The sequence below is a fragment of the Ambystoma mexicanum genome, chromosome 1p (genome assembly GCF_040938575.1).
Source record: "Ambystoma mexicanum isolate Mex_15411 chromosome 1p, UKY_AmexF1_1, whole genome shotgun sequence".
Taxonomy (NCBI): domain Eukaryota; kingdom Metazoa; phylum Chordata; class Amphibia; order Caudata; family Ambystomatidae; genus Ambystoma; species Ambystoma mexicanum.
This window is the reverse complement of record NC_090921.1, coordinates 956671472-956743560: the sequence shown is the minus strand read 5'-3', so window position 1 is coordinate 956743560 and position 72089 is coordinate 956671472.

The window sequence follows — 72089 nt, the reverse complement described above, 5'->3', positions numbered from 1 at the left end:
TATTTACTATACAGGTGGTGCCACCGTGCATCTCTTAGATGACACACCCAGCGACTACGCCGTTGCTCTGCACTCTGAGTCCCACACCAAGATGGTGTCCTTTCCACGTGGCACCGACATGTACGTGTGCCGGTACTATGGTTACCATATACAAAGTGCAGGATCAGGCCACGCGTCGTCAGATGGTCGACTCCGATCCCTCACTGGGATATTGTAAGTAAGTGTTCTGCTGAGACACTAAATAGTGGAATCATTCTGGCATTCACCATGCCTTTATACTGAAAGAGACGTTGCTTGCCTTTGATCCCAGGCATACCCTTGTACATACCGCAGGGGCAAGCGTTACAAATCGAAGTACGCTTCTCAGTGACTGGCATTAATTCGAGCTCCAAGCCCGATACGAGCACTGGTCTTGGAACTGCACACTTACATATGAGCAGACTGACTCATATAGGCAACGCTCAGCCTGAGCATGCTAATATAAGATGGATACTTTACCGCTCCTAAGTAGAATCACTACGCCGCATCTGCCATGCCCGCTTTAAGTGAGAGTGAGAAATTGAATAGATGTAGTCTTTTGGCGATAGAACTGAGTTGCTCCACACATTACGCTATAACATCTCTGAATTTCCACACACTGTTACTAAGATATCCCTTTAGATACCAGTTTACATACAAATCTTTCCTCTATTTTTACCAGAAAACAGTGTTTCAGCGACTGTACTGCCTACATTACCCTGCTGCTGTTGAGTCCACCACCACAGCTGGGTGAGTAGACTGTCCACCTATAGTTACCCATATACTATCATGGTACAGTAATGTATCCACTATCATGGTGTAGAGATTTACATAGTGATGCATATATCTTTCTAAACAGGTAGGACTTTTTCATCGCCCTCAGCCGACATGGTCTCAAGGTTAGTACCTCTAGGTATTTAATGTATATACACCTAAGCTTTACTTAATAGAAGTTCTTTGGACTTAGTAGATCTACTTGTTGCCCCTTAGGTGATTACAAGAAGAGTAAAGCTACTTTATGGATTACTATGGAACTATAAACTCCCCAGCCCTGATGGATTTCTAATAATCCGAAATGCGTTGGCAATTTGGTATCTAAGAGGAGCCTATTGGACATTTTTTGAGCTAATTGCTATACTCCACAATACAAATTTCTGTGATTGATATATATATATTAATGTATATATTTCAATGGTTGTTAAAATAGATAATATTGTTTTTGTTTAAGTTTTCGGATGTATTTTTTTGTGAGTAAAATAAAATTTTCCAAAAAGAAGAAATTTCTGTGATTGATGTAACACAAATCTTACTCGATAAACGTACTTGATTTGTTTTGAGCTGATTAGTGCTGTGCACGTTGAATACACATGTACCGAAGTTTTGATATGTATTATCTTTGTTCCACTTTGATTATAAAAAAAATCTTGAAGAGGGATGGCACTCATTGATGGGTTCTTCTGTTGTCTGAATATTATCATTGATTGTCATTTGGTGAAATTGGTTTTGATCTTTCCATTGCTTTGAAAATATGTCTTGTTGAAATACTTACTGAATTGGTCTACTAGGAGAAACCCGGTGTGGGTATTCACCACCTTAGACCACGAAACCTTCTGGGACCAAGTCCTCTGAGGAATGCATAATAGGGTTACTGATTGGCAACAACCGGTTTTGTTTTGCATAGCCCCTTTTAACAATATCAGAGCACAAGTGTGGGACGCACTGCGGCGGGCCTACCCAGACACACCGGACTTGCAGTCCATAATGCAGTACACTGTGGTGGACGATATGGCCCCGGGCAGTATTTTACAAGTGCAGGAGATGTGGAGAGCGGGTGCGGGTGACCAATGGGACCAGTCAGTTCCTCTTTTCCATTTTATCATTAAGAAGGGTTTACCAAAGGAATTTCAGAAAGCACTTGAAAAGATGGTGGGCGTGGAAGCAAAGGAGTAGGCCAGAATTCAGACTATTATCCTACATCATTGTAAAAGTATTAAACAAAGAGAAAAGGAAACGGCTCAGAAATTGCAGGCTGAGGAAGCAAAACTAGTGCAGAAGAAATTAGCAAAAATAGCACTTGAGGGGACGGTAGTGGCAAGTACAGATACAGGCTCGGCAGAGCAGGCTGCAGCGCGTGCAGATGTGAGGATAGTGGTGTTCTAACCAGGCGGATGACAGGGGTTGTGGGGTGGTGGACCTCAACATCAGTACTCTGAATGGCACCAAGGAGGTCAGAAGTGGGGCAGAGGAGGGTTCCAATGGGGTAGGGGGACAGAGGGTTTAGGGGGATAGGGCCCGGGTGGGTTATGGGATCATCTCGGTGTTGGAGCTGGGGGAAGAGGGGACATTTTGCAAGGGGCAGAGAACAACCCATGCAACACCACTGCCCCTACACAACCACATCCATCTACCTTCCCATCCCGAATGTTCACCACTATACCCTATGAAATACACCAGGCGTACACTCAATTGCCACCACAAACCCCACATGCAGGTGCAAGTACCACCTACTGCACCCCTCACAAGTGGCTCAGCAGAATACTGTGTATGGGAGGACAAATGCCCACATCCAAAGCAGTGGCAAATGGAACAGTGGTGCCCTTCCTAGGGGTCAGCATCCATGACTACCCACCCTGATGAGGAACCCTAGGTGGGTGCTGAGGTAGGTAACAAGCAATTCATCTTTATGCTCAACACAGGTGCCACCAAAGCATGCGTCAGTGAGGGGAAACTTCCTGCTAACAGGTGAAAGACACGCAAGGATTATTTAGGGCTGTCCTGACGGTTCCCTACACAGAAGAGGTAGTTATCAAAATAGGAGGGAAAGTGGTGCTTGTCCACTTACTATACTCGGAAACATCCACCATAAATATGTTAGGACGTGATTTGTTGAGTAAGCTGAATATGACCATTTCCTTTACAGACAGTGGGGTGGTATGCACCAACCCAGGCATCTGTGCCTTAAGGACAATGGTCATCATTCGGGCCTGATGAGGGTAAGTGGTGGTCTGTGGCATCCCAACAGAGCCAGACATGTTTGCCTATGGAATAACAGGATTGTACGATGCAGTGCCCGAGATTGGTAAGGCTTGTTGGTGGGTACCCTCAGATTTCATCTTTCGTCCTGTAGTAACACCGGAGCTTATGGCAGGTACAACATTGTTCATAGATTTACAGGACCTGGTCATGTCGGCTAAAAGGATTGTTGTGGTTGGGACAGATACCCTTGGGTGCAAATGGTGGACGGTGCTGTGTATTAGCCCAACTGTGCTCCTTAAGGAAGTGACATTGACAGAATTGTTTGAGGACAGGGATGACGGTAGAGAAATTGTGTTAGCAATCTGTATCCCTTGTGACATTATGGTACAATGCAGGAAGGTACAATTATCCCTGGTGGCCTTATTGCCCGCCCCCTTTCACTGAGAGTGACTTAGAGCAAGTACCAGAAAGGTTGTGGAAAACTAATGCCCACGGTGTAGGGTTCTTACAGGGAGTGGCCCTGGAGCGAATAACACCCAAGCAGGTGTAGTGTTGCCCAGAGCGAAGCAATATCTGCTATCCAAAGAGGCGGAGGAAGACGTACAGAATACCATTGTGGCACTGCTGGATCAGGGAATAATAGTGCGCTCCACCTCCCCATGCAACACGGCTATCTATCCGATAAAAAAGGTGAAAGGGGGAGTTGGAGGATGAGCCAGAACCAAATGATATCGTGGAGGCAGAATTTCCTGTAGTTCCAAATCCTGCAATGATACTATGCAGCATTCCCAAGGAGGCAACACACTTCACGGTGGTAGATCATAAGAACGCCTTTTTACCCATACCCTTTCACCCTGATTCACAGTACCTCACAGCATTCACACATGGGGGGAGTCTGTTTCCAGCACACAAGATTACCCCAGGGGTACTGTGAGTCCCACAGCATTCTTAACAGGATATTGCATGCTGATTTGGGGAACATTCAAGTGCCCAGTACTATCATTCAGTATGTTGATGATTTACTTGCGTGTAGTAACAGTAAGCAGTAGTGCTGGAAGGACTCCATCACTCACCTGCAGCTGCTCCCATACAAGGGGTACAAGGTAGTCCAGCCAAATCTGCAAAATTGCCTCCAAGAAGTGCTCTAATTAGGCCTGTTGATATCTGTCCACAGGAAGAAAATATTACCTGATCAGGCCGCCTCAGTGCTCAGCGCACCCCAGCCCAAAACTATTAAAGGGATGCAAAGGTTTCTAGGGTTGTGCAACTACTGTGGAGCGTAGATATTAGACTACACAGCGTACACCAGGCCCCTGTTACAAGGCCTTAAAGAGGCTCAAAAGAATGACCATAAAAGTGCATGGACGGAGGACATGTTCACCAACTTTAACGCTCTGAAAGAAGTGATCTCTACTGCCCCAGTGCTGGCTACCCCCGATTACACGCAACAGTTGTATCTCTTTTCCCGTTCAAATGGCCAGTTGGTGATAGCAGTACCGATGCAGAAAATCACGATGTGTCACAAGCCATTGGCTTACTACAACACCCTGCTTGATTCTGTGATGCAGGGCCAGTTCCCATGCGAACAAGCGCTTGATGCAGCTACAGCTGCATTTGCGATTAAGAATAGCTCCACAATTGTCACAAGGTGCTCTATAACACTGTATGTGGAGCATGCAGTATCCGCCATTTTGGAGCATTCCAAATCAACTTTGACCACACAGCGGGAGTCCACACATGAGATCATTCTGTCCCACCCAAACATATATATCGTGAGGTGTAAAACGGTAAATCCCACCACATTTTTACAGAACAATATACAGAGGAAGAGATTGCAGCACATGATTGTGTAACATTTGAGGGGGAGGAGGATGACATCCCGAAGGCAAGAGATAGCCGACTCACAGGGGGGTGGTGCTTTTTGTTGATGGGTCAGCAACTATCGACCAAGGCACAGGTTTGAGGCATACTGGGGTGGCAGTAGTTTGCCTGGTGGACGGGTCTACGAGGTATTGGTGCAGAAAAGATTGCCCATGCATTATTCAGTCCAATCAGCAGAAATGATTGTGCTCAGAGGCGCTACTACCACCTCAATGGTGCCGCATCACCATCTATTCTGATTTGGCCTATGTCACCACAAAGGTGCATGCAGCTCTAGCACAGTGGAAGAGAAGGGGTTTTAGGAGGGCTGACGGGTCTCCAGTGCAGTTTATGGCACTATGAGCTAAACTGATTGCACTGTCCCAGCCCTCCCTGACGGCGGTGGTAAAATGCACCGCCCATACTAACAACACGGACAAGGTCTTACTCTGTAATGCTGCCACAGATGTGGCTGCAAAACAAGCAGCATATCTCATCGCCCCAAAGGTTTCCGAGTACATAGTGGTAGCACAGAGCAACAAGCAGTTACCAGACTCCTACAATTCATTACCAATTGCACAATTAATTGAGCTGCAGGACCGGGCACCACAAGAAGAGAGGGATCCATGGGGAAAGAGGGGCTGCAAGCAGTCACCCACAGATTTACTATGGCAGCAAGAAACATCTGGCAAAGCAGTCATGTCATAAGAGTTGCTACTGGTTGCGTTCAACCAGTTGCATCATCCTTCTCATGTGTCCATAATGCTGTAGATATACAGGAAAACTGGTGTGTCCCCAACATGCAAGAGGCATTAACTACCATTGTTATTCATTGCAGCACATGCCAAACATACAGCACTGGAGATACATTAAGAACTATTTGAGGTACCTTTTGTAAGGAACTCATGGTGGCAACAGTAAAGACAGATACAAGTAAACACAGTTCAAGGCTGTTTATTAAACTGTATAATGGATGAGAAAAATGTCTAATCTAAACCTAAATTTAAGATGGGAGCATGCTAGAACCTTCAAATAATAAGAAAACAGTTCTAGTGGCGTCTTGGCAAATAAAAATGCCTATACTAAAAAACCTATTGCCAATCCTTACAACCAAGTCACCAAAATAGTGTGGGATAATGTTTCTGAAGAAAAGAAAGAAGTGTTCACCAAATGATAAGTCAGGATGATATGGCGGGATCTCCCTTCTCCACATTTTTAGCACGGTATAGGTAGGATCTTTGAGCATAGCACACTGCTGGTCCTCGCCAGCACGAGGTTACAGTTCCTTTCAATGCTGCAAGGACATTCCGAGGCTAAGTCTCTTTCCTACAAAGTCTCTTGCCTTAGTAGGCCGGCTGTACCAAAATAATGAACAAACAAAATTTCCTTTGGCAATCTTTTGTACATGGGAGACTGCTTTTTGCCCCTTGGATCCCCCTCAGCCAGGCTCTGATCCTTCTTGCAACGTTAGCATCCCTTAATCGAGTTCACTATGGCCTTTCACTCAAAAACATATCACTTAACAGTCTCAATATTCTTTTCACCAACTATCCATTGTGGACATCCCTCAGCCGGGTTCACACTTGTCGTCACAATGTTCACCGGTATATCACTATTTACCCTGAATTCGCAGACTTCCCTCTGTCAGGTTCACATTTGCCAGTTTCACACAGTGTCTTAGGTTCTTCTCTTTATTTAGGTACAGGTTTTAGCCCACAGTAAGGCTTTCCTTAAAGCCACCAGACAGGGTTCCCTTAAAGCCTCCAGCTAGGCTTCCCTTAAAGCCTCCAGCCAAGCTTCACACAGTTCTATTTAATATCTGTTTTTCTGGTGTGTCCCTGGTTACCCTCATTTGTAGGCATCCCTCTGTCGGGTTTGCCAATTTCACGGTTCTCAATTTGTAGTGTTCTCTTATACATCAAAGACTTTCGAGTGACGAGGGGCTTTGCTCAACCCTCTTAGGACCACTTTGACACTTTACACTAGCCTCTGCTAAGGCCTCTTGGTCTTCATAGTTTCACCAAAGCAACACAACCCCAAAAATGCTTCAGTCAGAGTCCTTCGAATGAGCACCCCATGACGCCTGGCCACACTGCTGCTGAACCTTTTACTAGGGTTTTTAAGAGTTCAATTACACAAGTTCTTCGCTCAGCAAGGTTGCCGCCTGCAACCTTGGACCCAGCACACTTCGATTTTACTGTCTTCTCCGACTCACCGGCTGTGCTGAACGGTTGGAGTTTCTTGCCTCTGAAGTCAAAGATGGCACCACGGCGGCAAGCGCTTCTCCCCGCTTTGGCTATCAGCGCGGGAGGGGCATGTGTGCTGTTGACGCCTGTCGCACCACACGCCAGCTGGAAATCCCGGTCTTATGAATTCCCTTTCAGAGGCTTTGTGGGTCTGAGTTGAAAAATGAAAGGGCAGTTCTCTCCTCCTCGTCCCTCCAGGTCTCTCCGTCTTTCTCCTCCGTTTGAACTACCGGTCCAGAATAGCTGCTTCCTCGTGCATTCAGCCTTGCTCGAAGTGTGCTTTCGTGTTCTGCCATTTATCCCTGTGGGGAAGGGAAAGGGCCGTCAGGTGTGCTTAGTTATTGTCAATTCCCTGATTCTTCCTGACCCTTGTGTTGGCACATGTCAGGTAAACGGCTCGGGTGTTAGTCCGTTGATTGTCACGGTGTAGGCAAGTGTTCGTGTTGGGATGGGGAAATGTTGTTGGAAGCAAGGGGGTACCGCGTCTCACCTGCCAGCGTCCCACCTCCTCTCCCCGAGGATCCCTCATCCAGATGATCCTCCGCACTGGTCCACCACCACTAACTGGATGCAATAGCGATGGCCGTATCCTGGCCACCTGGATGACAGATCACCGGGGACTAGCCGGTGAGACCCCTTCAGGTTTCTCACACTTTCCCCACCCTACTGGGCCATTCCACAAACTGCATATTGATTATGCAGGCACAGGGGAAAGTGGTAACAGATCCAGCTACTTAATAGTGGCTATATGTCCTTTCTCGTGGTGGGTGGAGGCTGGTCTTTGTGCACACATTGATGCAAAATGTGCGATCAAGTTCTTGGTCAGAGAGGTTTTTCCTCGGAGGCGCGTTTGCGATTTTAATAAGGTCTGAGCTCTTCAAAGAGACAGCATTATTGTGCATAAATCATCGGATGTGCACAATTTACCACCCCCAGGTCAACAGGATTGTACAGAGGATAAATGGTCTGTTAAAAGGAAAGTTGTCTATGCTTTGCACCACATTAAAGAAGAATTGGGTGCACTGCTTACCACTTGCACCGTTTAGCATGCGCACACAGCCCGGTAAGGATCACCGTTTATCGCCCCACAAGGTAGTAACAGACCGGCGCATGCACACGCCCCTATCTCCAATCAGGAGAGCATCAGATGCTCACAGGGCTGCGTCTATTCTAGGGGACAAATTTGGAAGTTATTTGCATGCCTTAACAAAAGCCGTAAAATGCATCTCAACAGATTGCACCGCCGAGAACTAAAGAAACGGCCTGTGCTGCATCTGATTCTCAACCTATTCCACCCCCTCTTCAGCTTCTCCCTGGTGATTTTGTTTTCATAAAGAATTTCGTCTGCCATTGGAGCAAGCCTAGATACAATGATCCCTTGGAGGTCATCTATGCTACTCCCCTTGCGGTAAAGGTTTGTGAGCTGCAGAATTGGGTGCATCTGTCTGATGTTCGCAAAGCACCCCAGGCCATGCCCCCAACAATGTTGAATTGACTAATAACAGTGCAGGCTCAAGGCTCCGCTCAAACACCCAACCTGGCATATCATCAAAAGTAACACGTAACTACATATTGATCAATTTATTTTCATTTTATTAGCTTTTTGATTTGTACCTTTTTTGATGAGCGTTTTGATTTTTGTTCCTTTTTGATGACCTTTTTGATTTGTGTTCCTTTTTGTATAAGCTTTTTGATTTTTGTTCCTTTTTGATGAGCTTTTTGATTCGTTCCTTTTTTGATTTTTGTTCCATTTTTAGGAGCTTTTTGATTTTTGTTCCTTTATGGATGAGCTTTTTGATTTGTGTACCTTTTTTATGAGCTTTTTTAATTTTGCTCTTTTTGTGTGCTTTTGATTTTGTTTCTTTTTGGTGAGTTTTTTCTATCACAACAAACCTACCTCTGTGCTATACAAACACGCTGCTACACATTGTTTGCACAAATATTTCTCCCTTTCATGTTCTTCCTCCTTCTCCCTCTTTCTTTCACTCTCTCTCTCTCATTTTAACGATGGATGCACACAGATCTAACCACTCCATTCACAAAATAAATCATTCCCATTTTCGATTCTAAAACTGTCAGCGCCAGAGATGGCAGCATAAAGGCTGTTCCCCTGTGCACTATCAAAGACTACATCCTTCATTATAATGACTGATCCTAGCCCAACTGAAACATCCCAGCCTGCAAAAAGACAGAAAGGAGAAGAGGATACTGGGAGAAGAAATGACAAACTATTGGATCTCCTGGCTAAGGTGACTTTAGACATTGCAGAAATCAAAACAAAACGGATTAATGCGGAGGACAGATATATGGATCTTACTACAAAGGTGGTTGCTTTAGAAGAACATCTTACCACTGTGGATGACAAAACTGTAATGCTATACGACCAGATAAGGAATTTGGAGATTCAAAATGAAAAACGGACTCTTAAGCTATCGGAGCAGGAAAAGTTCTCTAGTAGGAACAATACAAGATTGTCTGGATTTCCTGAAAATGTGGAGTGAGGAAACCCTATGGCATTTATAGAGAAAGCTTTAATAACTATGTTAAACTTGGACCCCAACACCCCTATGAAGATGGAAAGAGCTCACAGGTCCTTGGGGCAAAAGCCAGACCTGGGCCAGCGACCAAGACACTTTCTAGCAAAGTTTTTGAGATTTCCCGCTAAAGAGATGATACTCAAAAAATCACGTGAGCTACAGGATTTGTCATGGGGAGGAAATAAGATCATGATTCATGGAGATTTAAGTACAGACATACTGGAGAAAAGGAGAACTTTTAGAATAGCAAAAGAAAAAGCAAAGAGTAAGAAGCTGCAATATTATATGGTGTATCCTGCTGTACCCCGGGTAGTGATAGAGGGTCAGATTAATTCATTTTCTGATAACTGGAGCGCTGAGGCTTTTTTATCTGATCTGGATATTACACCTGTGAACACTGTCTCCTTATCTCAAAAGTGTACCACCGAAAAAAAAATTACTTCACTCATGGATTAACTTCCTTATACTTTGCGTTTTTCTTTTTTTCATCACTTAAAGTGTGTATCTTTCATCGTGTTTATTAATTACATAGTAAGTTTCATAATACGTTGAAGTTTGCCGTTATGTCCAACGGTTTTTACATTACGGGATTGTTTGGATGATGCACGAAGGAACGAGGGTAGAGTAAAGCACCCTTCAAGCATAACGTTGGTTTACATCAGCACGTATTGTGGCACGGCAGTGAAGCATCAGGAAGCTCCACACCACAGACACGGTGTGCGGAGAGTCTGAGAATGGAGATCAGAGCCAGGGAGAGAGTGATCTTTCTTTATAACGTTTCTGCAGCAGTGACACGTTCCATCAAGAATGCCGGAGGCTTCGTGTCCTCCACGCAGTGTGTGGCGAGTCCGGAATGGAAATGAAGGAACATTAATGCCGGGGAGAGTCAACCTTCCGTGGGCTTTCCCCGAGAGGTTGCTAGATTGGCTGGCTGCCGTGGAGATGGTGCGATATAGATTTATGCAGCTAAATGAAGGTGCTGTGGTAGGGGGCTTACTATTTTAGCCCTGCATGGATTTGGGTTTCCACTCAGTCAAAGTAAAGGCAATAGCTTACCGTCTATGAGGAATGCACTGAGATATGTAAGCAATTTCAATAGGCAATGGTAACAGCTAAAGCGAACTTCACAAGAGGCGATAGTTGCAGGATTGCAGCAATTCTGAGACATGAGAGTGTATCTCATTAAAGTCGGATGGCAAATACCGTATAAAGCCTCACTTTAAGGTGAGAGAAGAAGCCTCGTACACTACCTCATTTCCAATTAATTTACCTCCTAATCGCCACCGCCACCACCACCTTCTCACCCGCCACTCCCCCTCTGGCTGACTCTCATCCTGACACAGCCCTCTCCACGCTCCACTATGCTATATCCGATACTCTTGATATCCTTTCCCCTGTCATGAGAATCCGCCTGAAGCCCAAAGCCAAGTGCAACTCCTGGTTCGACTCAGACCTCGCCACCCTAAAACGCAAGTGTAGGGTGGCCGAGAGGAAATGTTGTGCTTCATGTACATTCTCCGACAGCTGGCCTGCCACCTGCTGCAAAGGCAATACCGGCTTTGTCCTAACCAAGAAGAGAGCGCATATCCAAGCCTGCGTCTGCGGCATCAAACAACTTGGCTGAACTCTTTAAAATCTGCAAGGAACTGGCGAATACTGCTGCAGTCTCTACGTCTCCTGTCCCCTACCAGGCCATATGTATGGCATTGGCTTCTCACTTCATCTCTAAAACTCAGGACATCCTGTCCTCTCTCTCCTCCTATCCCCTCCCTCCCCCCACCCCCTGCTTTTCCTCTGGCCTTTCTGCAGCAATCTCTCCACCCTCCTTCTCTGCCTTTACCCTGTTCTCCACAGACAAGGTTCTAGACACGTCCGATCTATGAAAGTCTTGTCGAAACAGTTTCACCCCTGTTCCTCCAAAACTATCAAGGACCACATAGATTCCCTGGCTGATTTCTGAAATCACTCCTTCGCCACTGGAGTTTTCCCATCCACCCTGAAGCACTCCCTTGTGCACCCCCTTCTTAAGAAATCCTCTGCCAACCCCTCCTGCCCGGCTAACTATTGCCCAATCTCCATCACTCCCTTCCTAGGCAAGCTCCTGGAGAAACTGGCCAACTCCCAGTTTATTCTCCACACTGAATCTGTTGGTTGTCTTCATGACCATCAGTCTGGCTTCAGAGCTGCCAGAAGCATGGAAACTGCTCTCCTGAACATCCGTGAAGACGTGCTCTCCAACCTTGACTCAAACACCCCTTGCGTCCTCACCCTGCTTGATCTCTCTGCTGCCTTTAACACTGTCAACCATGCCATCCTGCTCAATCGTCTCCGTGATAACCTGGGTATCACTGGGCAGGCTCTGGCATGGCTGACTTATTTCCTCTCCGCTATCTTTTTCTCTACCTGTGGAGTCCCCCAGGGGTCTAACCTCTCTCCCTCGCTGTTCAACCAATACCTGCACTCCTGGCCCACCGCATAGCCGCTGTCTGCCCCAACTTTCAGTGCTATGCAGATGACACCCAACTCATTTTCAGGCTACCCTCAGCCTCCTCCTCTACTTCCCTCATCTATGACTGTCTGCTATCCAGGAGTGGTGTGCCGCCAATGACCTCTGCCTTAATGCCAGTAAGACTGAGATTCTCCTCCTCAGCACACCCACTCCCTCCTTTCCTGTAGCTCTCTGGCCGGACTCTCTTGGCCCTCTTCCTGTTCCCACCTGCAAGGCTAAAAACCTTGGGGTCATCTTCGACTCTACACTCTCCTTCTCCCCTCACATCTCTGACATCTCTTAAGAAGTCACACTACCAGCTGCACCTCCTCAGAGGTATTCTTCCTTTCCTCTCCTTCCCCCAGAAGCTCACTGTCTCCAGAGCTCTGGTTCTCTCTAGGCTGGACTATTGCAACAGCCTCTTTCTAAATCTGCCTGCTTCTACTCTTGTTACGCTCACCTGGTATCCACGGGGACGCCACCTAGCCCTGGTTGGATGATTGGCACTCTCAAAACCTCTCCCAGTCCCTTGATAAGGCCTCTGGTTAAAGATGGGTCTGCAATATAGGAGAGCTGGATTCAATACCAGATTGTCTATATGTTTTCCCAGCTCCCTTGGCCTCAACACCTTCCTCCCCCTTGGGCCTTCTCCTCACCTTAATATTGTAAGAGGTGGATTCTCCGTCCTGCTCCTCGTGGCAGGGGCACGTAGAAGTGGGGGCCGAGCAGCGACCAAGTTACCTCACTGGTGCAAGTCCCCCTGTGGGAATCCAGGCCTGCTGCGACTCTGTAGGTTTGCTGATTTACAGTCTTTATATGCAGTTCTTATGTTCCTCTTAGTTCGAATAATAATGTCTTGCTTCTTTCCTTTTAGGTATGGAAAGGTATTCTGGTGTTGTCATGCAGGTTGAAGATGAGCATGGGCCGGTAGGCGAAAGCGCAGTGTGCACAATGCTGTCCAGTGAGTAATGCACGATGCGCGGCGCTGTTTCGCCTTTTATATTGCTAACCTGTGTCTTTTCTCTCCTTGCAGGTTGCAATGTCCCTCGTTGAGCACCGTAATGTTCCAGCAATGATACTGACCAGGAGATGACTCCCAGGTAAGAATTGTGTGGCTTTCTTCATTCGGGAGGAAGCGCGAGTAAACGCTTACTAATGCTGTCTTTCTTTCTCCTCTTTCCAGGTTATGGTATTCCAGGATGCATGCAGTGCCGGATGATGTAGTTCGTACCTTCAGGTGAGTGGAACTGAGGTCAGCGATGGATTGAAGACAGGATACTGTTCCAGGTAAGTTTCGTAGTGTTCTCTCTCTCTCTGCAGGTCCTTGGTTTCATGTAAGCTGGCATCAAAGAACTGGACTCTGTGAGCTTTACGCTGCCCACAGCAGAATAACGCAAAGCATGTTCTGCTGTTTGGGTGTGGTTTAAATGGTCTCAGGTAAAGTAGTCCAGGTAAAATAGTCTCAGGCCTGCCACACCTTAAAGACTAGACCACGTAGCTCAGTTCCTTGTAACTGAGCTATGTGTGTGCCTCCATGTTGGCTGAACCCCCCTGCCCTCCAAGTTAAATAGTCCCAAGTAAATAGTCCCATTCTAATGTTGGTCTTCATGATGGTTATGAGCCTGGCAAGGTGCCAGGACTGACTCCAAGAGAGTCTTGGATGAGGTTTTAAGGCCTTTGACCTGGCCCTAAATGGAAGGCTGACTTGCCAGTGTGGGCCAGGGGCAACGGTCATGACAACTCTCCACCCTCTGCAACTTATCCAGAACAGGACTTGTCCTTGGCCTCAAGCCCAGGGATCGTATTTCTACAGGACTGAAATCTCTGCACTGGCTCCCAGTGGCTGCGAGGATTAAGTTCAAAACCCTCTGCATCGTCCACAAGGCCTTCTGGGGCCTGGGGCCTCAATACCTTCAACTCTCTCTTCCTAAATACCTTCCTTCTTGAGCTCTTCGCTCATCTGCCTCAAACTCCTTCATGGTCAGTCGCTTCTCCAAGCAACAAGTTGGTGGTAGATCTCTTTCTTCGGCTGTGGCCTCCCTCTGGAACAGCCTCCCTGCCTCCCTGAAATTTGAGGAGAATCATCTTCAGTTCCGGAAGCACCTCAAAACCTTTCTCTTTGCGTCTGATTTTTCTCCCCCTCTCCCTTGCTGACTTCCTGGCTGACACTGAAACTGCACTGGTTACCTGGATACTCTCTGACCTCAGGCCAGGTCCCCTCCCCCGCCAGTCGCACTCCTGCACTGCTTTCCTGGCAACCCCCGCACTTGGGGACTGTTTTCTGTATCCCTACACTCCCACTACCAGCACTTGACAACCGACGTCTGCACTTACCCTTGCCACCTGCTGGCCGTACTTTTACTTATTGTTTATTTATTTTCTTATCCCATGTACTGCACTGTCCTCTCCCCCTTCCCCCTGCACTTCTCCTCCTTCCCCTTCCCCTGCACTTGCACGACCTGAATTACACCTGGTCTAGTAGGATCATTGTCTGTCTTCCCTCTGTTCCCCCTCCCCTGCCTCGTCGCGCCTTGAAACACTTGTGTATAGGCGCGTTATAAATGCCATATCATATCAATCCACACATTGACAATCAGAATGAAGAGAGAAACAGGGTGAAATAATTGCATCAAGGGTGATCATATATGGAATAGAGGGGGGAGGTGTCATTTAGGATAGGTTAGTATTCATGGGCTAGAAATTAATATTTAAACAGGGGTTTCAGAGATAATACATTACAGTTGCGGGGTTGGTGAATAAAGACACACACTGTGATTTAATATGGTAATAATGTGGGTTGGATTGCTTCAGGTATAGAACTACAGGAGTATGAAATAATTGAGTGAGTTTATAGCTGTCTTGATTTATAAAGGGGTGGGGTTATAAGGTGCAGTATGGCTATATATGCAATAACTAATAACACTGTACTGCAGATAAGTGTGTTATAAGACTGTTTCATGTTCATGGCTATACAAGAGTGAATAACATATCAGCAATGCAGTATGATGTTTCAAGGTGGTAATTTGTGAATTTAGATAAGTTTAGTTTATTGACTCTGTGGTTATTCCCTTATTTAGGACAGCTATCCGTAAGTGTTCATGGTAAGCTTAGTGAGCGAAGGCTCTAATATACATTCCAATTGGATTATTGGATTTAACACCATGCTAATAGAGTTTCATATATGAATGTAATAATGTAATAAGATGTCTTGTTAAGAGAAATTTATAAGGTGGGAATAGGGGTATAATGGTAGGAACTATTAAGATGGGCTTAATCGATAGCAATTGATCTAGATAATATGAGGGGCTGCATCAGAATGCATGGTAATTGATCGGGCATGGGATTTTGGGTGTATAGTTCAGATTCTTTTTAAGCTTTGTAAATAACTGTTCTCTTAAGTGAACCAATATATATGTATTTTTTTATTTTATTTAATTTCCAATCAAAATGAGTTTCTGTGTTTGTGTTTTGTGGTCTATGTGTTGTGTACATGTCAGGGGAGGGGAGGGGTCATCTACACTTGTTTACCATTAGATGTAGTAATAAAAGGGGAAGTAAAAAGGTTCGGAATTGTGCTGGATGATGTCTGGCTGCCTGATCCTAGACTGCATTTTATTTCCAGTTTATGATGGGATAATTAAAGGCTGTTACTTGGAATGTGAAGGGCTTAACTTGTCCAAAGAAAAGAAAGTGGATATTAGCCAGGCTATGGAGGGAAAAGGCTGATTTAATATTTTGGCAAGAAACACACTTGATTGAACATTCAGAGAATATGTTCAATAATTCTAGATACATGAAAGTTCTTCTAAATTGCTATTCCTCAAATTCACGAGGGGTGGGAATTCTATTTTGTAGGAGGCTGGGTATGGCAATAGAAAATATGTCTATGGATGACAAAGGTCGAATTATCTTGCAGATGTTAGATTTGAAGGGAGGCTATTAACTGTGGGATCGGTATATGGACCGTGTCCCAATGGTCTGATATTGTTTAACGCCTTGGCCAAACTTTTACGAGGTATGAAAGGTGATTGTATTATTATCAGGGGTGAATTTAATTGTGTACTGGACCACAGATTAGACAGATCGTCGGACTGTAGATTCACAGGTTAAAAGTTGAGTAAGGGTTTCCAGGACTGAAATATTTGACCTCAGACATTTGGAGGGTTTTACACCCCAGGGAGAGGGATTTTTCATTCTATTTCCCAGTCCATGATTCTTACTCAAGATTTTTTTTGTTCTTCAGATCGGTTAATAGAGGACGTAGTGGATGCTAACATTGGGGAGCGTTGCCTTTTTCGGATCACTCTTTACTCACGCTAACATTAAATTTTGAAAAATGTCGGCCCAATTGTACTAAATGGTGGCTTAAAATCTTAATCTTAGAGGATGAGAGAGTGTGTGAGGCTAGCGTCTACTGATATTTTAGTGTTTTGGGATGCTTTTAAGGCAACTATATGAGGTGAATTAATTAATTGGACATCCCGGGCAAGGAATTCAGGAGAGGAGAATGTAAAAGACCTTGAGACAGAGCTGGGGGTTATGGAAAGGAAATATGCATTATCTAAAAACAGGAAAGATAAAATAAGTATGGATATAGCCAGAGAGAAATTAAAGCACTAAGTGGGAAGACAAGCTGAAAAAGGTTTATATTTTATGAAACAAAAATATTGGGAGGAAGGGGAACGAGGTGGTCGACTATTGGCAAATAAGCTAAAGAACTTGACAGAAAGATCATATATCCAAAAGATTGACAAAGGAAGGGGAGGATTAGTAGTCAAGAAAAAATAAATTTGTGAATGTTTCAGAGCATTTTACGCATCGCCTTACTCAGAAGAATTAACTACCCAAGCAACAGAATTAGCTACATTATTTGACAAAATAGATATTCCATGCTCATCAGAGGAAGGGAGAGAGCCATTAGATGCACCAACCACTGTATCTGAGTTGATAGATGATTCACAGGTGGGATTCATGGGAGAGGGACATGCGTTTGACAATATTAGGACCTTAATAGATATTATGGGACTATCAGATCCGAAAAACGAGGAGATGTTGCTTATTTTTTTTTAGAGGCTGAGAAGGCCTTTGATCGTGTAAATTGGTTATTTTTAAATTACACTCTCTTGAAATGGAGTTTGGACCTCAATTGTTAAACGCTGTTTGACCTTTGCAGTATGGAATCTCGGCCAAACTTTGGGTTAACGATGAGCTTTCTTCAACCTTTCAGTTATTCAGGAGGTACGAAACAAGGTTGCCCGCTTTCACCCTTTCTTTTTAATCTAGCCCTGGAACCGTTACTTGCATATATTAGACAGAAACAGGGCCTTCATGGCTGGTGTGTGAGAGACAGGGAAGTTAAGGTTTTAGCTTATGCGGACGATATAACTATTATACTGACCAACCCAGAAGGAGGAGCTACACTTTTGAAACACACGATAGAGGAGGTAGGATTACTATCTGGACATAAATTAATTGGGGGGAAACTGCAGTCTTTCCACTTAAAGAAAATCCTTCCAATAGGGCCTAAAGTGATTGGAATGGTCAATGGGCAAATTGAAATGTGAAATACTTGGGGATTTACCTTTTACGTGACATGAAGAAAATGGTGTATTTTAACATTGGTAAACTGATTGAGACACGGCAAAGAGACATTCGTAAATGGGATCGTTTGATTTTGAATATCTGGGCCAAGGTAAATGCTATCAAAATTATGTTTCTGCCCAAAGATTTGTACAACATAGAGTCACTTCCTCTTAAATTTACTAAAAATGGGTTTAAGCGCATTGACAGGCAGTGTATTTTTTTACTTTTTATGGGCTGTAGGGAAAAGGCCAAGGATTCCTTGTTTCATTATAATCCGTAAAGTTAGAGAGGGGGGTTTTGGATATCGAGTTTTAGAAAATGATTACAGAGGGTTTCTGCTTAAGAAGGCTTCTTGTTATTTTATGGAAGGAAGGAGATCAGAACCGTTTTCGGTTTCAATAGAAAGAGATTTAAGCCCTATTGTTAAGATAGTTTTTAAAACAATTTTATTACTTTTATTTCAACAAACATACAACCAAACTTGCAGTACATGTCACAAAATGTCCAGTTCTATACAGATCATTCAATGTCTACTGCTTCCCGTTTTCCCTCCCCCCTGTTCGAGCCTACTACACTTTGCGATCCGTTTCTTGATTATATAAAGGGGTTCCCTTTTCTATATCCTCAGCTGAATCTTGGTCACTCAGCCAGTCCTGAGTAGGCCCATATAATGTAGCCACCAAGTGTTTCCAGGCCGTTAGGGTTTCAGCTTCTTCCTCCCCTCCTTTATTTCCAGCTTCCTGCCACACTGCTGTTTCAGCTTCAGTCCATTTCTGCAGGTCTCTCCACCAAGCTTCTATCCTTAGTCTGTGGCATGCCTTCCATCCCATGGCAATTCTATGCTTAGCAAGTATGTATGCCAGGTCCTTTAATTTACTTACATGTTTTAGTTTACGTGGTCTAGGGAACCCTCCTATCAGGCATGCCCATGCTCTTTCAACATTTCTCTTAATCCCCTTTTCATCTAATCTGTGGCCTACTTCTTCCCAGAATTTCTCAATCTCTGGACATGCCCAAAACATATGCGTCATTCCAGCATTTTTTCGCCACATTTGGGGCATGTTTGTCGTACTGCGTTTTCAAATTTAGCTATCCTCTGGGGTGTCATATATGCCGTGTGGGTCTCATGATTCCTGCCCCTCATGTCCCCAGCCCTCCAAGATGTCAGGCCACGATCACCTACATGGCCCTCAAGGGCCTCTCCATCCCTCCAAAGACCCACTTGGAGTCAGACTTGGCGCTTGTGGCACCAGACTCACTCACTCCCATAGGATAACATTGGGGATTGGACTTGTAGTGCATTGATAGGGACAAGATGGATGCCCCCGCATATTTCGGTTCCCAGAACTGCATGTGCAGTCTAGTCTTTTGGGTGTGGTTCAGCTCAGAGACACTTGGGATATCCAGAGACTATTTAAGCTACGCCCAGGCTAAGACACATGCTTTGTGTTTTCTGCACCTGCAGCGTGACACTCACTGTGTTCGGATCGGTCTCCAGTAGGCCTGCATCTTTCTTCTGCGCTCAGCTCCTGCAAGAACAGGAACACCGTTAGAAACAGCCTTACCTTGCGGCGCTTCTGCCCATTATTCATCGCTTCTTCTGTTCTGCGGGCATCTTCGGCGGTGTCATTCCCATCCCGGCATGCCGCTTCCTAAGGAAAAGGGAAAAGAAAAGAAACAACGCATTAGTAAGCATTCAGCAAATCTTTGCTTATTTTTAAAGACTGTACAAGCTTCAAACGCTTACCTGAATCCCAGCCGCTCTGAGGGAACTCTGTCTCCGGAACTTCTCATCCATCTGCAAGAGAGAAAAGACACTCCAGGTTAGCGTGGAAACATCTAGAGGCGCCGCATACCGCGCTTACTCACCGCATTACTTCTTCATAACCGGCATCCACACTGAAAACGTCGTGGCACCTAAAAGACACAGAAAAAGAACTCAGTTCAATACAAAGACAAGAGGGTCGCATCGTGCTCTCACTCTCCTTCAGCACTACTTATCTCAGCAGCACGTCACCATCCCCGGACGCCAGCCATCATCTAAGGAAGGAAAGGAACGAAGTTAGAGAACTGTTCAAAAGACTCATTATACTTACCTGTCGGACTCTTGCCAGTGAAGTAACTAGGCAGTAACGAGCCCGCATCAATCAACGAGCCCCTGCGCTGAAAGCAGGATGGAGAGCACACTTTCCAAGAAAACAAGGTGAGCTGTGGATCAATGGGAAGGGTTGGACCCCGGGGAAGAAGGGGTTCAAGCACACAGAGACAATAGGGAGTTAAACTCTACCAATCCTGTGTTTCAGGCCCAGTCTCCAGTCGATGTAGACTCCAGGGAAGGGTTTGAGGTCGTAAGAGGTCAGAAAAGGCTGAGTGACGTCCCTGTGGATACCAGGTGAGCGTTACAGTGGGTTATATTTAGCTGGATTTGCTGCAGCCTTGCATTTCTTGACACTTTCTTGTGATACCTTTGGGCCCGCTCCCAAATCCCATCACTCATAGGAGCCCTCACCTCCTCCTCCCAATCCTGTCTTAGTTGTACCACTTCCTTCCCCACTTTGGACATCAACAGCTCATATATTCTAGATATCTCATTCCTTCCTTCTGCTATATTGTGTATATGGCAGCATCAGGCTGCTCCTCAAGCGTTATTTCCGACCATGTCTCTCTGATCCGCCTCACCATTCTGTTGTATATGATATATTGTCCTGTGTGCAACCCCGTTTCCTCCAGCAACCCCACAAATTCCTTTATCTCCCCCTCTTGCCATATGTCTCCTACTGTTACAATCCCCACCGGTTCCTAGTGCCTTCGGATCGTCTTCATTAGTTGCCCATCTCCTCCCGTCAATGCCACTAACGGCACTTGTGGAGAACACAGGGCTGGGTTCTCCATGACCTGACAGGCTCTACTCCATAACTTCCATCCCAGTACCATCATCTTTGGGCGTTCTCGCAACTCTGATTTGGGCAACCATATAAATTCTTTCAGGAAGTACGGGTCACACACCAAACTCAACAACCTGGATTCTGAGGTCGGGTCTTCTAGTAACCATTTTGTCACATATTGTAAATGGCTAGCTAGATAGTAAATCTCGTAGTTTGGCAATTTTATACCCCCTTTGTCATACGTATTTTGTAACTTCCAAAGGGCAATTCTATTCCTCGTCCCATGCCAAAGACATTCCCTGCAGATGCTCTGTAGCCTGGCAAAGAATCGCTTTGGTATCAGATACGGTATGTTCCCAAAATAATGCAATAATCTCAGCAGTACTGCCATTTTCAACATTGCCCCCCTTCCCATCATTGCCAAGGGGAGCTTTACCCAGAACCTCATACTATTTTCAATACTCTTTACTGCTTTCTCAGTATTATGCTGGTGTTCTGCCTCTACCGTGTGGTAAATGTCTATCCCCAGGTATTTGAATGTATGCATCTCCGATGGTATTTGTAGAATTGGTAATTGATCTAGTGGGGTCCCTACATACCTCACTAAAGGGAATATGCATGATGTTTTGGGGTTCACCGCTATGCCGGATAGCAATGCAAATCGCTCCATCACTTCCAGGACATATTGGAGGTTTTCTTCAGGGTATTGTAGGTACAACAACATGTCATCTGCAAATAGTGAGACTAAATGCGCCTCCCCATTCATATTAATCCCTATTATATCATACTGCTGCCTCAGGTATATTGCCTGGGGCTCTAGTGCTAAGATATACAGCATTGGGGACCACAGGCATCCTTGTCTGGTACCCCTACTAAATTGCCATCTCTCCGATATTATCGCTCCCGTTTTGACTCTGGCCAGCGGTGCACTATACAGTAGTTTGACCCATCTGAGATACACAGGCCCTATCCCATAGCTAGTCAGGTCTGCGATCAACCAAGGCCATTTGACCAAGTTAAAGGCTTTTATTGCGTCCAGTGATATGATTGCAATCTCGCCCGAATCTCCTTTCGTATGATCTATAACCCGGTGAAGTCTTAGGTTGTCGGAAATGTTCCTATGTGGAACATATCCAGTCTGATCAGGGTGTATTAGTTTATTAATAATCCGTCTCATTCTGTTTGCTAGCACTGCTGTGAGCATTTTGCTATCTTGATTAAGCATTGATAGCGTTCTGAAGGATCCGCAATCCTTTCCAGGCTTATTAGGTTTGGGGAGTGGAATGATGATCGCCTCTCCCAGGGACTCTGGCAACCTGCCTGATTCGAATGCCATATTTAGCATTGCTAGAAGTGGGGGAGGCACCTCTGTTCTGTACGTTTTATAACATTCACTGGGGAGTCCATCGGCTCCTGTAGTCTTGCTAGTGGTTAGCTGCACTACCACCTCCTCAAGTTCTTCTAGAGTGATCGGGGCATCTAAGTCCTCTCGCTCGTCTGCGCCGATTCGCGGCATGCCTATGTCTTCCAGTGTTTCCCTCATTTCCCTCCAGTCACTTCCTGCTTCATCCCTGTACAATTGTTGATAGTATTCAAGGAATACCCGATTTACTCCCTCTTGGGTATCCACCATTGCCCATCCTCCCTCGTTATTGCTCTGATCGCAAGTCTGGGGGTCTCACTTTTATATAACCATGCCAGCATCCTCCCTGATTTATCTCCTCCCGCATGCTGTCTCTCCACATATTTTTTATAGTTCAGATTGCATAGCCGCTCCCAGTGTCCTGCACACTTCTGTTGCAGCTTGAGTACAGCCTCAGCATCGTCCTTGGTGCCACCTCCTCTGCCCAACACTGTTTCTAACTCTGTTTCCGCCTCCTGCAGCTCTCTCAATATGCCTCCTTGCAGCCCTTTGGACTTGGCCATAGCTATCCCTCTTACTACCACTTTAAAGGCTTCCCACAGCGTACCTGCCGACTCAACGCTTCCAGTGTTGGTCTCAAAGTAATTTATTATTTCCTCTCTGAAGTCCTCCCTGAATATTTTGTCTTTTAGTGCCTCAGCTCTAAGTCACCATGTTGGGATCCTAGCTCTTGGGGGTCGATATTGCCAATTTAGGACCAATGGCGAGTGGTCGGACAAGTCCCTCGCTTTGTATTCTGTCTGTACTATTTCTGCCATCAGCTCTTGTGTGGCAAACAAATAATCTAGCCTTGTATGTAAATTTTGTGGGGCAGAGTAATGCGAATACTGTCTGTCCAGTGGGTGGCGCACCCTCCATGTGTCCTCAAACCTGAAGTCTGTCAACAGTGACTGCAATGCCCTGGCAGCAGGAGCGGGTCTGTCTATTTTGCTATCAGTTCTATCAACTTTCAGGTTTAATGTACAGTTAAAGGGTTCATAGACAAAAAGTCGAAAACTTAATGTCGAAAAGCAAAAATGTCGAAAAAAAAATGTCGAATGCAAAAAAGTCGAAAACACATACATATAATAGGAAAAGTCATAATTTCGAAAAAAAAATGTCGAAAAAAAAATCGAAAACCCAAAACACTTTTTTTTTTTTTTTTTACACAAATACTAACATTTTTTATGGGGGGGGGTCCCCCCCCAACCCCCCCATCCCAAACCCCTACCCCAACCCCCCCCCTCCTCCCCATCCCCCCCACCCCCCATAGATATACCTTTAATTATTTTTAAAAAATCTTTAATATAATATTAAATAATTAATTAATTATTTAAGAAACCCATCCCAAACCCCTACCTCCCCATCCCCCCCACCCACCATGGATATACCTTTAACCATTTAAAAAAATTATGTTTTATAAACTATAATTAATTAATTATTTATTTAAACATTAATTCGAAAAAAAATCGAAAAAAATTCGACATTTTTGTAATTCGACATTTTTATTTTCGATTAAATATTTTCGACATTTTGTCTTTCGACATTATTGTATTCGACATTATGACTGGATACCCAGTTAAAGTCACCGCCCCAGATTACAGGTCCTCCTAGGTATGTGCTCATTTTGCTGTATAGGGTCTTGAAGTATGTCACTGTGTCCTAGTTTGGGGCTTATGTATTTATAATGCATATTTCTTTATTTTCCACCAGCCCCCTCTTTACGACCATCCTCCCATCTGCTTCCGCCATGGATTGTAGTCATTGGAATGGGACATGCAGTGCTACCCAGGTGGTCACCCCTCTAGCATAGGCTGAATATATTGCACCGACGACTGTTCCCCTCCACTTCTTCCAGCTCACCTCCAGTTTTTCTTTTGTGAGGTGAGTCTCTTGTAACAGGGCTATATCTATTTTCTGTCTTGCCAAATACATCATGACCTTGTTCCTTTTTAGATAGCTATTGAGCCCCCTGACATTCCGAAGTGATTACCTTAAGGTCCCCCATAATCCAATCGCCTCCCGCTCCTCCCTTTGTATATCTCCTGGCGCTGCCTGGAGGTCATCGCTCGTGTATGTAAGCTTGTTCCCCAACTTCAAACTGTCCCTCCCCGCTAAGACTCCAACCTCCCCAACTCCCCACCCACCCCCTCCCTTCCCAGCCCCAACTCAATCTCCAACTCCCCACCCCCCCCCGCGTCACAACTGTTGCCCAGCTCCATCCCTGGATCTGAGGCACCCCCGCATCTAGGCCTTTTTCTCGGCTATTGCCAGTACTCGGGACCCAGCAGGGAGATATCGCCCTATCGTTGTTTCAACTACACTACCTACTGGCATAGGTCATCTACATCTTGTGTCTCCTGTATTACGCTACCAATCGCAGCGTACTTCCTGCTCTTATCTGTCTTGCACGCTTCTATATTCTTCACCAAGTCCACATATTAGGTGTGCCTATTAATTAGCCTTCGCCTTGTTTTAATGTGTCACTTGCACCTCCTTCAGGCATAATCTCTTGTGTTATCCTCCACCCCCAAAATTTACAAACGTGGCGCAGGTTCACTTATCCTGTCCATCTCGCTTCTGCCCATCTCCAGACTCTTGTCATCCCTGGGCATCCAGCCATCATTCCGCTTTATCTGGGGCCTCGAAAAAATTTGCTTTGCCTTTGTGTAGGACCTTGAGTTTAGCAGGGTACAGAAGCATATATTTAAATCCGGCCGCTCGCAGCCTTCTTTTTACTGCTGTAGCTGTAGTGCTGTCTCTATACCAACATGGTGTAGTCCGGGTATGCAGTGATGGTCGCCGACGCCCGTGTTATTGTTCCACCTTTCTGAAAAAAATCCAGGATCTTTTCCCTGTCTCTGTAATTCAAGATCTTTGCTATAATTGCACGAGGAGGAGCCCCGGGTTGAGGCCTCTTCGTCAGGGCCCTGTGTGCTTGTTCGATCACGAACCCCTGGGAGAGCGTGCTGGCCCCTATTTCCTGGATTAACATATTTTCCACATAATCCGTTGGGTCCGAGCCTTCTTCCCCTTCAGGTAGGCCCACCACGCCTATGTTGCGTCTTGTTCGCCCTTCCGCTTCCTCTGCTCGGTTTTCCAGGTTGGACACCTGTTGTTTCAATATGTGAACCTCCTTAGCATTGGTGGTGCTCACATCCGTGTTGGTTTTCACTGCGCTCTCCAGGCCACTCGTCCGTTCCGCCAGTGCTCTCACATCTTGTCTCAACAGGTTGACCTCTATTCCTACTGCGTCGATCTTAGTCTCCAGAAACGCTTTCAGGTCTGCCATAGCTGTCCCCCACAAGGATTTTAGTTCTGTAATGGCTGCAAGGATCAGGTGATTGTTCCTTGGCAAGGTCATCCCTTTCGGTGTGGTGGTCAGGGCTTGTGCAGGCGTGGCTGGGGACTGCTGCTGTTTCGTGAATATGTCCATTGTTGGCTGTTTGCTTATACTTTTTCCCCCTTTGAGCGCCATTGCCCTGGACGTCCATGGTCCTGTTAGCTTGCTGCGTGAGGATGCGTCTTATAGATATTGCGCAATTGGTGCCGGCCTCTTGCCCCAATTTCGCCCGTGCAGCTTATGGTGCCGCCTCTTGTTCTACCTGTTTTGGTGTGCAGGTCCACCTCTTGCAGGGCTGCAGCTCTTTTCTGCTGTCTTCTCAGACTTGCGTGCTCTTGGCTCCCCGTGAGGCCCTCAACACTCCCCCACACACATGCCTGTGCCCCGATTCAGCGCCCCTGGGGCCCCGCCTCAGTGTGCGTCACCCCTCCCAAGCATTGGTGTGTATTGGTCATTGATGGCACTCTCAGCCTCTCCACTCAGGTTGAGGTACTGTTTAGTCAATGTGGAGTGGGCCTAATATTAGCTCAGCAGGCTTCCCACAGGGCCAGCTGTCTCACTCAGTTAATCCGCGCCTTACCTGGGTGGTCCAACGCTGCTCCAGCCCTTCACAGAGATCTACTCCTCATCCCACAGCCTTCCTGATACCACCCCTGTCAATTGTGGGAGGTGCGCTTCCTAGTGCCAGTCTTAGACTGTTATGTGGCTTACTGCTTGGGTGCCCCTGTCTAGGGCCTCAACACGCCTGCTCGGCGGCGTCACCCACGAGTTTTGCACTTAGCCATGGCCCGATGTCTCTGTGTGCTGTCTGTGTTGTTCGTGTGTGTATCTGTGCTGTTTTTGGCTCGCAATGTGGGTTTGGGGGATCACCGTAGCAGCGTCCCACGGCCCCCTTCTAGCCGACCACATCTGCCTTCTTTCACTGCTCCTTACTGTATGGCGGACCTCCGCTAGCACTCACGGCTCCGTTTCCTTGTTCCTCGTTACCTCTCACGTGCCATCAGGGTTCCATCCGGCTCACCCGCTGCTCATAATACCCTTCTCGTGAGTTGACGTGGTTTTTATACATACGCCCGTGGGCATCCGCTCCCTCTGGATTTTGGTCGCGACCCCCGGCTCTGCTAGGAGTTACGAGGGTCATCTCCTTGTCCAGGCTCACCCCGCCCTCACTGCCAGATCCCTTGGCTTGCGTTGCGCTATCTTCTTGTGTGTCCCGCGGGGCTTTCTGTGTTTGTCCGCACGGATGCAGTACACCGGAGGAACGATCCCACGGGCGCACCAATGCCAGCGCCTCCCTTGAGGTATAAGCTATGTTCTACTGTCCATATCCACTGCGATCGGCTACTCTAGGAGTATCAGCTCGATCCCGTTCCTCTGCTCTTGCTCTCGTCGCAACTTCCCAACATCAAAGGCTCCTTTGTTCAAGCTCTGCTGCCATTTTACATCAAGCTCTGTACTGCCCGCGGTGGCCTTTTAAGGTCTTCTGCTTTAGTCGGCCAATCTTCCATCAGCTACCTGCATTGGGGTCTCCTACAGTTCCCATTGCTTTGGTCATATTTTGTTTGTGGAATTCACCTCAAGGTGCGTGCGCTTTTTCGGATCATTTTTCCAGATCACGGAGCACACACGAAGAGCAGCCTACTCCATGGCTGTCAAGCCACGCCCCCGATTGTTTAGATAGTTCATATTCATTTGGGAAATTGCCAAAATCTGGGGTAAGACTGGGAACTATAACGGTTACAAAACCTGCTTTGGTAGAATGGAATTTGGGGTGTTGACAATGCTTATTCATGTATGGAGAAGCATCTATGCATAATCCTGGGTTACAATTAGATAACAAAATGCTAAATTGGAGAAGCTGGGCTAATAAAGGTATTCTGAAAATTGAAGATGTTTGGAGGGCCGGAAACATGATATCATTCGCAGGGCTAGTGGAACAATATGGACTGGGTAATAGGGAGTATAGGAGTTATAGAGCCTTAGAGATATTAATGGTTGAAAGACAGCATATGCTGGATATGCCAATGATTGGTAAACCCAAAATTTATGAACTGTTTGAAACTTCGCCCGTATGGTGTCAACTTCTACTAAGTTAATGCCAATAGAGAATCACATGCAGGGCTCATGGGAGAAACGAAGACTGGCTTGGGCTACAGATTTAGGGAGGGACTCCAGTGCGGATGAGAATGATAGGTTTGATTGATAATGATTTGTGTTGTGGCTGTCAACAGAGGAGTGGGACTTTATTACACATGCTTTGGGAATGTAGTAGAGTGACGGATTTCTGGAGGGAGGTACTAGATAGAATTGATGCAACTGGGAATCTCTCTTTTCTGTGTACTTCTTTGGCAGTGATTCTGTTATCAACTAAGGGTAGATGTGAAAGTGAATGTGATTCATCGAGTTGGATTAATAAAGCTTTACTGATGGCAACTATGCAAATTGTGAAGGTGTGGAAGACAACAAAGAAGCCTCTGATGGAAAATTAGTTATTGGATATGCAAACACTATCAGGCTTTGAAAAAGTTCAATCAGTAAGACAAAATCGGGAGGGAGAGTATTAAGAACTATGGAGGCCTTCTAATGATCTGTATGGGTGAGTGTAGGTCGGGGTACTGAAATGTAAGGAACAAGTTACTTACCTGTAACTGTTGTTCTCCAGCATGGGTCTGGCATGGATTCACATGCTCATGAATATTCCCCGTCGTCAGGCTGGGAATCCTCGGTAAAGAAAAAACCAGTATCAGTTTCTTTTCTGATCTGTCTTTCGTAGTAATAACCAATCACTGGTCTCTGCGTCATACTGACCACAGCCAATGACTGCCCTCTACCTAAGCACCGCCTCTGGCAGCCATCTTCAGATTTGGAAGCACGTGAAGTGGCAGTATGACCAAGTGAAGAGCCGCAGAGGGGTAGGCGGGAGGGTTCGCATGTGAATCCATGCCAGACCCATGCTGGAGAACAACAGTTACAGGTAAGTAACTTGTTCCTTCTCCAGCATGGGGTCTGGCATGGATTCACATGCTCATGAATAAAGAATACATAGCAGTACACACATGCACAACCACGGGAGGTGGCAAAGGCTCAACATTAAGCATCACATCAACTCAACATTAAGCATCTTACCTCCTCACCAGGCTCACCTCAGGCGAACAGGTTGCGCAGCACTGCTTGGCCAACCCTGGACTCCTCCCTGGAATCCCGGTCGACGCAGTAGAATTTCGTGAAGGTGTGCGTCGACCTCCACGTAGCAGCCCTGCATATGTCCAGCAGGGGCACACCAGATAGGAACGCCGTGGTAGCTGCGATCGCTCTGGTGGAATGGGCTCTCGGACGGCCAGGCAGCGGTCGGTTTTCCAACCGGTGACAGCACATGATACAGCCGGAGAGCCATCTGGAGATGGAAGCCTTCGAGAGAGCCTTCCCCTGATTGACAGGTCCAAAGTTCACAAAGAGTTGTGACGTCTTCCGAAAACCCTTCGTGCGGTCCACGTAGAACTTCAGCGCTCTAGCTACATCCAGCGAGTGCAAAGTCCTCTCAGCCGGCGACGAAGGCGACGGGAAAAACACAGGTAACACCAAGGGTTCGTTGAGATGGAAGTCCGACGGTACCTTGGGCATGAAGGAGGGGTGCGTCCTGAGCACTACCCTCGTGTCGTGGAAAGTCAAGTACGGGGCCTTGCAGGAAAGGGCCTGGATCTCTCCCACTCGTCGTGCGGAGGTGATGGCCACAAGAAAAGCTGTTTTCCACGATAGAAACTTCAACGGGGCCGAGTGCAGAGGCTCGAACGGAGGTCCCATGAGCTTGGTCAGCACCACGTTGAGCTCCCACGCCGGGGCCGGAGCCTTCACCGGCGGGAACGATCTGAACAGTCCCTTCATGAACTCTTTCACCAGGCGATGAGACCACAAGGACGTCCGCCCCGTGGTTCTGGTGTATCGGGAGATCGCAGCAAGATGAATCTTGATGGACGCGTGTCAGCCCAGCCTTGGCCAGCGTCAGCAGGTACGGCAGTACTTGGGGAGCAGTAATCCGTAGAGGGTTAATCTTCTGTGCGTGGCACCAGACAGAGAACCTCTTCCATTTGTGTCCGTAGCATTTAAGAGTCGAGGACGCCCTGGCCTTTGCAAGAACCTCTCTGCAATCGGCCGGTATGTCGTATCCTCCAAACTCTAGCGCTGCAGGAGCCAGGCCTGCAAGTTCAGCGACTTCGGGTCGTGGTGGAGGATGGCGCCTCCTTCCCTGGAGAGTAGATCCGCGTCCGCCGGCAGCTTGATCGGCGGGGACGCTGACAAGTCCAGCAAGTCCGGGAACCATATCTGCCTCGGCCACGCAGGTGCGACGAGGATCATCCTGCACCGTGACCTCTTGAGCTGGTTGACGAGCCGGATTAGCAGAGGCAAGGGAGGGAACGCGTAGAGGAACAGGCCCTCCCAGGGGAACGAGAAAGCATCGCCCATGCTCCTCGTCTGGGGAAACCTGCTGGCGAACCTCCGGCACTTGGTGTTCGTCGCCGTCGCGAACAGGTCGATCTGGGGTGTGCCCCACCGTCGGAAGAGGCGATCCACCAGATCCTGCCGTAGTTCCCACTCGTGGCACGAGCGCAGCTCTCTGCTGAGTGAGTCGGCGATGGTGTTTTTTATCCCTGCCAGATGAAACGGCACCAGAAAAATCCCTTGGGCGACGGCCCAATGCCACAGGTCCTGCGCCTCCTTGGACAGCGCTGGGGACCTGGTTCCGCCCTTTTTCCTGATGTAAAACATGGTGGTGGTGTTGTCGGTGAAGATCCTCACCACCTTGCCCTTGAGGGATGGAAGGAAGGACCTGAGGGCCCAAAACACTGCACGGAGCTCCAGGACGTTGATATGCAGGGACTTCTCCGTCGGGAGCCAGAGTCCCCTTGCGTGCAGATTTTCGGTGTGCGCTCCCCACCCTTCCAGGGAGGCATCCGTGGTCACAGTCTCCTGGTGGGCTGGGGTCTGGAAGTCCATGCCCGCCGTCAGGTGCGCGCGGGTGCCCCACCACCGTATCGCTCGTCGGAAACTCTCGTCGAGCTTGATCCTTTCCTCGAAGCTGCCCGTCGTCTGGATCCAGCGCGCATCCAGGAATTCTTGCAACGGGCGCATCCGGAGCCTGCACATGGGAATGAGGTAGATGCAGGAAGACATCATCCCGAGGAGGGACTTGATGGACCTCACTTTGGCCGCGTCGGCCACCAACATCCGTTGCACCTTGCCCAAGATGGTCCTGGTCCTCTCCTCCGACGGGGAGGCCAGAAGGGACACTGTGTCGAGCCTCGCTCCCAGAAACAGTGCGACTTGCGCGGGCACCAGGTGGGATTTGGTGTAGTTCACGGAGAATCCCAGGTCCGTGAGGAGTTGGACGGTCCTTGCCGTGTGGACCACGGCGAGCTCCCTCGTCTTGGCGCGGATGAGCCAGTCGTCCAGGTAGGGGTAGACGTGAATCCCCTCGCGGCGCAGCTGCGCCGCCACCGGTGCGAGGCACTTGGTGAATACCCTGGGTGCCGACCGTAGTCCGAAGAGAAGGGCTTTGAACTGGTAATGACGCCCTTGGACCACGAATCTGAGGAATTTTCGGTGCCCCTTTAGGATGGGAATGTGGAAGTAGGCATCCTCCAAATCCAACGACGATAGGAAGTCTCCTTCCTCCAGCTGACCCAGGACGTGCTGGAGGGTGACCATCCGGAACTTCTGCGCCTTGATGAACTTGTTCAGACGTCGCAGGTCTAGGATGGGGCGCCATCCTCCCGTCTTCTTCTTCACGAGGAAGTATCTCGAGTAGACTCCGGAGCCCCGAAGCCTCTTTGGGACGAGTTCGATGGCGCCCTTTCTGAGCATCGCCTTTACCTCCAGGAGAAGTTGAGGGACGTGAAGTTCTTTCCTGGCCACGGGGGGGACGCGCGGGCACCTTCTTTGAAACTCGAGCGCGTGGCCCCGGGCCAGGGCGTCCAGCACCCAACGGTCGGTGGAGATGGACTCCCACACGCTGACGAAGCCCGCCAGCCGGCCTCCCACCGGGGTGCTTCGGTGGGGGCCCGACCCCACGGCCGGTTCAATCCTGCTTGGACGCGGCCTTGCCGCCTTGATCTCCTTGGCGACGACGGCGGGGTCCGCTAGACTTGCCTCGTCCTCTGTAGGCCTCTTGCGACGACGAGCGGGCCGCTTGACGGTAGGAAGCGAAACCGCCGCCGGAACCTTTGGAGGCGCCCTTGCCTCCGCCGCTCCGAAAGGGCGTCCGTCGTTGCTGCAGGACTCCAAGGGCCCGGGCCGTCTCAGTATCCGCCTTGATGGCCTGAAGGGAATCGTCCACTGTCTTGCCAAACAGGTTGTTCCCGTCGAAGGGCATGTCCAGGACTCTGGTCTGGACGTCCTGCCGGAAGTCCGTAGCTTTGAGCCATCCACGACGTCGAAGGCAAACGCCGTTGCCCAGCTGGCGGAACCCAGTGTCGGCGATGTCCGTCGCCACGGTGATGGCGTGGTCCGAGGCCACCTCACCTTCCTGCAGGATCTCCAGGGCCTCCGCCCTCTTGTCGTCCGGCAGAAAATCCAGCAGGGGAGCTATCTTGTACCAGAGCTCCCTGTCGTAGCGGGCCACGATAGCCAAGGCGTTGGCCGCCTTAATCGTCGTCGCTGCCGACGAGATGACTCTACGTCCCATAGCATCCAATTTCTTTCCCTCGCCGTCCGGCGGGGAAGTCGATGTGGAGGCCGCACCCCCCCCGTTTTCTTCCTGGCTGCCGCGGAGACGACGGAATCCGGGGTAGGCTGCGCCCGGAGGCATAGGGGGGCCGTGTCAGGGACCCGGTACTTTTTCTCGTACCGGTCTCTTCTAGCTGGCGTCGTGGAAGGGTTCTTGAGGAGGGAAAGGCCCTCATCCCAAATGTCGTCCAACAGAGGCACTGCGAGGACCGTCTTCCTCTTGGCCTCGCGCCGCTGATAAAGGAAGCCTTCCTTTTTCTTCTCCTCAGGGCAGAGTTGGAAAAGATCGGAAGCCCTGGAGATCATGGAGTGGAAAGATCCGATCTCGTCGGGCGGAGAAGCCCTGGTGGGAGGCGACGACGGAATATCCTCGTCGTATGCCTCGTCGTCCGTACCCGTCGCTGCCGTGTCAGTCCCCGTATCATCCCCTCGGGTGGAAGGGGAGGAGGGCTGGACGGGGCGCGACGGTTGAAAAGGAGGTGGTGGATGGATCCTTCTTTTCTTGGTAGGGGGAACACCAGAAGGTCCCGGTTCTGGATCCCCCGACGGGAGAGGTTCCTCCGTCGGTAACGGTAGCCTCGTCCTTATCTCGGAGCATAAGGACTGTATGGCCAACAAAATGGCCGCCGAGTTGTCTTGCGGCGCTGGCAGAGGGGAATCCGACGGGCGAGCAGGGGCCCCGTCGGTATCCTCGACGATGTCGTCGTCGTCACCTGCGTCGGGGTCCATTCCGACGGGCTGGCCTTGTTCCACGCCTAGGCCGTGGCTTAAGACCTCGATCAGCTCCTCTTCTGAGGTTGAGGCCGAATCTACGACGACGCCCTGCCCCCCCCTCTTCTTCCCCACGGGGGGTTTCACGGGGGTCCTATCGATGGGCACAAAAGAAGACTCCCTCCGAGGAGGCAGGGAGATTCTGGGCCCTGAGGTCGCCACCACTGGTGCAGCCTCCACAGGCTGAGCCAGGGCCGCCGCGACCGTTTCGATAGAGGGCTTGGTCGGATGGATCAAGGCCTTCACCACCTTAGGTGCGCTCACCGCCTTATCCTTGAGGGAGGGGGCACTGCCACGCTCCTCCTCTGCCTTAGAGCTCGACCGGGGCCTCTCCAGGAGCTTCGCCGGGTGCTCGGCCTTCCTCTTACCCGACCCAGAGCGTTGGCTCGTGGTTGATGGTGCCGGGGAGGGTGCGCCCTGCCTGGCGCCCGTAGAGCCCGACCGTTCGGCGCTCCCGGTGCCAGCGGACTCGCGGTGCTTGGCCTTATGTTGGGCCCCCGTCGCCGGGGCGCCCTCAAAGGTCTTAGAAGACCGCTCGGATTTCTTCTTCTTCTCGCCAGACGGGCTCTTACCCTCCAGCCAGTTGGCGAGACGTTGATGACGGTCCTTCATGGTCCGTTCCGACATGTTGCCGCAAAACGCACAGTCCTTCTCCACGTGCGTTTTGTCCTCACGAAGGCAGTAAAGGCAGAAAGAGTGTTCGTCCTCCTTAAAGACGTTCTGCAGCTGGCATCCAGGGCAGACCCTGAACAGCTTTCCGGGCGTCGAGCTTCCCTTCTCCCGGGCCATCTCCGAGACCGGGCCTGAGAAGCTTCTGGAGTCCTCCGAAGTGTAGCTCGACGAAATCTTCACCCTTGAGGGGCACAGACGAATCCGACACGGGTCCCCGTTGATCGGATGTAGGATCGGTGGAGCTTGAGGCTCTTTTGACCGAAAGAATCGAAGTTTTTTTGTGAAAAAAAGCGCGAAAATAGCACTAACGCTCGAGAGCAATAGCACGAGGATCCCAACACATGAACGTGCGGTAAAAATCTGAAGATGGCTGCCAGAGGCGGTGCTTAGGTAGAGGGCAGTCATTGGCTGTGGTCAGTATGACGCAGAGACCAGTGATTGGTTATTACTACGAAAGACAGATCAGAAACGAAACTGATACTGGTTTTTTCTTTACCGAGGATTCCCAGCCTGACGACGGGGAATATTCATGAGCATGTGAATCCATGCCAGACCCCATGCTGGAGAAATATGTAGTAGTTACTTAGGGGTTAGGTGTTATGGTTGTGGGGGTACTGTGTGGTTTGTGTTAAGGTTTGTTTATGTTGTCTTTTGTGCATGTTATTTTAGACATTGGGCTTTTTGGGGTGGTATATGTTTTAGTTGTTCTCATATAACTCTTAAGGTGTGTTTTAATATCAACGTGATCATTTGACAGAGTTTGGTCGTTTGATAATTATAACCGTTCAATTTGATGTTATTAATACAATGTTTGATTAAATCAAAATAAAGAGTTAACACATTTCATTAAAAATACCCATGTTCAACAATATTCTCTTATAACTGTCTTTTCCTCCACATATATATGTGTTATGCACTGTGTAGCTGCTCTTTTTGCCATCTCTATGTTAGGATTAGGCATTTATCTAGGATGTTCTTTTATATGGGGTGGTCATATAAAAGTGGGGGGGAACAAATCTAAATATTACTGATGCAAACGTTATTAATGGTTCTTTTGGGGTTTTACCACACCTCAATGCTATAAATGCATCCCTGGTAGAAAGAGCAAATGAAGTGAAAAATGCTGAAGCCGCGGTCCATGAAATACAGCCTAATGCATCTGTTAATGATACACATGTCAATCACCAGCGCATGGGGAAGCTTCCAAATGTATTGATGTCATTTTGTCCTGCGCTTTCTGATCTACTTCCCAATGACGGTTTCTCTCCTAGTACCTCACATTTCAGTATTCTAAAACGTTTTAAAAGACAAATTAGAAGGGTACAGTACGATCAGTACTGAGGACTTGGGTTGAATACAATAGAAGATGTGCATCATCGAGAGTTAAGCAATAGTTGGTATGCAGACAAGAGCTCAGTGGGGAAAAAGAAGCTTAATGGATGCTGTTATGTTTGCTCCCTGATACCACATGCGTCGGGAGCCCCCAAGGTATTAATGCCACAGGAAATTGTGATTTTGGAGGCTCAATTCCTATTACATCTTACATTGTGCAGTCTGCAAAGCACTTTCCAGGTACGAAGTGTGCGACTCAAAGTAATGGATCCTGATCAACTGCAATGTCCCTAAACCCCACGAGTGTGCAGTGCTTGCAAAGACTGTACCTAAAGTTGTAAGGAGTGAGGTTTGTGGCAAGCAGATGGCAAGAAACTACAATGAGTTGCATGGCAGGAGGACTGGTAGGTTTTGGAGAAGAAGTGATCGAAAAGGTGAACTGTATGCAGTGGGTACTGGAATGAGTAAGTAGCAAAACTAACGTGGATAGAGGCGATGGAGAAACCAGTGAAGGTGTAAAAGCAAGAAGAATATGAACTGTGTTTTTACAACGAAGGGAGAGTGTTTGTGGGGGTCAATAGTAGGTGCAACAGGACATTATACATTCCAGATCTCAAGAAAGGGACAGCCGCTGTGATAGATAACTACTGGGTGTGTGGCCAGCAGGCATTTTTACAACTCCCACCATCATGCAGGGGCATCTGCTTGCAAGCTTCATTGCACTCGGCATTCCTGGTAGTCCCTGAATAACACTTAATAGCGGGACAAGGTGGCTCATCGGCTCCAACACATACCCAAGTGTCTGACATCCCCACCACAGTGCCACCACAGCAACCTTTATTCCGCATCCTACCAGAAAAGGAGAAAAAACAAATTGCAAAGAAGAAGGCAGTCGAATTACCCGTCACAAGATTCTTCACAGTTACTGAAAGAAATACCAGATCATTACCGACTTTACAGCAGAGAAGAAACTTTTATTGCATCACTATTGTTACAAAGGAGTGCAAACCACTGCAAATGGCTCCAGATAGTGCATTGGGAAGTAATCCAGTTGGACAATGACACTGAACAAGGCCTCAATACTATCAAGATGGGGATGCGCGCAATCAGGTTGATGACGCTGCAGAATCGCCATGTGCTAGACCTCCTCACAGCCATGCATGGTGGGGTTTGCAAGAAAATTGGTGATTTGTGTTGCACGTGCATACCATTAGGGGCCCTACACATCCTCGGCACTCATATGCAAACAGAGGCTAGCATACAGGAATCGGATTGGTTTGACAGCCTTTTTTCTTGGGCACCATCCGGTATAGGGGTGATCATGAAAATGTTGGTTCCTGTGATCGTGATTGTGGTGGTGATCTTCTGCACCTGCCAGCTGGTGTTTTGGTGCTGTGCAAAAGCAGTGCCTAGTAGCGCAATGATGATGGTCTCAATGGGGGTACAAGAGGCACCTTGTGGTACAAAAGACAGTTCAGTGCAGACTGAATACTCAGACAAGCCACACATGGTTGTTATAGGGCAATGGCTTCACCCCCCAGGAACCACTACAATTCCCCCACCTGACCCCAAGAATTACACAGAACACTGAGTAGATTTAGCATGGGATGGAGGCTGTATATATATGACATGTACCCCTGAACAATATGCCCAGGTGGGAGAAAGTTTATGGGACGTATGCAGGGCATCCCTTAGAAGCTGAAAGATTGGAGGAAGAAAGGATGGGAAGAGAGGGAAGGAAGCTAACGTGGGAGTTTGTTAATGTAGTATTAATGAAAGGGGGGCATTTTGGGAAGGAGGGATGATTATTCCAGCCCCCAAGCACTTTCGGATGCAGCATGGGGCCTGGAATTGAGCAGCAAGAGGGTTCGGGGGATAGAGGGGGATGTTAGTAGGGGCTATAGTGCAAAAGGGGTAGAGCATGTTTTAGCTTTAAAGTACACTGGGAATCGAACACCATTTTAGTTAACAGCAGCCATATTGAAATAGAGGCCTAGTGTTGTGCTTCAGTTAGGGCTGCAGGCCCAAAGCGCACACAGGGAAATAAGTGATTGCATGCGAGGAAAGGTCGTAGCATGGGCACAGGTGAGAAAGGCAAAAGCTGTACAGATTCATAAACCTTTCATTATCTCATGTTGCCAGCATTCCTATCCCAGAAAGAATGCACACTGCAAGGCCATGAGGGGTTTAAGAGCTCTCTGTAAAGAATGATCCCACGAGAAGGAGGGCACGAGCCTCCGACCTTCCCTGTTCCAGCTCTAAGTAATGGCACCCAAATGCCCAAATTCCAGGACCTCCAGCATTCCAAGGTATCAGTCAGTCCTAGACCACCCACCATAAAACTGTTAGACCACCCCCCAATCGATCAGAAAAGATTAGAAAGCAGGGGCTAGTTGCCTTCACCATAGGTCATGTGATTTGTGCTGCAAGGTGCCGGGAGGGATAAAACAACATAGCTAAATTGAGGGTGGGGAGTTTTGGACAGGCACCGACTTGTCTGGAATCGAGATAATTTATGCGATGATATAAACTTGAAGTATCTTCTTAGCCCTTGCCTGCAATACCAGCTGCACATTGGGTCAGGGATGTAGAGTGCATTGTTTTTTATTTGTAATTGCCAATTATTCGTAACTCTGTTCCCGCTGACGTGTCGGGAGGAGCCCACATAGAAGGACAGAAGAGGCTGGGACCAATTGCCTGGTATCCCTTATGGAGCAGGTAGCCTATGTATAGGGTTGCGCCAACCAGCGTGAGAAACCTGAAGGTGTCTCACCCGCCAGTTCCCGGGGATCTGTCATACAGGTGGCCAGGACACAGCCATCGCTTTTGGATCCAGTTCCTGGGGGTGGACCAGTGCAGGAGGATTACCTGGATGAGGGGTCTTTGGGGAGTGGGACACTGGATGGTGAGACGCGGTATCCCCTTCCCTGTAACACCTTTTCCCCATCCAGGTAGGATACTTAGGAACTCAAGCCACTGCTCCCTTTCCCGACACAAACACTTTCTCAAGAACAGCTCACCGTGAGCAAAAACGGACTAACACCAGGGCTGTATACCTGAAATGTCCCAATACAATGGTCAGGCAAGGTCAGCCAATTACTGATCATTACGCACACCTGACTTCCCCACACCGATAAAAGGCGTAACACGAAAGCACACTCTGAGCAAGGCAAAGCACACGAGGTAGCAGCAGTTCCAAGATGGCAGTTAAATACAAGGAGAAAGACGGCCAGACCAGAGAGGGTTGCAAGGACGGCTGTACCCTTGACCTTTTCAGACCGTGAACATTGGAAAATAAGAAACCTAAGACCAGGGACTCAAGCTGAAGAAACCTGCATTGTGTGTCGGGGGTTCCCAGGGCTCTCCCGCATCAATAACCAAGGCGGGGAGGAACAGTTGCCGCCGTGGTACTGCTACAGCAAAGCATTGCCAGTAAAGACAACATTGCCGGTGAGTCCGAGAGAGACTGCTACCAGGCCAGCCTGTGTTAGAACCATGGTTGCAAGCAGCAACATTGTATGAATAAATCTGCAGAGAACTGTGTGTGAAATGTATGTAACGAACAACACAAATATTATTGAAAACCAGTGGAGTAACTGAACTTTTGGAAGCCAAGAAAGATACCAAAGACAGAGTGGTCCGGCGCCACGTGGGTGCTCATTCAAATGTCTGTTAGGTATCCAACGGGTTGGCAACTGTAAGAAGGGAAATTGGAGATCGAAATGGTCCTGCAACGGGTCAAGCTAAACCCGTGCACATTCAAAAGTGTTCGATAATTTAATACAAACTGAAATTGGTCCGAGCCTGGCTGAGGGAGACTAATTGTGTAAGAAGAAGTATCTGAGCATTGCTGAGGGATCCGGTGTGAACTGTAAGTCACCTGAGAAAGAATATAAAAGGGTCCTGAGCCCAGCTGAGGGAGATCCAGGGTGAATTACAAGAATTGAGTATGTATAAGAGGAAATGAACTTTGTGTTTTGTTTTGCTGCATCAGGCCCTCTGAATCAAGAGAGTTTGTAGTGGAGAGACTTGGGTGCAGAAGGCTCTGATGCTTGTAATGGAACTATATTATTGTGCTGAAGAATCCAGAGTGTGTGCTTTGCTCGAGTGAACCGCCTTGTCCCGTGCTCAAAACATGGGGAAGGGAGACCAACAGCCTGAACATCCAGACATAACATTTTGTGAACACTACTTTCTTTTTAATGAACGCTACCACACACTATTTGTAATTAGCGGTAAGGATTAGCAATATTTTTTTTTTTTAGTATAGGCCTTTTTACTGTCACAAGGCTGCACTATGACTGCATTATTATTATTTGATTGTTGTAGCTTGCTCCCATCTGTAGATTTAGGGTTAGATAGCCGTTTATCACACCATTGGTGAAGTTCAATAAACACCCTTGAACTGTGGTCACTTGTGTCCGTCTTACTGTTGATACCATGCCTTTCTTACACGAGCCATTCGGATTTGTAACCTATGCAATTTACATCACTGATGACGCTATGCGCCTTTTTAAAGTGTCGCTTTTACTAATTTTGTCAGAACGTTCCATGGCAGCAGAGTTCTTTGATGGCACAGTTTTATTAGTGTGGAATAAAACTTAGTTTTTCTTGCAAGAGGTGTGCTGGGTCTTTTTCCCTTTTGACATCCTGACACTAACAGATCCTTAGTTTTGGTGGCCAGGCAGGCAGGTGGCACGGCTGTCACTCAATCCGCCACTGCCATGCCATAGCCAGCACCTGTTGCGGATCACACTGCTGCCGTCCCTGCTCTGGCTGCACGTAGTAAGGGTACCGGCACGCCCACCTCAACATCACGGGCAGTGCAGCCACCAGTCCATCGTGGCAGGAGCTATGTCCATTCCACTGACAAGGAGGAGGGGGATGAGGAGGAGCAGGAAAATGGGCTTTGCATCGTCGTGCTCTATAGGCGAGGCTGGCTGTCAGAGCGGCCACAGGCACCCATTGAGGCACTGGCGGGCCAGCAGCTCAGATACATACAGGCCATGCAAGACGTCTTGCAGGGGTGTAGCCGCAGGATGTCCTGTTCAATTGGCCATGCCACCAATGCCATGACAAAACCAAAGAGGTGATGTATAGAAGGTTTAGAGCAAATCTTAACCTCTGGCATTGCTCTGGGCAACCCTCCAGACCATCGATCTTCGCCTGCCTAGCCATTACAAAAGGTGAAAGACCATATGCAAATCAGGATTGGTCCCACCACCAAAGGGACAGTTCAGCCGAACTTCTTGGTCACATCCCTTCTGCACGAGACCACAAGCAAACCCCAGGCATGTTTCAGCCTCATTGGGTGTCATCATTGAGAGGTAGCTTAGGTCTCTAGGTCCAGCAGGCACGGGACCCCCGTCTGGGAACAGCAGTCCCACTCGGGGTGACAAAAGCAAAACAAAAGAGGTGATGGCTGGAAGGTTTAGAATAAATCTTAACCTCTTGCATTGCTCTGGGCAACCCTCCAGACCATCGTTCTTTGCCTGCCAAGCCATTACAAAAGGGTAAAGACCATATGCAAATCAGGCGTGGTCCCATCTCCAAAGGGGCAGTCCAGCCCGACTGCTTGTTCACATCCCTTCTGCACAAGACTACAAGCATCCCCAGACATGCTTTGGCCTCATTGGGCATCATCAGTGAGGATTAGCTTGGGTCTTTAGGCCCAGCACACACAGGACCCACATCTGGGCATACTCGTTTCACTCAGGGTGACAATAGCAAAACAAAAGATGGTTATGGCACAGTAGGCCAGAGAGTGCGGGAACAAACATAGGCATCCTCAGCCTCGGCTGCAAAACTAAATCAGTGCATGCAGCTCACCCTGCAGTTTAGCAGGCCCAGGGGTCAAAGCCCTCTACCTCTGTAAGCCCCACAGAGGGCTCCCAACCCAGCACCCCCAAGGCACTTCTCACAATGCCACCTCACTCTCAAAGTGCTGGAGTAGGCCTCCATGCATAAGAGGCAGTAAAAGTAACTGTTGTACACTGCAAGGGTGTATGGGGGAGGGTGTTTGGTAGGGGTGTTGTAAAGGGTCAGGAATGAAACTCAGGCACAAGTTAGCCATGTTTTTGGTTAAAGACGTATTGAAAATAAAAGGGTCAGGAAAAGGCCTCTCTGACCCTGCTCTAAGAGGAATGTCCCTACCTAAACCAACACTAAGGACCTGTCTGCATCAGGATGTCAAAATCAAAACTGTCCTTGTATCCAAAAGTTCTATGCTGACCCCCACACTCAGGGACGTCATTTCACCAAAATGCCAGGGGTAGCGGAAGTGACATCACACGACCCTTGACCTCTGATGGCATCACATGAAGTGATGTCATTTGAACCCACCCCGAAATGACATCACGGGAAGGAAGTGGCATCACATAGCATTGTTACGAAGTACACTATGAAAAATTATGGTTGCCATATCACTGCAAGGTGGTATACATTTCATACAAGAATGGATCATCATATGTGTCATTAATATCACTGTGTATAGGCCCATATTACATAATTACTGTGAATGCAAACAAACGTCGAAGGCCAAATGGTAATGATGTGTTATTATATAGCACTTGACTCTTAACTTGTTCTTCGAGGGGATTGGGTCCTCCGACTTATTCCATATCTATGACAGGCTCTCAAAGCGGTACCAATGCAAGGAGGTGGGAAAAGAATTTAGAAAACAGAAATTTAGAATGCCCAATCAAATTGCAGAGTAAAGGACCGCCTTTCCAAAGGCCAGATCCTGCCCACGGATGGAAACGAGGGAGTAGCGACATACAAAAGTATGTACCAAAGCCCACGTGGCTGCATCACAGATGTTACGAATAGGAACACCCCTCTGCAGGGCAGTAGAGGCAGCCATACCCCTGGTAGAATGGGCCCGCAAGCCGACCAGTGGGTCCTTACCCGCCAAGCGGTAACACTCAGAGATAGCCAAAATAATCTAGCGAGACAAAGTCTGTTTCGTCACAGCTTGTCCCAAACGCTTTCCAGCGTAACCAATGAATAGTTGATCGTCCACTCTGACCCGGGACATGCGTGAAATATAAAAGCTTAACGCTCTCCTAGGATCAAGCCTATGGAGCCTTTCCTCTTCCTTACCAGGATATGGAGGAGGATAAAACGCTGGAAGAACAACCTTCTGGCCTAAATGAAATTCCGACACCACCTTCAGAAGAAAGGAAGGACGAACTCTAAGGACAACCCTGTCCTTATGAAACACAGTGAAGGGTGGCTTAACTGAAAGTGCCTGTAACTCACTCACTCTGCGAGCGGAACTGACCGCAACCAAAAATACAGTTTTAAGAGGTAACAGTCTCAAAGGGCATGAATGCAAAGGCTCAAACGGAGCACCCATCAGAAACTTGATAACAAGGTTCAAATCCCAACCGGGCACCTGGAAAGGTGACAGAGGGAACACATTAGTGAGCCCTTTCAGAAATTAAAGGAATTTTAAAATAGGAAAACTCTTCAGATGAGCGCTTAAATATGGACAGCGCCGCCAGGTAACCTTTAACGGTACCCACTTGCAAGCCCCTGTGGGCCAACGAAAGCAAAAAAGACAGAACCATGGGAATGTCACATGCAAAAGGATCCAAATTATTAACCCTGCACCAGTCGCAGAACTTATGCCAATGGTACAGGGACTTTGTTGCGGGCCGTCTGGCCGAGAGCAACACCTCCATCATGTCTTCATGGAGGTCCCAATCCTTATACCTCAACCTTTCAGAAACCAAGCGTGAAGGTCGAGGGATCTGACCTCTGGATGGAGAACCTGACCCCCCCCCCCTCCAGTGAGAGCAGATCGTCTCGGTAGGGAAGACGACGTGGAGGGCAGATGGACAAGTCGAGAAGGTCCGGGTACCACGCCAGAGCAATGAGGATCATCCGGGAACCGAACCTCCGTAACCTCTGCAGTACTAGCGGGATGACGAGGACAGGAGGAAATGCGTACAGCAGTGGGAATGACCACTCCACTACGAACGCGTTTCCTAAGGCTCCTTTTGGAGGAAATTCCCACAAGCAGAACCTCTCACACTTCCGGTTGACACTGGAGGTGAAGAGATCCACTTGAGAGGTCCCCCAAAGGGTGAAGATCTCAAGGAGAATCTCATAAGCCAACTCCCACTCGTGAGAGATCGCGCTCTGCCTGCTCAGAGCGTCCGCCGTCTCCGGCCAGATGAACTGCCGAGATCGAAACTTCCTGCTGGATTGCCCAGAACCAGAGCTACACCGCCTCCCTGCACAGAGGAAGTGACCCTGCCCCCCCCCTTTTTGTTGAGGTAGTGCATGGCCACCGTGTTGTCCATCAGGATCAGAACATTCTTCCCTCGCACAGTCGAGAAAGCCTTCAGGGCTAGCCCTACGGCCCTCAGCTCCAACAGATTGATCTGGAGTCTGGACTCCGACGGAGACCAACGACCGCTGACTGTCACTTGTTGGCATGAGCTCCCCATCCCGTGAGGGATGCGTCCGTCACGATCGTCACCTCCGGTCAGGGTAGCCAAAATGGAGCCCCCTTCATCAGATTGTCTTCGACGGCCCACCACAGAAGGTCCTGGGCGACTGAGGACGGCACCTGAACAGGGTCCTAATCCTGCCGGGGAACTGAGACCACTGGAGCTTGAGTGCCCATTGCAAAGATCTCATCCGCAACCTGGCCTCTGGCACCAGAAGAATGCAGGATGCCATGAGGCAGAGCAATCTCAAGAACTCGAATGCTGGGAGACTCTGGGCAAGCTGAAACTTGTGCACCATCTGCTGAATGTGATGAGCCCTCGCCTGGGGAGGAAAACACTGCCCCAGGGACGTGTTGAGCACTGCTCCGATGTACTGGAGCCTCTGAGTTGGTGTCAAATGGGACTTCTTTAAGTTGAGGGAGAAGCCCAGCTTGTGGAGGGAGTGGCAGGTGACTGACAGATGATCCAGGACTTGCTTGGGAGAGCGCGGCCTGATCAACCAATCGTCCAGGTAGGGGTAGACATGAATCCCCCCTTTCCTGAGGTGCGCTGCCACCACTACCATGAGCTTGGTGAAGACCCTCGGGGCGGAGGTCAATCCAAACAGCAGGATCCGAAACTGAAAGTGCGAGTCGCCAACCGCGAACCTCAGGTACTTCTTGTGCTTTGGTAGTATCGGCACATGAAAATAAGCGTCCTTGAGGTCGAGAAACACCAACCAGTCCCGAAGTTGAAGGGCCTGGAGGACTTGAGAGAGAGTAACCATCTTGAACTTGTCCTTCCTGAGGAGTTTGTTCAAACCGCGAAAGCCCATGATGGGTCTCAATCCCCCGTCTTTTTTGGAAATCAAACAGTAAGGGGAATACCATCCCTTGTTTTTCTCCGCTACAGGCACCAGTTCTATGGCGCCTTTCTCCAGCAGGAATTGCATTTCCTGCGCAAGGAGCGGATCCGGACTCTTCAAAGAGAGATTCCCCGGTGGGTTGTCTTGAGGCCTCTGCCGGAAAGGAAGACAGTAGCCGTGGGTTATGATCTCCAGAACCCACACATCTGAAGTAATGGCGCGCCACTCTGCAAGATGCTGCGCCAGCCTTCCCCCAACCGGCGAACCATGGGACATGGCCTCATGACTGAGCTGAAGCGGCTGCGGTATTGCCTGAGGGCAAAGAGGAAACAGCCCGAGCGGCCTTGGCACCTCGAGTACCTTGTTTTCCACCTCTGCCACTCCTACCGTAGCCCCTTTGACTGGCAGCTCCTCTCGCTTTACCAAAGGAGGAGTAATAACGAAATGAACCTCCCCTCTATTGCTGTCCCTTAGGACGAAAAGGCAGAGGTTGGCGAACTGCAGCGCCCAACGACTTCGCTGCAGCTTCGGAGGTCTTCAACCTCTCAAGGCTCTCGTCAGCCTTGCTGCCAAAAAGATGTTCCCCGTCAAAGGGCATGTTGAGGAGCCGGGCCTGCACATCAGGAGCAAACACCGACTGCCACAACCACGCACACCTGCGTATCACGGTGCTCGCCGCCATGGACCGGCTGATGCAATCTGCCATGCCCAAACACGACTGAACGGCCTCACACATGGCATCCTTGCCATCCTGAACCATCGCAAGGAAACCATCCCGTTCGTCCCCTTCGGGAATATGTTCAGCCACTAAGGAAACACAGTTCCACAGAGTGTGCATGAAACGTGACAAGGCATATACGGAGTTGGCCGCCTGAAGCGCCATACCCCCTGAAGAAAACACTCTTCGCCCAGCCGTCAAAACGCTTGTCATCCCCATCAGGAGGGATGGTAGGATACGATGCCTGTTTTGCCGTAGCCGCCTGCACCACCAAACTCTCTGGAGTGGGGTGCCTGGTCAAGTAGCAGGGGTCGCTACTGGCTGGGTGGTATTTTCACGGCAAAGACTTGCCCACTGCCGGGAGACTCTCCAGAGCAGTCCAAGCTGCAGCCACCCTCCTCTGTAGAGCCATATGGAATGGCAGTACCAGGTCAGTTGGTGGACCTTGGTCGAGGATATCTGTAAGGTCATCCTGAAGAAAATCCCCTGGGGGGCAGACCATCCCAAGTACTCAGTGACCCTGGACATTAGGCGCCGGTACGAGGATTCGGCATGAGTGCAGGCTCAGGCCTACAAAACTCCGGATAGGTTCCAGCCCACTGGCATCGTCCAGGGTCTGCCGCAGGTCCTCAATTTGGCTATGGCCCGAGAGAATCTCGTCCGGCACCGTATCCGGAACCGTGCCATCATCAGAGCCCTCATCCACCTCTGAAATAAACTCAAGCTGGCGGTAAGAAGGCACAGAATATGGAACAAAGCCATGCTTGACCTTTGCCAGAGCCTTTCTAGGTGGTTCCACCGAGCCCCGGGGAACCCCCGTCGAAACAGCCTCGAAAGGTGTCGATGGGCGTCGAATGAATCGGCGTCGACACCGGATGCGGCGCCGACAGCATCGATGGCGTCCACACAGTTCTCGAGGCCGGAGCCCCGAGTGTGTCCCTTGACAGCCTGGGCGCCGATGGCGTCGATGACTTCTTCGGAGGTGGGGCCTCGAAAGAGTCCGTCGACGACTTTGGCGCCACCGGCGTCGACGTCTTCCTCAAAGACACCACTGGTGCACACGGTCTCGAGCGCGTCGAGGACCGGGACCTGGAACGGGCATGACGAGAACGATTCCCCTTGTCCGAGCGGGAGCTCTCCCACGAATCGTGCTGACCACCCGAGCCCGAAGGCGTTTGAGCAGTGTCTCTCGACCGATCACGACTAACCCCACTTGGAGGCGCAGACGGACCAGTGTCCTGCGATTCGAAAATCGCCAACATTTTCTTCCCGAAGTAAGCCCATTCCTCTGGCGTCGCCTGCTTGGTGGGGTAAGCGACCCGCCGACGGGCGGATTCCTCGGATGAGAACGGGGAAGGTCGACCGTTGACGGCGCTTCCAGGAGTGCCTTGAAGAGGCAGAGGAGTGGCGGGACTGACTCCGGGACCGAGTCCCACTGGACTTCTGACGACGACGCGGAGAGTCGCCCCTCGAATCGTCCGTCGAAAGCCCCGCAGACCTCGACTTCTGTGGCTTGGACAGCTTACCTACCGATAACTTCTTGCGCTCCCGCAAGGCTTTGGACGTGAGCGACTGGCAGTCGACACAGTCATCCGTGTCACGGGCCTCCCCGAGGCACCAGAGGCAGGCGTTGTGCGAGTCCGTCACCGGCATCTTGGACCCATAGTCCCCGCACTTCTTAAAGACCGGACGCGGTGTGGAAGACGAGGTAAACATCTTCACGAAGAAAGTACTTCACAATACGAACAGGTTCGAAGAACCGAGAAATAAACTCCAAAGAGTCGAGGCACGCAGAGATCTCCGAAGCGAACACGTTTGCGGAAAAACAGAACTGAGGCTACGTGCGTCGTGCGTCCTACTTATAACATCCAGTGACGTCGGCCATCGGAGAAGGTGCTTGACGGCGGCATATCAACATCATCGACGCAGACGCCGAAGATTTTCCGAAGCAGCACAGCTGTGGTGATTTCATGTCATAGATATGGAATACGTCGGAGGACCCAATCCCCTCGAAAGACACATTACAACAAAGCATTAATTGTGGCACAATGAAATCAAGGGCCACTTTATGTTCTATGGTCAAACATTTCTACTCTGTACACAAGCTTTTAGGCACAAGGATTTTTTCAAGTGACCGAGGACACCAAGATATAATGCTTTGTGATGATCGTAACAGAGACAGTGGGCCTCATTACAACTGCTCCGGTCCCGAATTAACGCAGCCGGTATAACCATACCGGCACCGTTTCCGCGTCCGCCTAATCATGACCTGCAAACCCGGAAATAGCACCACCTCCAACCGCCACTGCGGATTTAAAGCTCCCATAAACTCCGCCTACACGGAAACTCCTCCGTTGCCGGCAATACGAAACACCGCGAGCATCACAACTAGCGCGGACATGCAAACACGGACAACAAAATGGCAGTAAAACCGCGATCACGGTGACGGTACCGCCGCCACAGCGAACATGACGTTAAACTGTGCCTGGTGTCCTGAATCAGGCCACAGGTGCACCAAATCAGCCCAGCTGGACCCAGCAGGCCACTGTGTGCATACAAAAGGGCCACACCCGGCCCAACTCAAAACAGAACCATGCAGGCAGCAGCTCTAGTAGCATTGGGACTGGGCCTACTCAACCAACAGGCAGCACTGCACATGATGGCAGTAATGTTGCAGAGGAAGAGAAGGAGGAGGAGGTGGAGGCGGAGGCGTAGGAGGCGCAGGCGGCAACCAGCTAACCCTGTACCCATGGCAAACCCCATTGTCCCGCCGGCAGCATCCCACAGGCAGCCTGCAATACCACGCATCAGGGCCTCACCCTGGAACCTCACCCCAGGACAGATCTACACATTATATCGGCTGGACCGTCCAACAATCCTGTATATCACTGGCCTGATAGAGGACATCAGCAGCCACACAGACACCCCCACCGTCATCCCCCACCCTCCTGAAGGTCGTATCTGTACTGCACTTTCTTGACACTGGTACCTATCAACACACAGTCAGTGAGCTTGACGGCCTATCACAACCCCGTTTCTCAATAATCCTGGTTCAGTTACTGGATGCCCTGTTGCGCCATGTGTCTGAACAGATTGCCCTACCCCGTACCCTCCCCCAGGTGATTGCCACCAAGTTGGCCTTCCATGCCATAGCAGGCATGCCAAATTGCATAGGTGCAGTCGACTGCACCCACATTGATCTGACAGTACCACGTGCAATTGAAATGGTGTCCCGCAATAGGAAACAGTACCACTCACTGAATGTACAGATGGTATGTGATGCGACGCAAGTGATTACACATTGCAGCGCACGTTTCCCAGACTGAACCCATGACTCAATGGTACTGCGGAATTCAACATTGCCACAGTACATGGAACACTATGCTGGACAAAGCACATGGCTATTGGGTGAGTACAGCTGCCAATGCTCCGGACCTGTGCAAGTGGGGTGTGTGTGTGTGACCAGGGCAATGAACTACGTGAATGGGCTGCTGCGACTGCACATGCATCACCTTCCGCCCATCCACTGAATAGACAGCAGAACCCAAACTTCACAAAGCAACACATGACGGGTAGCCACAGTGTGGCCGCACACACCCTGCCACCTGACACACACAGCCTGACCTCCCGCTAGCACACACACCTGGAGCCACAGCAAACCCCCCCATAATATGCAACACAACACTCACAATGCACATGATGGCTGTACATGAGACGTCCTGCATCTACTATATCATCACTGTGGAGTGACCCTGCCATGTGTGCACATCACTGCACAATGCCATACTCACAAGCCACATGCACACCAATGCATTGGTCAATGTCCAGCTGCCAACCCCCACTATGATGGCCATAGAAGATTAACACCCATCAGTGTAAACACTGCATGACACATACGCATGAATTAACAATGACACAAGATTGCACTGCATCTGATGAAGACATGATACTACCAACACTGACATGTCTCCCACATCTACATCCCATGTAGGAGATGCCGGATATGCACTTGCGCCATGGCTGATGACGTCTGTACGGAGGCCAAGGAACAGGCATGAGGATGCGTACAACAGAGCACATGTCCGTACATGTCTCCACCACTTCCTCAATTAGCTTAAACCGGACGTGCGGCGCCACCCAGACAAGCACTCCCCTAGCATAGGCAGAGTATGATGAACCCACCACAATCCCTTTCCATTTTTTCCCAACCAGCTCCACTTTCTCTGCGTCAGATGCGTTTCCTGTAACAGTGCAATATCTATCTTTTGCCTTCTCAAATGACCTTATTCCTCTTCAAATAACTGTTAAGTCCTCTGACATTCCACGTTATTATCTTAAGATTCCCCATGGCTCGTTAATACTCTCCCCTCTCCCTTCCAACCAATCCCTCTCACCCACACAACACAGATTGCACACTCTAGTTCTTCCGCATAGGCTCCAGTTTAAACTTAAACTCCCCATAACAATGTACACACCAAACTCCCCGCCTCCTTCCCCCCCCTCCCACCCATCCCTTCCCCAAAAGCACCCTCCCCAACGGTTGCCCAGCTCCATTCCTGGATCTGAGGCCTCCCTACATCTAGTCCTGTTCGCACAAACCTGTGCTCAGGGCTCAGTAGGGTGAAGCCGCCCTAATGGCCACTTAACTACTAATGTTTCGGGGTAGGTTGCCTCCATCCTGTCGCTCCTATTTTCAAATTTCTTACGCTAGTTATTAATGCTATACAGCTACCATTTGCATCTTACCCGCTATATTCCAGTCCATAATGAGCACAAGGCTCGAATGTCAATCATTGTTCAGCCAAACTCACTTCCCCAGTATACCAGGATCACCTTCCCACTTACCCCCTCAATGTCCATGGCACAAAATCTTTAGTTGTCATGTCCATGCCGATCACGGTCCGCCTCTTGTTCCGGGCAACCTTGCAGGTCCGCCATGTCACCACCTCCTCCGGGGTATAAAAAAAAAAACACTCTGCTCTTATGTAACACCTTCATCTTCGCCTGGTACAGAAGCATGTACTTGATGCCCGTGCACGCAACCTCCTCTTGACGGTCATGTAGCTGTATCTCTGCCTCAGCACCAGCATCGTGTAGTCCGGGTATGCCGTGACATTGGTGGATGCTCTCTCTATTGTTCTGCCTTTGCGAAAGTATTCCAGGATCTTCTCTCTATCTCTGTAGTTCAAGATCCTTGCGATGATCGGTCTCGGTGGAGCCCCAGGTCGTGGTTTCCTCATTAAGGCGCGATGCGCACGCTCCACAGTGAACACCTGCGAAAGCTTATCTGCTCCTATCTCCTGGAGGATCATGTTCTCCACGTAGTTTGTGGGGTCTTGGCCCTCTTTCCCCTCTGGCAGGCCGACCACCCGCATGTTATTTCTTCTTGCCCTTCCCTCCGCTTCTTCCACTTGATTTTCAAGATTGGCCACCTGCTGTTTTAGCACATGAACGTCCTTTGCATTATTCGCACTGACGTCAGTATTGGTCTTAACTGCACTTTCCAGCCCACTTGTTCTTTCTGCCAGTGCCCCGACATCTTGCCGTAACAAAGTGAGTTCAGTTCCTACCGTATCAATTTTGTTCGCTAGGGCTGTTCGTAGATCTGCCATTGCCGACCCCCATTTAGTACTCTGCTCTGCAATGGCCTCCAGGATCTGATGCTCGTCTCCTTCTAAGGCTTCTTCCGCAGGAGTCGCGACCATGCTCTGCGCCGATGTTTTAGGGGTCTTCTGCGTTTTTGCAAAGACCTCCATCGTGGGTTGTTTGGTCTTGGCTCTTAATCCTTTTACAGACATAGTGCCACCCTTCACTCGTATCTGCTCCAGCTCTGTATTGAAGTCGTGCCTCCACCGGTTCTCTCGATCCTTGGGGTGTCTATCTTCTTACTTGCATTTATTAAGGCCCCTGAAATTGTAACTTAGGTGGATTGTAGCCTCCCACGTAAAACTATTAGCACATAGTGTTTGTTGGCACAACTTCGTGACAGGAAGGGTTCCGTGCGTGGCTTTTTATTATCCTGCAGGCATCACAATCTGCCCCTTCCACTCATACCTTCCGTGCAAGTGTCCCTGTACATACGAGTAATGATGGTTCACCTCTGATGCTTGTCGTGCCCTATGTCGCGCGCGGTTTTGCCCAGTAGTCACAGTGTCCCCATGTCACTCACACTCAGTCATTCACTTGATGTCGTGGCCTTGGATAGGGTCAACACTTGGGCGCGTAGCATAGCCAGTCCAGCTTCTTGCTGTTGCCCAGCCAGGCGGCCCAATACAGCATGATGTTAATGTAGGCTGTTTGTTCCTCTTTTCGGATCAGTGCGGCCCAGTGTGTGCATTCGTGTGTCCCGTGCGTGGGCGTCCCAATTCTGCCCCAGGCACACAGGACCACACCGTATGCGGCAGAAAATTCCTCTGCTGTTCGTTTCCACCACTGCAGCCCGCTCGTATCAGCGCGGCACTCAGCAGTCTTCACAGCCGCCTTGTTTCCATGAGCGGGTGGGGGCCGCGATGCCATGCGACGGCCCGCAAACGCGCTACTTTGTTGTCCAGCCGGTGCACTGATGTTGCGTTTGGCAGCGCTGAACAATGTTCCCCCACTCAGCGCTGGTTCGGTGGAGCCCTGCAGTCTCGCCAGGCAGCAGAGAGCCGCCTCGACCCACGGCACCTCCTTGCAAGCGATGTAGCACTCGTAAGATGCTACATTTATCCAGGCCCGGGGCGTCTTCTTATTAACACAACACAACACAACGCGAAGCGAGTCCTTCAATGTTGCAGGAAGCCGCCTCGCTCGTTATCCATATGTTTCAGCAACAATCCAACATCCGCAGGGCTGTGATGCCGCTCCCTTTGTTGTCCACCATTTTGGCAACAACATTTCATCACAGCCGCTGCACAGAAAGACAATTATCTGCCAATCCGCAGACAAGGTTGCCTTGCCTTTCAGGATTCCTGTTCCATATACATACTAACATCCTTTTCTTCTGTTTCAAGCATCAAAAAGCATATTAGTAGCGTAAATTCTCGGATGAGAGACGGATCATCAGGAGCTCTGCACGGAGATGCGACCTGGTCCATGGCTGGTTAGCCACGCCCCCCTTCTCCGGTGTTTGATGACTTTTTATTTTCTCTCCAAGGGAGCCTTTTTTGTTTAATGTCTGCTTTATCCAATCTCGCCTTTCTTTTTCCTTAGGCTCGTAGTTCTGGTCTCTTTTCATTTTGTTTGTATTTTCTGTATTATGGCCTCTTTCTTCTGGAGTTGTTTCTCGTAGGAGATATCCCCTCTTTAACAGTTCCTCTGCCATCAGGAGCAGGAGTTTCTTGACTGTTTGGGGCGTGATATGTAGGAAAATGCTGTCCATACGCCCCTTGTGTGCAAATTCCACTATATTTATATCCGCGCTTCTGATTTGGTCTCCTTTTCGTGAGTCTATCAAGAAGCCTCAGCGTGGCTCCTCTGTTTAAAATGATTTTTTCTCCAGTGCCAACTAATTTTTCTAACTTCAACGTTCTTGTCGAATTACTCTTGTGAGTAAAAAGAGCTGATGTTCGAGTTTGATTCGACTGTGAAGACGAGGGAAAAGTTCTTTGACCAAATCGTTTTCTTTTTTCAAGAAATGCTTCTCATCAGCTGCTGCCCTCTTCAGAGTGGCCAGTATGTCTTTGATAGTATGTGTTATCCAGTTTTCCGTTATTTCTCTTGATAATCGAATTGTTTTTTCTATATTTTCATTTGTTATTAGGAGTTCTTTCTTCAAACCTTTCACTTTCGGGTGTTCGTATTTGCCCCTTTTTTGAGCTCTTTAAACGATATCCCTCATAATCTCCGTCTCTAGGTTCGGCTTTATTTATCCTCATGCCAGACAGACGAAACAGTGTTCGCCTTTCTGGAGTGATCCAGTGTTTTTCGTTACTTTTTTCGTGTGTGTTTTTTTGCGGTTTTTTTTGGATATACTGTTTGATCCTTATGTTGGTTCTGCGTAGGATCTCGTGATGAACATTTATCATCCGCGAATGACACCTTTCTTTTTTTTGCTGTCGGGCGTGGTATTTCTAACTCTGAGTTTTCTACGGAGTAAACACTGATATTGGATAAATCGATCGTTTCTTCAGATACGTCATAAGACTCTTGTTTATCGCTCTTCTGTTGAGATCTGTTCTCCATGTTTGAAGATTTTTTATCTACAACCGTTATCCACTTTGTCATGAGCTCATTTGTATTTACAGCGTTCTCCGGTTTCCTTTGTACGTCTTGCGGTTTTAGACTTTTATGTTCTTTCGCTAAAGTCTGTTTGTTTAGTAGTGTCTGCCCTGATTCTTGCAGATCCTTCAACTTGTTGTGTGCTGCAGGGCTTTGCTCTTTACTTTTGAGTTGCTGTGGCTGGCTGGCAATTCTGTCAGTCATTGTAAATTCTCTGTTGACCCCTCACGCAAGGGTTCACAAGCGGGAAGTTACTGTCCTTTGTTTCCCCACCCCCTCCCCATGTCACCGAGTGTCTAACCCCCGGCGAACCTGGGGTCTCCTTGACATATTTCAAGGTTTATAAAAGATGGCTTGAAAAGCACAAAATTCAAGCCATCTTTTATAAAGCTTTGTCGAACGACAAAGACCCCTTGGGCTTTGTCCGTCGTGAAGCTTTATAAAAGATGTATTGAATTGTGTACTTTCCCACCATCTTTTATAAACAGAAATGCTTAAAGAAGATGGCTTGAAAAGTACGCAAACCATAAGGTATGCACATAAATATATAAATGTTTTATATATTTGTGTGTGTACCTTGCTATGGTATGGTGTACTTTTCAATCCACCTTGAAGTACACAAACCATAGTAAGGCATGCAAACAAATATATTTTACATAGTTATAGGTTTATAAAAGATGGCTTTCAAAGTACACAAACCATATTAAGGTTTGCATACAAATATATAAATGCTTAAATGCATTTATATATTTGTTTGCGTACCTTACTATGGTTTGTGTACTTTTTTAGGCCATGCCCATCCCACAAGCCATGCCCATCCCACAAGCCACACCCCCAAATAAGGGTCGCACTCTTTTTCTTGCCCCACTTAAAGCCCTGAGTAGAAATCAAGTGATTGAAGTAGAAGCAGCAGAACTGAGAAGTCATCCTGACAAATATACATACTGTGATTTCTAAACTGAATAGACTAATACCTTTTGTTCAGCCCCTCCTGCTTATAGCGATTTTTGTGATCCTGCAAAATGCAGGTAAAACGGCTGTTTTTTGTAAAAGTGCAAAAACGGCTGTAAAAATTGCTGTTTTTTGCTAAAAAGATTTTTTTTTTTTAAAAGACAGACTGTACCAGTTTCGCAACACTTTTAAGGAGTCAAGAAATAAAATGCGAAAGCACATCACATAAGTTGCGCAAAAAAAAAAGAGCAGCCCAATCCATAAAGGACATCTGAATGAGCGCTTCTTATATGCAACCCTTCACATGTCCTTTTTCACCCCTTTCCGCAAATCGGGGGGTGTTTCTGTGCATTTAAAAGTCCATCCCAAATTGACATACAAGATGCGCTTTTAAATGTGCAGAAATTGTAGACAACTCTATGCGCCCGCTTTGAATAGGTGCATGGGGGTGCTATCTAAACAGCACATCCTCTGCTCTATTTTTAGATGCCCCCTTTTCTGAGGTTATGGGCCAAAATCTACAGTTTTCATAAATTAAAAAATGGTCACAATATGAGAGGGAAATGAGAGAGCGTGGAGTTGTGGGTGAGCTGTGGAGTGGTAGGCAAGAAATCAGAGGGACATCAGAGGGAGAGCAGTGGGTAAAAGGGGGAAGCGGTGGGCAAGAGAGTAGAGAGGATACAGTTGGGCGGTGGGCCAGAAATCAGAGAGGGAGCAGAGGTGGGCTCAGGGGTAGCAGTGGGCCAAAAGCAGAGAGGGGTTGGCAGTAAACTGGAGATTGGGAGAAAGGATGAGTCAAGAGTGCAATAGAATGGGAGAAAGGATGCAAGATGGTGAAATAGGACAAAAGAATGAAGAACTGTATACTGCGGGAGGAATCGGGGAATGTAAGGTGCTCGTTGGGAGTATGATTTGCAGTTTGGCAGGGACTGGAGAGTGCAAATGGTGACTTGGCAGTGTGACAGAGCATGTGAGTATGTGTATGACAGAGTGAGGTTCGAGAATACAAGTGGTGATGGGAAATTGGTGAGATGTGTGAGGTGTGTTGGGGAGAGAGGTGTGTGTCTGTTTGGGGGATTGGAGAACATAGAAGGGGAATATTTTCAGCATTACAACTGATAATGATCAATACCGTTAATAATATTAAATAGGCATGCACATTAAAACAAAAACGTAGCCAAAACAAACACTGTTCTGCCAAGCCAGAGACATCTGGGACTCTTCCTATTAAATTGATACAAAAGATACAAATAAGGACACCGTGGCTCTTTTGTAGCCTTGCACACTGCAGCTTTCCTGCAATGAGCCAATCTTGCACCCTCCAGTCAATACATGTGCTGCAAAAATGGCACAATAAACAAAGGTTTGTGCTGCAAAATTGGCAATTTAGTGTGCTGCAGAATTGGCCATTTCATGCCACAAAATCCTGTAGGGTCTTGTTAACCTGAGACATTTGTTCCTTTATCATTCTGGAAGTTGTATTTCCTTTTGAACTGTGCCATGTCTTCTTGGATAAGAAGGAAGTGGTAAAAGGGCATTGTGACTGGGAAAAACATTGATGCTATTCTGAGAAATTGGAAGGTTTCTAATCCATCTGAAGAACTTTTGTGTTGGAACTCTGGTTAACACATCTATTCTTTGATATTGACTTTTCAAGAACTGATCTGAGACTTTACTACCTATGTGGATTTTCCTTATACTCTTTTTGCTGAACATTGAAGAGGAATAAACCTGAATCCTGGGAAAGGGAGTTCACCCAGGTTGCTAAAAGGTTACCAATATATTTTGAATGTCATTATTGATGCTGATTGGATTGCCATATATATTTGTTTTGTATTTGATGTTTAGTGCAAGTGCCAGCATTCCTCTATTAGAATATTTCCCCTTAGATTTGTTAGGTAGGGAAAGCCACAGTAGAGTAGAGCAAGTGAGGCATTCTGATATTCTTTCTGTTCTAATAAAATGGCATATTTTGAACAAATATCAAACATTTGTCCGCCTTGCATTGCTGTGCCCTCACAACATGCATTTGTATTCCATGCATTCACATACTGGTATGGGATTTGGTTTGAATTCCCTTCCCTTCTTATACTTAGTCTCTTTGCTTTATCTTGTTCTTCAGTCTGCTTTATTATTGCATGTAGCGCGGTCACTGATAAGCCCAGAGGTCCCCACTTTCATTGGGTCGACTCACAGACACTGGTTGTGGTACTCGGGCTCATTCGCAGTCAATCAGTGAAGGTACTCCTCCTGCTTTCCCTTCATGACTGCTTTCTCTGCATCCTTTATGAAATGATATGCTATGGCATTTATAATACGCCTATACACAAGTGTTTTAAGGTGCGACGAGGCAAGGGGGCACAAAGGGAGGACAGACACCGATCCTACTAGGCCAGGTGTCATTCAGATCGTGCAAGTGCATGGGAAGCGGGAAAAGGAAAAGTGCGCAGGGGGAGGGGAGAGGGGAAAGTGGAATAATAAGACACATAAAACAGCCAGCTAGTGGCCAGTGCAAGGAAGTGCAGACGTAAGTGCTGGTAGGGGGACTGAAGGGATACAGAAAAACAGTCCCCAAGTACATGGGTTTCCAGGGAGGCAGTGCAGGTGGGTAATTAACAGGGCCTGGGCCAGAGATCAGAAGGGTGGCCAGGTACCCAGTGCAATTTCAGTCAGGAATTCAGCAAGGGAGGGGAGGAGAGAAAGCAGAAGTAAGGAGGAAGGTTTTGAGGTGTTTCCGCAACCGGAGATGGTTCTCCTCGAGTTTCAGGGAGGCAGAGAGGCTGTTCCAGAGAGAGGCCCCTGCCGAAGAAAGTGATCTGCCACCAACTCGTTGCTTGGAGAAGCGACTGACCCTAAGGGAGTTGGAGGCAGATGAGCGAACAGCTCGAGAGGGAAGATATTTAGGAAGAGAGAGTTGAAGGTAGTGCAGCCCCAAGCCCCAGAAGGCCTTGTGTACAATGCAGAGGGTTTTGAACTTAATCCTCGCAGCCACTGGGAGCCAGTGGAGAGATTTCAGTCCTGGAGAGATACGATCCCTGGGCTTGAGGCCAAGGACAAGTCTTGCAGTCCTGTTCTGGATAAGTTGCAGAGGGCGGAGAGTGGAGGCAGGCAGATTTAGATAGAGACTGTTACAGTAGTCCAGTATGGAGAGGACCAGGGCTCTGGAGACAGTGAGCTTCTGGGGGGAAGGAGAGGAAAGGAAGAATACCTCTAGGAGGTGCAGCTGGTAGCATGACTTCTTAGAGACATCAGAGATGTGAGAGGAGAAGGAGAGTGCAGAGTCAAAGATGACCCCGAGGTTTTTAGCCTTGCAGGTGGGAGTGGGAGGAGGGCCAAGAGAGGCTGGCCAGAGAGCTGCAGGGAAGGAGGGAGTGGGTGTGCCGATGAGTAGAATCTCAGTCTTGCTGGCTTTAAGGCAGAGGTCGTTGGCGGCACACCATTCCTGGAAGGCAGACAGTCAGAGATGAGGGAAGGAGAGAAGGCTGAGGGTAGCCTGAAATTGAGCTGGGTATCATCCGCATAGCACTGAAAGTTGGGACAGAGAGCGGCGATGCGGTGGGCAAGGGGTGCCAGGTATTAGTTGAACAACCAGAGAGAGAGGTTATACCCCTGGGGGACACCACAGGTAGAGAAAAAGATGTCGGAGAGGAAGGACCCAAGTTGGACCTGGGAGGGTCGGTCGGAGAGGAAAGAAGTCAGCCACGCCGGAGCCTGACCAGTGATACCCAGGTTATCACGGACACGGTTGAGCAGGATGGCATGGCTGACAGTGTCAAAGGCAGAAGAGAGATCAAGCAAGATAAGAACACAAGGGGTGTTGAGTCAAGGTTGGTGAGAAGGTCTTCACCGATGTTCAGGAGAGCAGTTTCCGTGCTTCTGGCAGCTCTGAAGCCAGACTGATGGTCATGAAGACAAACAACAGATTCAGTGTGGAGATTGAGCTGGGAGATGGCCAGTTTCTCCAGGAGCTTTCCCAGGAAGGGAGTGATGGAGATTGGGCGATAGTTAGCTGGGCAAGAGGGGTCAGCGGAGGGTTTCTTATGAAGAGGGTGCACAAGGGAGTGCTTCAGGGGGGAAGGGAAGACTCCAGTGGCGAAGGAGTGATTGCAAAAATCCGCCAGGGCAGGAGCCAGGGAGTCGATGTGATCCTTGATAGTTTTGGAGGAACAGGGGTGAACCTGTTTCGACGAGACTTTTATAGATCAGACTTGTCTAGAAACCTTGTCTGGAGAGAAAAGGGGAAAGGCTGAGAAGGAGGGAGAAGGGGTGGCTGCAGAAGGGCCAGAGGAAGAGCAGGGAATAGCGGGAGGGGGGAGAGAGGAGGAGAGTGAGGACAGGATGTCCTGAGTTTTTTAAATAAAGTGAGAAGCCAGTGCCGTGCAGAGGGCCTGGGAAGGGACAGGAGAGGTAGAGACTGCGGCAAGATTGGCCAGTTCCTTGCAGATTTTAAAGAGTTCAGCCGAGTTGTTAGATGCTGCAGTGACGCGGGCTTGGATATGGGCTCTCTTCTTGGTGAGAACGGAGAGCCGGTATTGCCTTTGCAGCAGGCGGCAGGCCAGTTTGTCAGAGGATGAACTTGAAGCACGCCATTTCCCCTTGGCAACCCTACACTTACGTTTTAGGGTGACGAGGTCTGAGTCATACCAGGAGTTACACTTGGCTTTGGGCTTCAGGCGGATTCTCATGACAGGGGCACGGATATCAAGAGTATCAGATGTAGAAGAGTGGAGCATGGAGAGGGCTGTGTCAGGGTGAGAGTCAGCCAGTGGGGGAGGAGGTGGTGAGAAGGTGGCGGCGAAAGCCTCAGCTGACACGCGCTACATGGGTCGGGTGACTGAGAAGGTGGGTGACAGCGATGGAGGTGGCCTGGCCTGCGGGTAGGGAGGGTGAGCTGGGAGGATAGGAGAAAGTGATCACTCCAGGAGAGAGGAGTGGAGAGAGGGAAAGGTCTGAAGAGATTATAACATCGAGAGTGTGCCCTGCAGAATGAGTCAGGCCAGAGGGTAGAATGGTGAGTGAGAGAGAGTCGCAGAGGTCGCGAAAGAGTTCAGAGGGGGGACAGGAGGCATCCAGGTGGATGTTGAAGTCTCCAAGAAGGAGGAGTTGAGTGGTTGAGGCCAGGAGTGAGGAGGAGAGGTCCGCCCACTCAGAGAGGAATGAGGAAATCTGACCAGGTGGCCGATAGATAGTAGCCACATTAAGGGAATGGCTAGGCGAGAGAGAGAGAGCCGGCAGACGAGGCATTCAAAAGAGGTGTAGGCCTGTGTAGGAATGACAGAGGCAGGTATCCACTTAGGGAAGATAAGGGCTACGCCACCACCAGAGCGGTTGGGCCTGGGCTCAGAGAGGATCTTGTAGCCATCAGGTAGGAGTGTGTCAAAGCTGGTGACAGAGCTGGCCGTAAACCATGTCTCAGTGAGACCGAGGACATCAAGGTCAAGTTCTTCAAGAAGGCGGCAGATATCAGAGGAGTGTTTGACAGCGGAGCGGGAGTTTATAGTGGCAATGTGGAGAAGGTTGCCCTCCTTGAAGGACTTCTGGGGAGGGGTACAGATCAGAGGTACGCCCTGCGGGAATGTAGAGCTTGCCTGAGAGGGGGCAGAGAGGGAGGGGGGAGGCAAGGTAGCCAAGGAAAGGGGGGAGGGGACAGCAAGAGAAGAAAGGAAGTTGATGAGGCGCGGAAAGCATCTATCAAAGAGATGAAGGTTGGCCTGAGGGACTTGGACAAAGACGGTCCCATTGGAGTAGACATTAATGATGACCTGAGAGGATAGGAAGGAGGCCAGGAGTGCGTCCCAACGGGTACAGGAGAGAGAACAGAGACCATATGAGGGGTCCATAGATCTGGTGAAGGAATGACAAAGTGGATGTCAGTGAGAGTTTCCTTGGAGGAGGTACTGATGTAGGTGACGGCGATAGGGAGGCCCGAGTTGGAGAACAGGATGTCCTTTTTAAACTTTTTCCTACGAGACTTAGTGAGGAGAGCAGGATAGTCAATAGAGAAACAGTTTGAAAAGATATGGGAGACAGAGAGCACCATAGAATAGGTGGGAGAGGAGGGTGGTCAAAGGGGTAGACAGACAAGACAGAGCGAGGCAAGTGTGCAGCAGAGTGGGACAAGACGCCAGCACTTAGGAGGTGAGCGTAAGAAAGGCACCGGCCACTCTAAGACAGGAAAAAGGACATACCTAAAATAGAGAATCCTAAAGAGGGAGAAAAAGGCCTAGGTTTCACAATGCAGTTATAGTGGTGGTAGTGGTGGCACCGATACAAGCAATTTAACGCCACCTAAATTTGAGAATCCTAAAGAGGGAGAAGGCGGCATAGGTTTCACAGTGCAGATTATAAGGGCTGGTACCGATACAAGCAATTTAACGCCACCTAAATTTGAGAATCCTAAAGAGGGAGGAAAAAGGCCTAGGTTTCACAATTCGGTACTAAGGTTGGCAGATTTTTTCTTTCATCTCCCGCAGCTTCCCTTCAGCGTGCTGGCTTTGCTTTGGGCTCTTGCAGGTAAGGAGTCTTTTCCTGGCTTCCAGCATCTCTGCAGCTTGTCCCTTCACACAGCATTTCCCCTTCTTCCTCTGCTGTGAGACGCACAGCTCTGTCACACCAGCTTGGCACCTCGAGCCCCGCGGAAAGACAACCATTCTCTCGCCAACTACAGCAGCCCTTGACACTGGACTGCCAGTCTTTAAATTACCCGGGCATAGGTGTTTTCAGCCCACAAATAGTGCGCTCGCTGGCTTGAAGCATCTTCCACTCTGCACTGCTCTTCTCTTATTCCTCGTCCCAGTATTCGGGTGATTCTGGGAAAAGGAGTCCATTGTTGATGTTTTATGAAAAGAGTTTGTATAATGACTTTCAGCATTTCTAAATGGTAAAGCAGTTCTGGATAATGAATAAATGGAACCAATAAAGGCATTGTTGTTACTTCCAAATGGTAGACCAAAGTTGGAAGTTTGGTGTATATGCTTTGGGGAAGAGTCTTTCCTATTCTTCCAAGTGGGAGGTATCGAGGTATGGCAATAGGGCATGAGGGTATTCAGGATGAGAGGATTATCTTCAAGGGCAAATGGGTAATACTATGTCTCATAAAATGAAGCCATGACATCACACTAGAGGTGGTCTCCTCGCATGTGATCCTCCCTCATACAGCCGCCCCAGGATCAGGTGGCGGCTGCCGTCCCCTGTCCACATGGGAGGAGGTCATTGCCGGGGTATCAGGGATGACTCCATTGGAGTCATCACTGTGTTTTGGGGAGGATGTTTTGGGGCAAGTGTTTTGGGGAGAATGTTTTGGGGAGAGGGGATGGTGTTTTGGTGAAGGCTGTTTCAAATTTCCACATTAAATTATTTTTCATTTGAAGCTATGCTAGGACATTCCTTATTGTGTGCAAGTGTCTATGTAATGATGGGACTATGTACATAGGTGCATGGCAAGTGCATAACAATGGTGATTAAAATAAATTGTCAATCCGTTCTTCCCAAACCATGCATCCATCCCTACCCTCTTCACGCTGACTGCGTGGTAGCACAACACCTGCAGGTACTGAGTCCTCCTCATCTGGGGGTGTCATGTCCTCATCAGGAGGGCAGGGGAACATTCCGGCTGATGCAAATATTGTACAGCATTGCACAGGCAATAAAAATGGCTCCAACCCTATTTGACCTGTACACCAGGGCCCCTCCAGAGTGGTAAAGGCAATCAATACAGAACCTAGTCTGGACGTGTGCCACGTTGTAGGTGACCTCCTGTGGCATCTATGGATTCCGCATTGGTGTCATGAGCCAGGGATGATGGGGGTATCTAGTCACCTGCAAGGGCAAAGGTTATAGGTGTCAGTAACAGTGCAATGTAGATGATCACAGTTCAAGGGTGTTTATTGAACTTCAACTGGGTTTGAAAAACTGGCCCGGAACTGTGCTGGAGGAAGAACTGGATGACGCCATAGACGTGATATATGATATAGCCGAGGGGGGGCCATGAGGTTTCCAGGCTGTATGAGATGTTGATGTCCAAACTGGGGAAGGAGGTCACGCAGCTAAGAATGGACTGGGAAACGGAGGTCGGGGCCCAAATGGGAGATGGGATGTGGGAACGGGTGCAAGGGGATCATATGAGGGTGTCTAGAAACGCGAGGCTGAAACAGATACAGCTTTACATAACACACAGGGCTTATATGACGCCTTGGAGGATATCGAGGTTCGAGAATGCAGGTCGGCAAGCATGCCCCAAGTGCGATGAAGAGAACGCGGGCATGGTGCATATGTTTTGGTCATGCCCGATCATAGAGAGGTTCTGGAGGGGAGTAAAAGAGAAACTAGAAGGAAGAGGGGTCAAGATAGTAGTGGATACTGTATGGGCCTGTCTGCTGGGGGGGTTCCCCAGACCACGGAAACTCAGGCATGTAAGCAAACTAAGGGACCTGGCTTATGTGCTTGCAAAGAGAAGGATTGCCATGGGATGGAAGTCATGCCATGTGCCGAGGATAGAGGTGTGGTGGAAACACTTGCAAAAATGGGCAGAAGCCGAAACCATAGCATGGAAAGAAGCATGTAGCAACGGGGGGGAGGGGAGGAGAATGAGTCCCTGATGGCCTGGAAATCGCTGATAGTCAGACTGTTTGGGTCATTAGATGACCTGACTGAACCTGTTGAGGAGGAGACCGAACCACAGGGTGTGGAATCTGATGGTTCAATATAATAGACTCGCAAGGGAGGTGGGGTAGTGGGAGTAGTGGTTAGGAATTTTTAAAAAATGTATTAGAACTGTTGACATATGCACTGTTTGGTTTTACTGTTTGTTTGAAAAATGTAATAAAAACTTTTTTTTAAAAAAAACTGGGTTTGAAAAACGCCAATCTAATCCTAAATCTAAAGATGGGTGCAAGCTATGACCATCAAATAATAATAATGCAGTTCTAGTGGTGTCTTGTCAAAATAAAAGAGCCTATACTAATAAACCTATTGCCAATCCTTACTTCTAAATACAAATGTGGGAAACAATGTTCTGCAAAAGAAGTGTTCAGGAAATTCTATGCCAGGATATTCAAGCCGTTGGCAATCATTCCCCACGTTGTCAGCACGGGACAAGGCGGCACACTCAAGCTTAGCACAGTCTCTGACTTCTCTAACACGAGGATGCAGTTCAAATCTCAGTATCAGGGTCTACCATGTTAAAGTCTCTTTGCCATTAAAATTCTCTTACTTCAGAGGGTCTGATGTGACAAACATTCAAAAGTTATTTTATCCTCGGGATTCTCTTGTACAACTTCTTGGGTGATTTTTGATTCACCCTAGGCCCCCCTCTGCCGGGCTCAGACCCACTTAAACACAAAGCTTTCTTTGGATCTCCCTCTGTCGGGCTCGGACCAAATCCATGTATTTTTTCAAACTTTTTCTACTTCATCGAAATCTAAGACTTTCGAATGTGCGCAGGATTTGACTTGACCCATCGCAGGACCACTTCGATACACATTTATTCATTCTCTTTCAATTGATCACCCTCTGCTGGGCTCAGACCAACTTTATCTACTTTTATCACTTCTCAGCTGGGTACCTTACAGAGACCTTCGATTGAGCACCCATGCAGTGCCGACCACCCCGTCAAAAGTATTGTAGCTTGCTTTAAAGTTCAATCACTCATCAGCAGTTTAACTTCATTCGTGTCTCTTCTCACACACGTTTTAACAATGTTCATTCCAGTGCTCACCATACAGCGTTGCTGCTTGCAACCTTGGCTTCAACATAGACCGGTCTCCCCAACTCACTGGCTGTGTTGATTTCACTGACGCTGCTTTGTTCTTGGAGCCTGACTTGATTACTCACGCTGGAGAGCCCCAAGTACCTCCACCACACAAAGCAGGATTCTTCATCCTGGTTTCCTGGTCTTACACTTTCTGTTCTCGAGGTTTCGGAAAAGAAACAGTTCCTTTCAAGGGAACTTTCTTCCTTGTGACCTCCTCCTGTTTCACAGTGTCTCCCTCTCGTTAAACTGCCATCTTGGAAGTGCTGTTTCCTCATGTGCTTTGCCTCACTCAGATTGTGTTCTCGTGCTCTGCCTTTTATCCGTGTGGGGAAGTGTAATGGAAGTCAGGTGTGAGTGATTGTTGATAATTGCCAGACCTCGCCTGACCATAGTATTGGAACATGTCAGGTACACGACTCGGGTCTTAGTCTGTTTTCCCTCACAGCGTACTGTCAGTGAGAAAGTGTTTGTGTTGTAAAAGGGGGGTTAGAGTTCCTAAATATCCTACCAGGTAGGATGGGGTAAAGGTCTTCTAGGGAAGGGGATACCACGTCTCACCATCCAGGGTCCCACTCTCTGGAAAACTCCTGACCCAGCTGATCCTCCCGCACTGGTCCACCACCAGGAACTGGATTCAAAAGTGATGGTCGTGTCCTGGCCACCTGGATGACAGACCGCCGGGGACTAGCGGGTGAGACACCTTCTGGTTTCACGCAATGTGTTGCCACTTACAACGGCATGTTGATAGACAGTCTGTGCATGAATTTCACAAGTATTGTCACACAACATGATTCACCATTCCATTCCTTGCATAGTCATTCACTCAGGGGGTGCATTTGCTCTGTCGTGGCAATCATGCACACAGCTCACAGCCAGCACTCACCGCTTTCAGGGTCTGATTGACAGGGCAGCATTCCATGGTGCTTGTATTGGGTCTGCGTGTTGCTCCCATGCATGTGCCCTGGTGGGTGTTTGATTTTCATTCTGTAGGTTGTCTGCATCTATTCCATGATGGAGTAACATCCATGGTCACCTGAGTACGATTTAAATCAGTCACCTTGATCCTTTTTTCATGTTAAAAACAGTCACCTTGATGCTTTTTGGCAGGCTGTGGGCCCCCCCCCCGACATACTTTGGACACCCCTACGGGAGCCATCCCCCCCGTTTGATGACCACACATGTATAGGGATGTGTAATATTGCATTGTGGTTCCTTTAGTCCAATGGGTGTGTAGCTAGCCTGTTGGGGAAATATGCATCGGCCATTTACTGTATCATTATCACTCATGTCCTGGTCATGTGGCTTGTAGTTAATCCTCCCAGCCCACACATAACATGCCAATTGTGCTGTGAGAATGGTGTGATGGCACTTGTACTCACCCAATATCCAGGTCAGTTGCCCTCTGTGCCTCTTCATGTATCCCGGCAGTGTGCTATTTCGCAGGATCACGGAAACACGGGTAGAACCAAGGAAGCGGGCACAGCAGTGTGTGATGATGTCAGGATCAAAGGTGACATGAACATTGAGATAGTGGTACTGCTTCCTGTTGCGGAATACCTCTTACGATTCCTGGAGTGCCAACTCCACATGGGCGCATTCCAGAGCTGCAATGGCATATGGATAGATGCATACAAATGTGCCTTTATGGCGTTCACCTCGGCCGGGGTGGTGGGTAGGGAGATGTACTGTAGAAATGGTTCAGGAGTGCTCCTGGCACCTGCAGGAGCACATTAGAGAATGTGGGTTGGGGCATGCCATGCAGTGTGCCCACGGTGTTGGAATGTGCAGGAAGTGCAGGACCGACACAAGCTGCACCAGCGGTGATATGGTTGTCCTTATATTAATCCTGCTTCCAATGTCATCCTGGATCAGGGTCAGCAACTCAGCAATGGCCTCCCTGTTCAGCAGTTACAGAGGGAGTAGCTGGCTGTCTGTCAGGGTGCAGGGTGAGGGCCTGAACCGGGGGAGGGTGCTCGCCTTGAATTGTGTCTGCTCCTCCTTCCTCTCTGCTTCCTGTACGGTATGTTGCTATTCCAGCCCCTGCAGCTCAATGTGGAGCTGGAGCAGCTGCATGTCCATGTGCACAGAAACCAGTGGCAGCATGATGGTGTTGGAAAATGTATTTGGGGAAGGTGTGGCCCCTTTGTACCCTTCCTCTGTGATTTGGGTGCACCTGTGACCTAATTTCCATCAAATGTATGCATTTACTTCCACCTCTAAGGTGGAGGTAGCCATGTCGGGTTTTTGGCAGTATTACTGCCTAATTTTGGTGATTTTACCACCATATCCCAACTTGTAATACAACAGTAATTACTTTGATATCTCAGCGGTATTACCGCCAACTCGTGATTCGGCGGTATGGTAAAAGTGGCAGTAATTGCATTACTGCCACTTTTACTGTATACCGCTGTAAGGAAGGCATGGCATCAACATAAGATAGACGCAAGTGACCACAGTTCAAGGGTGTTTATTGAACTTCAACAAGGGTATGATAAACGCCTACCTAATCCTAAATCTACAGATGGGAGCAAGCTACGACCATCAAATAATAACAGTCCTAGTGGTGTCTTGACAAATAAAAAAAGGGCCTATACTACAAAATAACTATTGCCAATCCTTACCTCTGGATACAAGTAGTGTTGGGGTACATTTATGAAAAAGAAAGAAGTGTTCACAAAAATGACATGTCAGGATGCTCAGGCTGTTGGCCTCCCTTCCCCACGTTTTCAGCACAGGACAAGACGGTTCATTCAAGTGTAGCACAATCTCTGGCTTCTTTCGGCACGAGGATATAGTTCAATCACTGCATCAGGGCCTTCTGTGCCCAAGTCTCTTTTTTTTTTATCAAAGTCTTTTGATTCAGAGGGCCTGATGTACTAAAACAAATGAAGTTATTTTCTTCTTACAAGCATTAAATTCAGGTGATTCACTCTTCACCCTGAATCCCCCTCAGCTGGGCTCAGACCCCTTTAAACAATATTCATAGAATATTTTTGCTCAGGTGACTCATGGTTCACCCTGGATCCCCCTCAGCTGGTCTCAGATCCTTCTATACCATGTTTAATATTTTGGATCCCCCTCTTCTGGGCTCAGATCCACTTTTATACAATTAGTCTCCCTCAGCCGGGCTGGGACCAATTTCCTTGAGTATTAACTATCGAGAATGCATAGGGTTTAGCAGGACAGCTTTGATTCCACACTTCCTTTTTACAAGAACATCTTTAAGTTGGATACCTGACAGAGACCTTTGATTGAGCACCCAGGCGGCACCGGACCCCTCTGTTTACGGCATCTGTCTTGGCTTCAAAAGTTCAGTCACTCATTTGCTGTTTAATTATTCACGTTGCTCGTCACATACGTTTCACACACTGTTCTTCTTCAGATTTCTTTATACAATGTTGCCGCTTGCAACCTTGGCACTACACAGCCCGGTCTGGTATCAGTTTCCCTGATGTACCGGCTGCGCTAACTTTACTGGAGCTGCAGTGTTGTAGGAGCCAAGGACAGTACCACGGCGGCAAATGCTTCTCCCCGCCTTGGCTATCAATGTAAGAGATGCCCAAGTACCTCCGACACACAATGTAGGTCTGTTGAGCTTTAATTCCAGGTGGTATGTTTCTCTTGAAAGTAATGGGTTTTCTCTAAAAAGGTCAAGGGCACTTCCCTCCTTGCAACCCTCTCTGGTCTTGCCGTGTTTCTCCTCGTATTAAACTGCCATCCTGGGACTGCTGCTTCCTAGTGTGATTTGCTTTGTTCAGAGTGTGCTTTTGTGCTCTGCCTTTTATCTGTGTGGGGAAGTGTGATGATAGTCAGGTGTGTGTAATTATCAGTAATTGCCTGACCATTGTGTTGGGACATCTCCGGTATACGGCTCGGATGTTACTTAGTCTGTTTTCTCTCACAGTGAGCTGTCCCTAAGAAAGTGTTCATGTCAGAAAAGGTGGGGGAGGGGTTAAGTTCCTACGTATCCTACCTGGTAGGATGGGGAAAAGGTGTTACAGGGAACGAGATACTACATCTCGCCATCCGGCGTCCCACTTCCAATCCCTGAAGACCCCTCATCCAGGTGATCCCCCTGCACTTGTCCACCCCCAAGGAACTGGATCCAAAAGCGATGGCCGTGTCCTGGCCCCCTGCATGACAGATCCCTGGGGACTAGCGGGTGAGACACCTTTGGGTTTCTCACATATCCTTCCCTTATGCGATGTAGCTGGATCTGTTTCACCAGGGAACTGAGAAAGGAAATCCACGTTCCCTTGGTCTTTGCCTTTTCGGTGCTCCACAGTAAAGGTTACAGGTCTAGGAACCATTGCATGACTCGGGGGTTAGAATCTTTCCGTTGGTTAATCCAAACTAGTGGAGAACGATCTGTGACAAGTGTGAACTTTCTTCCTAGGAGGTAGTATCTAAGGTGAGTAATGGCCCACTTGTAGGCAAGGGCCCCTAATTCCAGCACAGAGTAATTTGTTTCATGTGGGAAAAGTTTGCAACTCGTAAATAGGATGGGATGTTCCAATCCATTGCAAATTTGTGATAAGACTACTCCTAGCCCTGTAAGGGAGGCGTCTGTTTGTAATACAAATTCCATTGAGAAATCTACCTTTAGGATCGGGTTCTGGCACAGGTTTTTTTTAGGTTGTTGTAACATATATCATCCTCGTCAGTCCAATTAATTTTCTGGGGTTCAGCGTTCTTTAGTTTGTCTGACAGTCTAGCTGTCCTGTCTGAGAAATCTGGGCTAAACCTACAGTTATAACAGATTAACCCTAAGAATGCTCTGAGATCCCTTTTAGTTTTAGGTGTAGGGTTATCTAGGATGGCTTTCACTTTCTTGTGTTGAGGTTGGAAACTGCCATTGCCTACAAAGAAGCCAAGGTATTTCACGGCTGATTGGGCCAGTCTGCATTTGGATGGATTGGCAGTTATGCCAGCTTCTCTGAGGGCTCTAATAATAGTAAAGAGATGGAAAAGATAGTCCTCCCAAGTTTTACTATAAATGCCAATATCGTCAATATAAGCTCCACAGAAATCATAGTAGGGCTGTAATATTTTGTCTATAAGTCATTGGAAAGTGGCTGGAGTCCCGTGTAAGCCAAAAGGGAGGTCTTTGAACTGGAACAGTCCCAGGGACATTGAGAAAGCTGTCTTTTCCTTATACAATCCATACACTAGGACCTGCCAGTACCCTTTGGTTAAGTCTAGGGTTGATAGAAAAGTGAGGTTTACGTGTTTATCAATCAGGTCGTTGATACATGGCATAGGATAGACATTGAAATCGGAACATTAACTTGGCAGAAGTCTATGTAAAACCTCCTGTAATGGTTAGGTTTGGTGATCAATACTATTGGGTCGGGCCATGGGCTTGAAGAGGGTTTGATAATATTCGCTCTTAACATTTTATTTACTTCCTCAACTACTATCTGTTTACAGGCTTCCGGGAGGATATATGGTTTCAGATGGACTACTTTTCTATTGGGTGTTCTAATGTAGTGATAAGTGCTTTTCATTCTTCCTGGTTTCTCTGAAAAGACATCAGGGAATCATATAACATCTTCTTGTTGATTAGATAGCTCTTGCGGAATTAATTCAAAGTTATCTATGACTTCAGGTACCAAACTGGATAGTATCGTGGCATTGGTGGCTGATGGGTTCTCTTTCCACTCTTAAGAAATGTACTTGATATAGATGGACCTTTTGTTTCCTGTCAGGTTGGGCTATTTTATAAGTAAAGGTTCCTTTTAATTCCAGTATTTCATATGGTCCATGCCACTTCGAGACAAATTTGTTTACCGAGGTAGGCAGGAGGACCAATACTTTTTGACCTACAGAAAACGATCTTAAGTTTAGCTTTTTGTCATAGGTGGACTTTGGTTGGCTTTGGGCCTTTTCCACATGAGTATAGACTAGATTTCGAACAAGTCTCATATGCTCTCACAATCTGGTAGCAGTTTGTGAAAGGGGAATGGGTACCTCTTCTCTTTCTTCCCAGAGCTCCCGGAAGAATGTCCAGGACATCTCTAGGTTCTCTAACATAAAGTAGTTCAAAAGGAGAGAAACCAGTGGATTAGGGATGTAACGTTATACCGCTACAGATACCGTGAACAACTTAATTGAACAGTGTTAAGTGTGCATTTCAATCTGATTTGGAAAGGCTGCAATAAGCAAGTGCTGCACAGTCTTGGTCTTGGACTGTGGGATGTACTGTATGCCAAGGAGGCTTTGTTTGGCATATAATAAAGAAGGGAAACCTGGGATTGGTCTATGGTCCTCCAGGTCAGTATACACAGCTAAAACAAAAATTGGTCCACTAGAACAAAGATGCAGAAGCGTATACAGCTTTGCTGCACTATTTGTCAGAATATACAACAGGGCTTCGCTCCGCTATCACATCACCGTCCCCTTACGTCCAGCGGAGGTGAGTTAGATATGAGTAACAGACTGTGATGTTGCTATTCTCTACATTGAATGTACTATGAAAATGATATAAGATGACAGGGCCACAGGAATAGATTATAATTAGTGTATCATTACTTTCCAAATCGAGGGGCTCACCCCATCTACTCTAGTGGCAACGCATAATTGTCAGTTGCACTCTGTTGTGATGAAGGTTGGCTAAAATATCAGGGCACGGTGCTTCAGATTTTGAATGTGTGGTCTTTTATTATGTTATGGGGACAATAAACACCCATGGTAGGAATATTTATTGGTATGAATATGGTATATATGAGATATGAATATGTTTTTTGTGAGCTTTTTACTGTACTGTAATATGCAAAAGAATGGTTTTCACAATATGGAATAAACACCATGTATTGTTAAGATTTGATCATAATTACACAGAATTGTGTCATCTTTGTTCTACTGGTCCAAATGTGTTGTTGTTGGTCTTGTTTGGCAGGCATGAGCATAGGGAAAGTGAGGCCATATTAGTAAACGCAGCTTTGCTCCTGTGACCGCTCTTTCTCTGATCAGTAGGGTCAGGTCAAAGATCAGCCGACTTTGCGCAAATTGTGTTGAAAGATGCCCAGTGCCGGAACCTGTGTGTTCCCCATGCAAAGCTGGTAATGAGGAGCTGATTGGCTGTATAAGCATACCGGAGACTCCAGTTCATAGACTCTGCCAGATCTGGATTTCATGTGCAAACTAGAACAAAGTTATTTAGTTTCAGGCATCATTTATTTGAAAGGCAGCATACAGATTTTTCACACAGTCCTGCTGCTCCGTGCTACAGGTCAGATCTTCTATGGTGATTGTCCCAATTTTCAAGTTGCAATTAACAAGACCACAGGGACATCACGAGGGTTAGCTGAGGGCCTGAACTAAAAGTGATCATTTTATTTTTCCTTTTGTTCATAAGTAGTCAACACATTTTCAGTGACTTGCAAAACAGTTTCGTTTCAGCCTGGCCTGGCATCCTTTACCATTAGTTCAGTAAATTAAGGTCCTATTGCACTGAGAAAACACACACGATCCATATGTGCAAGCATTTCCTGAAGCCAAGAGAGTGGCACCGAGGCTTCTGGGTAATTATTTGGCTAAACACTTGGCAGAGATGAAGGGAAAAATGAAGAAGGGAAAATTGCTGCTCAAATATTATTTGAAGTTGACAACATATATTGCCAAAGACTGAGCATCAGAGAGAAGTGGGTCATAAATGCAAACTTAGGTTGGTGTGGCAGACAAACAAGGGAGTCACAGAGGCTGCCCCTTTGAAGAGCGATATTCAGAGGAAGAGTGCTGTGCCTGTTTGAAGGTGTTGAAGTACCTTGACGTAAATCATGTCAGAACTAAAACCGGTTTTAAATCACAAAGTACTGAGGCTCTGGTAGAATTACAAAGTACTGAAGCTCTGGTGGTATATCTGGGTGTCACTGGATGCAAAACCTCAGCAGTACAATTAAGTGGAGTACTGTGAGACACGTTATTGAGAGGTTATCAAAAATCTGTGAATGTTATTATTTGAATTGCAGTACATTTTCCTTTTATTTAATGTTTAAGTATGAGGACCAGACATCCTGTGTTAAGAGCGTTTCCCTTTAGTTTTGTTAGGCAGGGAAATCCTCAGCAGAGAAGAAATAGCAAGGCATTTGATATCATTCTTACTTTAATAAAATGGCATATTTAGAACAATATCAGTTGTCCACATCGCATTGCTGACCCCTCACAGACCCCACATGACAGAGGTACAGGCTCAGAGTAAGAAAGGGTGAAAGATTGAGCTTGGTCAGTCAGGAATGATTTGAACCAGGCTAAGACCTGGCCAGATAGGCCCTAGCCAAGCAATCAAGTAGAATGAAGTGGTCAACGGTGTCAAATGCAGCTGAAAGATCTAAT